Source organism: Phocoena sinus, chromosome 9 (genome assembly GCF_008692025.1).
Source record: "Phocoena sinus isolate mPhoSin1 chromosome 9, mPhoSin1.pri, whole genome shotgun sequence".
NCBI classification, from domain to species: domain Eukaryota; kingdom Metazoa; phylum Chordata; class Mammalia; order Artiodactyla; family Phocoenidae; genus Phocoena; species Phocoena sinus.
The window spans coordinates 45,883,167-45,953,647 of NC_045771.1; the positions used below are offsets into that span (position 1 = coordinate 45,883,167).

A 70,481-nucleotide genomic window follows, 5' to 3' on the forward strand; every position below is an offset into this window, starting at 1 on the left:
TCCACCCCCCAGTGCTGGTGGTTTTACAAATGGGGCAAGGGTTAACCCAGGAGGGCTCAAAGCAGTCGACAAACAGCATGGGGTCCCCCTTTCAGAGGTCTTCACCCCAGTAAACAGCTCACACCTGTGCAGTTTCCAAAGCCCTTCCATATGCAAGGGCATCTCACCTCAACCTTGCCCCTGACCTGTGGGCCAGACTGAAAATCACATCCACCCATTTCTCAGATCAGGAAGCAGAGGCCCAGAGAGGTTCTGTGCCTTGGAGCACAGAGCAGGTGGTCAAGTCAGGCTAGAACGCAGGTCTCCCCTCACCACACCGACTCCACTGTTCCTCCTGCAGTCTGGAGTCCTGACAACCTCCGTAACCAGAGCCCTTCTCCTGCGCAAGGCTGAATGTTTTCTGGTCGGAAGCTTTATTGGGTGTCTTGTTCTGGCTCACATGCAGGGGGGCACATATCGGCAGGCCATTTCCCCACTCAGGTTTGTAAAGCATTCTGGGTCCCCAGATGGTGCAGGCACTGTGCTAAAGCCCACCTGTCTGTGTTTTCTCATCAGCCCAATGGGGAGGTTAGACCTGCAGATCTCCGTTTCCTCCCAGCTCTAGTACTTTGTGAGTTTCCCCAAAGATACATGAAGGAGTCCAGGCCAAACAACAGATCAGTGGCAAAGCTGGAAGACGCCCAGGTCCCCTGCTCCCTGCTCAGGGCTCTTCCAGAGGCATCCATGGTCACTGGGCCCAAGTAGGAACTTATGAGGACAAAGCACTCCCTGCTTTCACTCTGAAGTGGCCTTGAGTGGATCAAGGGTACTCACGGAATTACAAAGAAGCCTCTTCTAGCTTTCCTTCCGGGAAGGGAGAGGGTCAGATGAAGGAGGTGGGTGACAATGGACTTGAGAGTACTTCAAGGCTTGGGCCCCAGCTCCAGTTCTCTGGCCCTATGCCCTAGAGAAGCTGGTTCAGGGAGGGGTGTGGGTTAGAGAAGGAATCACTGCAGGCCCCTGGATATGTCAAGGAGGGTCACGGAGCTGCCCACTGAGACAGAGAACATGGCCTGGCCTCAGGCATGCTGGGAAGTCATGAAGTCTGTCGTGCTGGGGACCGCCAGAGAGCCCCTGAACCCCGATTCCCACACTCTGACCCCTCACGGTTTCCCTGACAGGCTCAGCATCTTTGACTTGGAGTCCCATTTCCCTCAGGGCTAGAGTCTCTCTTGATACTGCTTGACAGGACAGTCATGACAGAGGATGAGAGATTTCTTCATCCCAAGAACACTCGGCCTCCCCTGGGTGAGTTCTGTCCCTTAGGATCGCACAGCACAAAAACAACCCCTTTCTAGAGACATGGAGTCAGAGAACTCTGCTCCTCTCCAGCCCAACCGTTCCCAAGGCCCTTCGGCCCCTCCTTACTCAGCTTGATTTCCTACCTGTTCCTGGTCCAGGTGAATACTGCAATCTTTGCCTGGAGCCCATTCCCAGGAGATGGCTGATGTCTAGACGAGAATCTCAGAGATACAGTGGGCTATAAAAGCTAGCTAGTCTTACTGCCCGTTTTACAGGTTTGAAAAAACAGGTCAGGGAGGGAAGGGTGGTACCCAGACCTTATACTGTTCCCCCACTGCCTGTGACCCTGAAGAACAGCTGCCTAACCTCCTGGAGCTTTCAAAATACATTGGGCGCATCTGCTCACAAGGCTGGCAATAATCTGTTCAGAGACAAAAAGCAACCAACAGGAACCTGGAACCTCTAAGAGGATGCAGGCCCACAGCTCAGGGGGCAGCACAGCATGGGGATTCAGGGTAGATTTTGCTTTTGCTATTTTGTGATGATGTATGCATAAGATCAAACCCTCTTCTTCCACAGTGAAGCAGACCTGCCGGTGGGGGCGAGGATGAAGAAACAGGGTCCAAACTCAGGGTACCGCTCCTAGGATCTGGGGGTAGCCATTGCCCACCCAGACGTGGCACCCTGCCCCAGCCGGGACACAGCTGGGTCGGCATATCATGCCCTGTCCCGCTGTCCCTGGCCTGAGCCTTTCCTCTCACTGTGGTGTCCAAATGGAAGAGACAGATGTCCCATTTCTAAGAAAGGGAGAATACACAGCATCCAACCTCCCTCCACTCATACACAAACACAGACGTTTCAGAACCGTAGATGATACACATAACAATGATGCATGCCCTTTTACCCGCCCTGGCTTTGAACTGGAGAATTACTGAAGCACAGAGCCTGGAGAAGCACTAGAAGTCGCCTCATGTCACGAATGGGGAAACTGAGGCCCAGAACAGGGAGCACTGTGTCCACTATCTCAGCAGTCTGAGCCCAGCTGAGGCAGATTGTGTGTCTCTGAATCCAAGCCTGTGAGTCCTTCCAAGCAACTCAGGTCTCCCAACAGGACCTCAAATGCAAGGACTTCAAATGCAAGCCACGCACCCCCTCAGGTAACACACGTGGCTCCCAGACAGAGGGAAGGAGATCATGAGGCAGGTAGGTGTAGAGTGGGAAGGCCACCACACACTCCATGGCCAGCCTGAGTCGCCGTGTGTGCCTAGAGCAGGGAAAGCAGGCCCTGTCCTCCTCTGGCTTAGCCAAGACCCATGGTCCACAGTGCTTCACTGGACATGGGGCTTATCTGTAAACCAAGCACTAGGTCCTTCTCCAGCCACTTCGAAGGCCTCTCCAGGAACACGTCCCTTCGTCCCCTGGGCCTCTTCCTCTTTATAAAACCAAGCAAAGCAACATTCCCCATCCTCCCAAACTCTCCAAGCGTTCCAGAACGTGCCCGTGAAACAAGCCCACAAACACACTTGGACAGAAACACCACAAGCTGACACAAATGAGGTGGGCCCCACACATGGGCCACTGCATTCTAGCACTTTACTCCACCTGTCCTGAACCTGGTTCTGCCCCAGTTTAAATTCTTAGGGTGTGGTCTGGTAACTTGTGGCTGGGCAGCCAGGACAGGAGTTTGGGTGCAGCCACTCCTCCCAAAAGCAGCCCCTGCTAACAAGCATGGCAGGTGTGGCTTCCCCTCCCAAACCCTAGGACACCCTGGCATCCGTGCTGACTCAATGTCTAAAGCGCACAGAAAGAAGTCTTTGCAGAGGTCTCCGATTTCATTGGCTGAGCCCAAGCCAGAGAAAGCTGGTGACTGGGGCTCCTCGTGGTCCGGGGCGGTGGGGGGGCGATGAAGGGGAGCCCTGGGCCCTGGGCACATGGAGGTGTAAGGTGCTTCACGATTCACTGATATCACAGAAAGGTGGCTGGTTCATCCCAGTCATGGCTTTGACTTCAAGGGGAACTGGGAAGGGGGGAGGGCTTAGGGGCTCTATATGGTGAGTGCAGTTGGGGAAGAGTTTCTCGGAGGCATCCATCTCTCAGTGTTCTGCAACCGATGCCTGGGGACAGGAGGGACAGAAGGGAAGCTACCAGATGAACCCCCGCCTACCTTGAGTCAGGGGTAAAATAATGGAGGTGGTGAAGGTCTTCTTCCATGGGTCCCTCCAAACTCTTTCCATCTCCATTCCAATCACATCCACTTTTCTGGCTCCTGGCAATTTTTCTTGGGCCAAATGAAAAGCACCAGAACTTTCTCTGGCCTTAGCCCCACATCCAAACTGAAGACTCTGACTGGAAGAGCCCTGGAGCTTTCCCACTGTCTGATACCCAGGAACTGGGCACCTGGATACCAAGATGTTGGGTGAGCATGGGTCTCGCCTGCACCGAAAAGCACTCCAAGCTGGACCTCTGGCAGCCTCAGGGACTGGGCCAGGCCTGAAAAGAGCCACGGGGTGGCGAGTAGACTCAAAGAGTCCATACCGAGAGTCAGACACTGCAGGGGGGCTGTCAGGCAGGGCCCACCCCGAATCCGCCAAAGCAAGGTCACCAGCCTCAGCTCACAAGGCCTCCCACACAGGGTCAGGCGATCACCGAGGCTGGTGGGGACGGGGTCGGGTGCAGCTGGGGACCTGCCTGAGGTGAGCAGGGACACAAGGTAGAGGGGATGGGATGGGACGACTTTCCCAAAATTAAGGAGTATTTACATGTCTGGGGTCAACGCCCAGGGGCCCACGGTGGGCGGGGCCAGCGCCAAAACGGGGAGGGGAAATACCCGTCTGCGCCCTGCATCCTTCTCCCACCTCGGGGAGCTGGGCTCCCAGCCCAGGGCCAGCCCGAAGGGAGAGAAGAGGCACAGCACGCGTGGGCCGACGCCCACCCACCCGAGCCCCAGCCGCTGTTCCGAGGAGAGGAGTGGGCAGGGTGGGCTCAGGTGGCCAGGTTGTCGGCTGGGAGGCCAGACATGCGGATCTGGGAGCTGCTTTTGCTCAGGATGGAGAGCTGGGTGCCCCCGTTCACCCCGCTGCTGGCCAGGGATGGGTGCCGGTGCTTGAAGTCCATGGTGAAGTAGCGGTTCACCTTCCAGCTCCGCCACTTCCGCTTGATCTCCGCCTGCACCTGCGGGGGTCAACTCGGGCGGTCACTTCTGGGCGGACACCCTCCCACACCTCACCTGCCCGCCTGCCGGCCCTGGGGCCCCTCCCAGGCGGGCACTCCCATTAACGGTGGCTACAGATGAGGATCGCCTGGAGAGCTTTAAAAACCCAGATGCCCAGACCATAACCAAATCTCTGGGGTGGGGCACCCATATGTTTTAAAGCTTCCCAGGGGATTCCAATACGCCGTTAGGGTTGAAGATCAGTAAATAAAGCACCCTTCTGGGCCAAGACCACCCCCCCCCCCGTGTTGCTGCTAGCATGGTGCGCGCAGGGCATGCCCAGTTTCAGCGTCCACATACCCACCCCCTTTGCCAGCACTTTTGTGCGGTGCAGGCACCCTCCACCTTCAGTTCCGGCTCCCACTTCCACCATCGGTCCTGACAAGCTACTTGTACTCCAACTTCTTGGGTCTCCCAGCCACTCCCTGCAGGGCCCTGTCTGCCTCTCCACATCTACCCTTATCTGACCCTTCTGTAGGTGGTCTGAGCTAATCTTCTTATTTCTCAGATGCAAGAAGAGGAGGAAGCCTGCCATGGTCACCCAGCCAAGGCCCAAGCACTTGGTGCAATGACTTCTGCCCGCTCTCCAAAGCCATCCACCCATTCAGCCCCCATCCCCATCTCAGCATCTCTGTTCTGCACTCTGCTCAAAAGCCTCACCCTAACAGGCCTGGAAATGGAGCATTACTAGAAGGTTCCAAGCCGCTCCCCAGGGTCCCTCAAGTCCCGCTCTTACAGGGGATGGGTTTGGGCAGGCAGGCCGGCCTGCTGGGGGAAGGGCTGAACTTTGGATAGCTCCCCACTCAGCACCCCTGCCCATCACCAGCCTCAGAAACTGTATGTACCATTTCCTGTGCCTTGTCCTTCCTCACTTTCGGTTCGCCCTGACTAAGGTGTGTCTTCTGGTGAGAGCCCTCCCAGGTGGGTCTGCACTCAACAGTTGGTGCCTTTATGGAGGGAGCTCGGCTCCGGAGGCTGGGCCTCAGCTGCACAGCAGGCAAAGCGGGAGAGAATCTGGCACAGGGTGGAGGCCGTCAGGAGACGCCAGCACGGCTGCCGGCCCCCTCCTGTAGGTCGGGAGGATCAGCCCTGTGCGCCCAGCAGGCCACAGCCCTGTCTGCTCCCCAGCAAGCTGTACCTCCACTGCTAAGAAGGCCAGGATCTTACCTCCCCGTTCAGAAAACAGTAGAGAACAGCCACCACAAAGCCCTAGGGAGAGAAGACAAACAAAACCTGAGAATGCCAGCAAGGAGCCCTCCACCGGGAGTGTGTGGGAGGCCGCAGGAGCAGCGAGTGACAGCAGGAAGCAGAAAACTAAGATGATCTGAATGCAGGCACCTGCCTGGGAATCCGCGGTAAGATGGGAAAAGTTCTGTTTCACCAGGATGGCCACATCCATGAAGCCAAGTGGCTGGCGGGGGCATTCCCTCCCACTGACAACCCTGGCTTTGGATCTCACATTCCCTTGGTCAAATCCTTCCCATTCCCAAGGGCCAGCTCTAACCCACGTTCTAGAGGAGGCCTTCCCTGCACGCCCCAGAGTGTCCTCTGGGCTCCCCAGCCAGCCCGCAGGCCCCCTGAGGGCAGCAGTCCTACAGGACAGAGCAGTCCTGTCTGTATCCACCACCACCTCCCCACTCCACCCTCCCGCGGCCAGACACCCTTGTACGCAGAACACACAGAACACCACAGAAGTGCCTGGGGCAGAGTAGGTGCTCGGCTCTTCTACACACATTCTTGACTTATATTCTGTGCATTTAGAATTCTTGTGCTGAGACAGGAAGCCCAGGCTCTGACCCCCAGGCTGGGGCTTACGTCAACAAACCTCCCAGCCTTCCCAGGCTAAGAACCCGAACAGGTAAAATGGCCTTGAATTAAAATGGGGCAAGGGAGAGAGTCCGGTCAGATACACAGAATAACTTTGAGACCATCGAGGTCAAATACTCCTCTAAACAGCTGGGCTAGGGAGAGGCGCTCTATCCTGGGGACTTTCAAGGGAGCCACCCACCGCCTTCACTGCCCCACTCACGCGCCCACCTGTTCATTTACTCACTACGCATCCTCGCACTGACTCACTCACCCCTTCACTCACTCATTTACAGCCCCGTTTACTGACTCCTTCATGCATGGACTTACTAGTCTCTGGCTCCCTCATCCCCTGGATCACTTATTTACGTATCTGTTTGTTCATCCCCGTTCACCTCATTCAGCTCCCTGTGACCAGATCCTGTGCTGGGTAAGCTCCAGCACTCACGGGGTGCATGTTCTACAGGCTGAAGTCAAAGAGGTCTCTTGAGGCCACTCTGCCCACCCCCAGGGCCGATGGTGAGGGGCGGGGAGCTGCCGCCTTTGATTGCCCAAGGGAGGCCTGGTTCAGGACACCCGGACGCGGCAGCAACAAGAAAATAACAGCTTGTCTTCTCATGGGAGCCTAGAGGGCGGACAGTAGAAAGGGCTCTCCCAGCTCCCTTCTAATCTAGTCCTATTATTCCAGAGGTGGAACCTAGAATAGGTTAAAGACGTAGAACCACCAACAAGGTAGAGGCCAGGGCCCTGGCTCCCCATGAGTTCTGCCCTCCACACACACCACACCTACCTGGAAGGAGCCCAGCCCCAGCTCAAACACAAGTCTCTCCCTCTTGCTGACGTCCTCTGGGGAGAAAGCAAAGACCGTGTAGTGGATTCCAAATAGTGGGATGAGCAGCAGGGTGGACCGGGCGAGCCGTCTGTGGGGAAAGAGCAAAACCTCTGCTCCGGGGGCTGCCAGGGCTTGGGGCCAGAGCCATGCAGGGCAGAGAAGCCCAGTCCCAGCCCCTACTCTCCCCCGGAGCTGGGGCCCCTATCCATGGGCTCCCTCAGGATTCTCTCCCGGTGCGTGGGGCCTGGGGGAGATGGCAGCCAACAGAGCCCAGGCTTCCAGAACTCCCTGGGAAGCGCTGGGGAGACAACCCCCTGTCTGCAGGGCACCCATCCCTCTAGGCCATGCCAGTATCCCGTACAACCACTAAACATGCACATGTGAGTATGTGACTTACACAGACCCTTTTTGGGAGGTGCGAAACCTTTGGGAAAAGTGAAGTCGGGGCAAAACCCTGGGATGGGATTTGGAAGGACAACACAAGGTGTCCTCAAGCAAAACAAGTATTCTCCTGCTCTGAAAAGCAGCTCCCTGTGCCTGGAAGGAGCAGCCCCTAGGGAACCACAGAGACAGTCGGCTTTCCTGAGTCTGGGGCTAGCCAGGCATGCTCGTGGAGAGTGATGGAGAGGCGCTGATGACAGGGAGGCGGGTGGGGAACATTGGGTAGACCACAGAAGGAGAGACATGGGAGGGGTCCCAGGAAGGGTTTACTGACTCCGAGCATAAACAATCACCGTCTGGCAGGAGGAACCTGCCACCTGGGAAACTGAGTTGGGGGAGCAAAGGCTGTCTGCTCAGGTGGGAGTAGAACGGGCAAGGGAGAAACGGCCCAAGGGACCTCAGTACTCTCTGAGGCCAGCTCTTCTGAGGTTCCTCTGACTGCAACTGGCTCCTGGGCCCAGTGGGGAGGGGCTCTTGTCTGAGAGGGTGGGGAACAGAAGCCACGGGAAAACATCAAGAGTAGGCATGGCGACGTGCTCTTTGTGGGTCCTGCTCCGGGGGGAGGGCGGCTCCCAGATGGTCTCCAAAAGGGGGGACCCCGTCTCTGCCCACCCTAGCAGACTGGCTCCCTTTGGATCTCCTGGAAGAGCCAGCCCCGCCTTACAGGTGCAGTCCGCCCCCTGGGCCCTCCTAGCAGAGCTCAGGCAGCGGGGAACGGGGGTGGCCGTTTGACTTGGGGCAGTCACACCGTGTGCCCCTCCCTCCCTCTTTCCCATCCCAGCCTTTCTGGGAGAGAATGTTCTACTGAATGTGGGGCCTCCGGATTTCAGGAGAAGAAGAATCCGTTGAGTCTGAGTGATGCCCTTGGCTTACCGAGAAGGAAAGGATGGGGAAGGGGAAGAAAGAAAAGCAGGGGAGGAGACACAGCGGAAGGGGAAGGAATAGCCTGGGGAGACCTTCAGGTGGACCAAGGCTCAGTACCGGAAGGAAACAGCCCCTCGAGTGCCCAGTGCCCACCAATCCTCCCCGTGCTCACTGACTGCCCATTCTACAGGACCTGGGGGTGCCTGGACCAGAGCGGGCGCCAACAGGATCTGACGGGCTCCCACTCAGAGCCCAGCTGAGTTTGGGACTGGTCTAGCCTCTCATCTGTCTGTCCTCTCTCGGATGTGGCTCTCTGAAGGCAGGCACGGGACCTCACTTAACTGTCATCTGCCCTGGCCAGCACACGCCATGTACAGGGCTCACACTCGGAAAGTGTGCGTCCATGAAGGGACGACCACACGGGCCCGGGATGAACACCTGGGAGCCCAGGTCCCGCTCGTGCTCATCTCTAGGCACCCAGAGGGCAGCGGGAAGTGCCGGCTGGAGGATGAAAGTCCAAAAAGAAGAGGACAGTGGCCTGGAGACGCAGGCGTGTGGACATCTGGCGGGGGCCTCTGTGACCCTGCCTAAAGGGGTTACTTTAAAAGAGCAGCTTAACTCAAGAAGCTGAGGAGGGAAGGCAGCCCTGGGATGTGCCGCGGTCCCTGCCTTCTTGCCTCCTCTCCCCAGAATGGATCTGTTTCCAGGGATCTGCCCCTGACGTTTGAAAAGTGCCCTGGAAACCGAAAGGCCAGACTTCTCCAGCTTCCGTGGTGGTGGTGGATGGGACGGGTTTGGTACGTGAGAAACACAACCTTTCAGGCCCTTCCCGGCCCCAGGCAGATGTGGCGAATGCAGCAGGGCGTCCCACAGTATAGTCCAAGGGCAACGCCTTCCCTCCCCTGTGGCCCCAGTGCAGCCCAGGAATAATCAGGGACTTCTGCCAGGGACCCAGGGCACCCCCGTGACTCCTTTTGGTAGATGGGACAGTGGAGGCAGGTGAGGAAGCCACTGGGTCTCAGAGTCCGAGGACCTCTGTCCTTCGGAGGCCTTGGGCTGGGAACATATGGTGTGAACCTTGGAACCCCGCGTTGAGAAGTCACAGACTCAACGCTACGATCTGGTTAACCCAGAGAGACCACGGCACAGGGCCTTAGCCTCCGTCTTCCTGCCCCAAGGAGGCATCACCGGGCAGAAGAGGCCTAAAGAGTACAAAGAAGAGCTCCAACGGTCAGAGCCCCCCGAATTCCAGTGGGCTCCCCCACTTAAAGGGATGTCCAAGTTGGAGCTGAGGCTCCAGCAAGAGATGCCCCAGGGACTAGTGCTTAGGACTCCCTGGGTTCAAATCCTCACCCTGCCAACCGTGTGGCCTCGAGCGAGTCATTTCACCTCTCTGCGCTTCAGTTTCCTCACCTGTAAAATGAGGATAATAAAAGTACCCACCTAATAGGCTTGTGTGGGGAGTCAGCCACTCAGCATGTTCGGTGGGAGTGAGGTGTGTGGGGTGAGGGCCCCGCCCCCTGCAGGAGGACAGCCTAAATGAACTCAAGCTCAAGGCCCTTAGAAATAATTTGGCAGTTACAAAGATTGAAACCCAGAGACGTGGGGATTTGCGGAAGACCACACGTCAGGACAGCAGCAGCGGCAGAGGCTTCAAAGCTGCTTCCTGCTCAGCATCGGCCGCGCCCCAGCTGCTCCACAGTGGCCACAGCCCCATGCCCGCAACCTCCCCTCCTGCCCCAGGCCACGAGGTTGCAGAGAACTCACAAGACACACAGATGTCAACATGCAACAGCTGGGAAAGGGCTTGGGGCTGGAGGCACAGGCTCGCTCCCTGCTCTCCTCCAGCCTGGGCGGACGCAAGCTCTGGGCGGTGGCAGCGGCAGCATGCGTCCCCCTCCCGTCCAGAACACCCAGCGGCAGCCACGCCACGCACACTTACAGAGTAATGGTGGACAGTTCTGACATCTTGCAAGGGTGCTGCTGAGCCCGCTGTGGCCTGCAGTAGCATTTCTGCACGCAGCTGCTGGGTGTGACAAGACGCGCATTACTTCAGCCGCGGGCACTGGGCAACGAGAAACTGAGGTGGGACTTAGGGCGACACGGCCCACAGGGCGGGCAGAGAGGCCCAGGGTGCAGAGAGAGACAGGGCCGGGGCGTCACGTGGAGGAGAAGGAGGAAGCCAAGGGCCGAGACGTGGTCAGCTCTGGACGCAGAAATACACACCTCTACATATATACGCGTGTGCACGGACGCACAGGTACACGCGAGCCCTCACACTGGGAAACCGACAGGTGGTGGGGTACGGGAGGGAGGGAACACGTGTGTTTGGAAGGTGGGGCCTGACTGGGGCTCACGCAGGGGACCAGGAACTGTCTCCAGAGTCAGCTCCAGGCACAGAGCATGGCCTTGACGGAGATCCCTCAGCAAGATGGGCAGCTGGAAACACGCCATGGACCTCACGCTGGCCCAGCCCTGGAATCAGGTCATTTCTGCACTTGCTTGTGAAAACCAGCTGGAGCTCCCACTGGTCGTCCCTCCACCCTCCCCTCCTGCACCTTCCTCTGACCGAGCCCCCGGGTACCTCAGTGTGGGCCTAAGGGGAGCAGAGGCAGGATGGATGGAGCAGACCCATGAAACACTACACATCCACCATGTAAGTTAAAATTAAGTGAAAAATCCACTTCTTGGGTTGCCTGAGCCACACTACAAGGGCTCGGCAGCCACAGGCAGCTAGCGGTTCCTGGGCTGGACAGCACAGGTCTGGGGCATTGCCAACACTGCCCAGAGTTCTACTGCACAGTGCTGGCTAGCCTTCTCGATAGAAGTTCAGAGGGCAGGGGCTGAAGGCTGAGAGAGCACCTTTCGGGCTCTGCCCCGCTGCCTGCGGAAACGAGTCACCTTAAGGAGACACCCACAGGTGGGCCCAGGATGCCCGTCCAGCTCCACCTGGCACTGGGCGAGACACAGAGCTCTGCCTCCTCAGAGAGGTCTCAGGCTCAATCTCCACCTGCTTGTGCTTGGGTCGGCACAACTCATTTGTCTCCATCTCTGACAAACATGGAAGAAATGGAGTAAGAGCTGTGCCATCTCGTCAGACTGCAGAAGAGGTGCCCATTTCACACCCCCTCCTCAGGCACCGTGTGGCGGAGCTCCTAGTAGCTGCTGGCGAACTGATCAACCTGAGGGGGTCGGATGCAAATAAGAACAGATACGCACAAAGAGGCCAGACCTCTGGCATTCATGGATTCATGATTTGCGATTCCCACTCTTTTAAGAGTAAGTCTGAAGGTCCTTGACATGTAGTGACACGTCATTTTGCTGAGGCGAACATGTGAATCACACACTTCAAAGATGGGGCAAGCCGAGGTCCACCCAGCATCCTTGCCTCAGTTATGTCTGTGGTTCTCTCATTTAATTAACAACATGTTTCAATTCACACCAGACTGTGAGATGGGCACTAGTGAACCATTATACAGATGACGGATGCTATGATGCTCTGCTACCCAGACCAGCAGGATCAGTACCACCTGAGAGCTTCTTAGAAATGCAGAATTTCAGTGGCTGGCTCAGACCTGCTGCATTTTAACAACATCCCTAGGTGCTCCACCTGCAAATCAAAATTCCAGGAACACTGTTGTGAGGAAGTCATGTATTTGAGAAGTTTTTCATGTGCCTCAATGAAATGTCAAAGGTCTGTTTTGTACACATACAAAGAGACAGATGGACACATACAAGTATGTTTTCCTCAATAATTAAAAGAGCTTAATTGGGTATTCAGGAATGGAAGCCATTCCAGTCTTCAAATTTATTCTCTACCTTGCCCAGATTGAAAGGTTGACTACTCTCTCCTACAGCCAGTGGCCTGACCCCTCAACCTTGGCCTGGAAATCACAGAAATCAGGGTCCAGGAGCCCAAGAGCCCAAACCTCAGATGTCACTTCCTGCACACCCAAACTCTAAAGCTTCAGTTGTTCTCCTCAGACACCCCCTTTCCCCAAACCTCCAATGACCGTTCAAAAGGATCCAGTGAAAAGAAACAAAAAGGAAAAGGGGTGGCAGAAAAGCGAGAGACAGGCATGAGAAAGAAAGACGTCAGAATCTCTGAAAAGTCACTTGTTAGTGAAAAACAGAAAAGAAATGCAATCAACAGGAAGAGATAAACCTAGGCTGGCTGATCAGCTCAGTTCTCACTTGGATCCAAGGGAGGACAAGAAACTCAGACAAGGGTAGCGGATGGAGGCTGCTTGGAGAACCCCACAGCAGGTGCACGGCTCACACCCACATCTGCAAGTCAGGGAGCCCTGGCTCCCAGGCCTGACTCTGCCAAGGTTTTGCTGTGTGTCTGCAGGAAGGTCAAAGCCACTTCCAGCCCATCTACAACCCAGGGATGCAATACATGGTTTCTTCTGACCCTGCTTTGGTCTCAAGCGAAACTCCATGAACGCTGCGGTGTCTTTCGCGTGCGAGGCTGCCTGGGCTGTGGCCCCTGGATGCTAGACAGAGACCCCTGCAGGGGAGCCCTTTGTGGGCAGCACCCCTGTCTATTTCACCCTGCTCCTAGTGGTCGGCATAGCACTGGACACTCGGCAGGCCCACAGAATGTTGTGACCTGAGCTAAACATTCTCCATAGGGTCCCTCCTGGTGCTAAGATGCTGTGTACCCCCAGAGCCCCGGCCCAGTCCCCAGGGAGGCACTCCCCACCACACTGGTACGCCAGGCAGCAGCCCAGTTCAGCAGATCTTGGAGTTTCCCTGCCCACCCTCCTTCTCCCCCGCAACTGAGGACCAGCCAGCCCTCAGTGCCCCTGGCCTGACCTGGGGGTCGGGGCACCTGAGCTCAAAGCTTCATTTGACCACTGACTTGCTGATTTTAGGTGTTGCCACTTTCCTTCTCTGGACTTCAGTTTCTCCACCTGCAAAATGGGGGCAAACATTCCCTACTGCCAATCTCTAACAGGAGCTGAGAGGATAGGGTGCTCCCAGACAAGGGAGAGAGTGCTTTGGAAGGAGAAGATAGAGCCCCATGTGAACTGAGAGCCTTAGGCTGTGGGCTGAGGGCTTCCCGGCTGCACTTCTGCCTAGACATGGAAGAGTCTGTCTTCAGAGGTGAACGTCATCCCTCCGACACTGGGTAGGTCACAGCCCTGCTGAGCTATATGCTATCGGGTTGGCCCAAAAGTTCGTTCGGGTAACATCTTACGGGAAAAACCTGAACAAACTTTTTGGCCAACCCAATACATCACGGTGTCTGTTCTCCTTCCTTTACCCCAAGGTGCCGCGGGGACCTGCTCTGTGGGATGCCTGAGGGAAATACAGATGGGGTTTCCCTCCCCGACCCCAGACCCAAGAGGCAGCTCCCAATGCCCATCTTGCAGCAGGGAGAGCACTGGGAATAAAGCCAGCTCACTGCAGGGCCAGGCCTGAGATGCTCTCAGCACAATCAGTGTCTGCCCTGAAACCTCACCCTCCTGTTTCTCAACCAGTTGGCTTCTCACAGAGGTAAACTCTGGTCCCCAAGACAAGGCAGGCTAACCTTACCCCAGAATGGGCCTGAGCCCAAACCATCTGCCCCAAACCAAGTCGAGCCTAAGCGCAGGCTTAGCCCCGACCCAGGCCCACACTCCATGCCTGGCCACTGCCCAAGTCCTGAGCCCAGCCACTCCTTCTACCAGCCAGTGAGAGAATGGAGGTGGCTCAGGGCCACTGTCCCCCTGCCGGAGCCTCAGGCCCCAACAGGTCCCTCTGCGGTTGGGTTGGGAGCGCCGTCTTGGTCTAGGGAGGAGGACAAACCCTTATCATCTGAGCAGCTGGAACCAACCTACAGGAAGGGGAGTGAATGCTGGTCTGAGGGCACAGGCAGGGGGTCCTCTCGGGCTTTCTTGGGGATGCCCAGGCTTAAATTTGTTCTGGAAACAGGAAAAACCCGGAAAGCTGTTGTGGGCAGATATGAAGGGATATCAGCCCAACACATAACTCTGTTGACCCAAGGGGACTCGGACGCAGCCCCGAAATCTCCCTCTCCTACCATGTCATGCCCCTTTTTTAATGCCCCCCATTGTCTACCCCCTTCCCCACTTGCAGCAGACACCTCCCAGCTCAAAGCACTCCAGGTGGGGCAGTTTTTTACAAGGCTGGAACCCACTAGGGCCTCTCCTTCCAGGAAGCCTTGTTTAACACTATCTTCTTGTCTGTAAAGTCTCTGAGGGTAGAAATGATGGTGCAGTCGAGTTTGAAGTCAAGGGTCTGCCTGCACTGTGGCTATGGCTTCACTCTTTCCTGCTGGATTCATCTAACTTCACTGATAACTAGTTCCCTTGGCTGTAAAATGGGGATTATAGTTAATCCAGATTTGCCATGTGGGCATTAAACGTGCATGTACTGAATGGCAAGTGTTTTTAAATGCTCTGCAGTTCTTCGCGGCATGGCCACTTTGAATGCCCCTCACTTTCACCAGTAGGGTCTCCTGGACCCTAGAAACACTCAAGCATGATGCTGCATTTAATGGGATCAAGCTGATGCCTTGTCCTGTGTCAGCCCTCCCACCTGGCTTGCAGACCACATCCACATGAGGTTTAATCTTTGGGGCTTGAGACGAGCACAAGTTTAGATTTCTCTCAAAAAAAAAATGTGCTGAGATTTGAGGGGGATTTTTTACATGATAAAAGTAAACCAGAGCTTCCCTGGTGGCGCAGTGGTTGACAGTCCGCCTGCCGATGCAGGGGACACAGGTTCGCGCCCCCGTCCAGGAAGATCCTACATACCGCGGAGCGGCTGGGCCCGTGAGCCATGGCCGCTGAGCCTGTGCGTCCGGAGCCTGTGCTCCGCAACGGGAGAGGCCACAACAGTGAGAGGCCCGCGTACCGCAAAAAAAAAAAAAAAAAAAAAAAAAGAGTAAACCAACTACAGCCATACCCCTGAGATATTGTGGGTTCGGTTCCAGACCACAGCAATAAAGCGAATACCGCAATAAAGCGAATATTGCAATAAAGCAACTCACATCAATTTTGTGATTTCCCAGTGCATATAAGGGTTATGTTTACACTGTCCTGTAGCCTGTTAAGTGTGCAACAGCAAAATGTCTTAAAAAAAAGTACACACCTTAATTTGAAAACACTTCATTGCTAAAAAATGCTAATCATCTGAGCCTTCAGTGGGCCATAGTAGTAACAAAGATCACTGATCACAGAGCACCACAACTATAATAATGAAGAGGTTTGACATATTGCGAGAATTACCAAAATGCGATGCAGAGACACGAAGTGAGCAAATGCTATTGGAAAAATGGGGCTGACAGACTTGTTCAACACAAGGTTGTCACAAACCTTTAGTTTGTAATAAAAGCAATAACTGCGAAGCACAGTAAAGTGAAGCGTGATAAAACGAGGCATGCCTGCAGCTGGTTCTTTAAACGTTTGTACTTAAATGTATAAACCCTGTGCTAATTACAGATGGTTCTTATCTATGCATTAGGAAGGCCTGACAAGACTCTACAGCTCCCAGTCTACAATTTACCTTGAAAACCCTGGCTCCACACGTCCCTCCCTCCAGACCCTGGGGTTCTTGCTGCCTGGGGAGGGATGTCCAAGCTGGTAAAGTATGTCCGGGGGTCAACAGAGGGTCCTTACTCAGGCTGCAGCTGAGCCACCATGTATGACCCTGCACAGGCAGAGTGAGGGGAAGCTAGGAGAGGCCCCAGAGGAGAGGTGCCAGGGACCTCAGAAAAAGAAACAGATCCTACCAGGAAGCAAGGTGGGGCAGGAGCTGGGGGAACCATGGTTGCTTAGAGCTCAAAGGAGAGACAAGGCCGACTTTGCTACCCACCAGCTTCAGAGGCCCGAGATGACTGCTAGCGTGGGAACCAAGCCACCCTCAAGCAGGATAAGCAGGCCAGACGTAAGGATGTTGTTTCTGACACTGGACCAGAAAAGGTGAGGGGAGCGGAGGGGCCCTGTTTTGTGGCTCCTGGAGAAGAAGGCAGGAATGATCTCGCCGGGGCAGCTACTTGCAGACAGCTGGCCCTACCAGCCCATCAGGGCAAGGCCTCCAAGAGTTTATGACTTATGTGGATGAAAAATTTTCAGCTACGTAACATACACATATAAGCAAAGGTTGGTGAACATTTGCCAAAACATGAAAAAATAAAGGGCAATAAATGGAGAGCCAAAAGAAGGAGGGGAGGGGCGGTCAATGTAACCATCCTACACGCGGGGAGAAGCAAGCCTGACGGAACCAGGCCCTAGGCTAATCCCTGCCGCCAGCAGAAGGGCTACTATCACAGGAGAGGTACCCAGGCTGAACAGAGACCAAGGGCGATCTCCACTGACCTGGGGAAGCCTCAAGGAGCCTGAGGGAAGGATCTGGCGCTGATCCCTGAGCAGTTCCTGCCTCTCCCTCTCTCCGGGAGAATGGCAGGGTGGAGGAGCCCTCTGCTCGAGTCTCTCTGCTGTCCCACTTGTCCACTGGGCAGCCCATCAAGGTTCTGAGCCCCAGGCTGCAGCCTCTGATGGAGGCCGGACCAGCCCCCTCTGGTGCCACGAGAGCACCTCAGCTCCTTCTAACCTGCTCTCTTCTTAAACTGAGGACGCAACACACACGGCTTCCACGCCAGAGACTGTCCTCAGATTCCCTGTGCCTATCTGGCCCCTCCAGCCAATCACAGGGCACCAACCTGCCTCCCCGGGGCCGGAAGTGCCTCCACAGCACACACACCCAGATGGTCATGTTCTTGACCACAAAGCAAGAAGGGCTGAGATGGAAGATGACTGAAGGAGAGGTGGGCAACTATATTTTAAAGGTACTTTAACCCAAAAGAATTCCTGCCAATGCCCATGCTAGGGTACCCCATCAGCGACACCCAGGCCTTCTCCTCCTGTGTCCTGTGTGCAGGGCCCATACACCTGTTGGACTTGACCATGGCATTCACCTAATGGTACTTACAAGTAGATGCTGGACTCGTTGCCTCCCATGTCTGGAGACTGAAGTTTCTGCACAAGGATGACAATGATGCCGATGAAGAGCACAAAGTTAACCTGGGAAGCAAAGAAAAACCAGATGAAAATGATTCTGAGCAAAGACTTTCCACACCCCGGCCTCTGCACTGTCTGTTATTCCCCCAACAGGGCCCTCCTCCCATCCAGTCAAGACCCCATCTAGGCTTATCATCTTAAGACGGCAGCATGAGAACACTCATTCACCCCCCAGCCTCCCTCCATATCACTGAAATGACAGGAGAGAGAGATGAAGAAGAATGCCATAAGAGGACCGAGAAATAGCAAAGATGATCATGAGTGAGCCAGAAAAGGGAGCAATTTCTGGAAAAGAAAGAGCAAACAGTGTCAGGGTGATGGAAAAACTACAGTGCCAAGGAGAGAAGAGGCTATCGCAGAGGTGAGAGCTGTCCTCTGGAGAAACGCCAAGTCCAGAGTCACTGAATACGGAAAACCAGAATGGACAACCATATAAGCCTTATTAATTAAAGGACTGCCTGGGGATAGCAATAATGTTTACCTTCAGACAAAAGCTCTCTAAACAAAGTGGGAAGCTGTGTGTACGGTGAGAAAGGAAGAGGGAGGGGAGCAAATGAAAAGAAACAAGGCGACTACACAGCAACACCTGGCTGTAGCAAAGCAGCGCTCAAGGAGGAAACGGAGAGCCTAACACTAACTTAATAAAAAATAATAAATATTGAAAATAGAATAATTAACCATTCAAATCAAAATCTAGGGAAGGAGTACCACAAATTTAAGTTATACAAGAAAGAAGTTAAAGATAAAAACTCATTAAAGAGGGTTTCCCTGGTGGCGCAGTGGTTGAGAGTCCGCCTGCCGATGCAGGGGACACGTGTTCGTGCCCCGGTCCGGGAGGATCCCACGTGCTGCGGAGCGTCTGGGCCCATGAGCCGTGGCCGCTGAGCCTGCACGTCCGGAGCTTGTGCTCCGCAACGGGAGAGGCCACAACAGGGAGAGGCCCGCATACCGCAAAAAAAAAAAAAAAAATCATTAAAGAAATACAAAAAAAAAAGTAGACTTGATCGATAAAAATAAAATTTTTTGGTTTTGCTCTGCTTGTTTTCACAGATCAAGTAGAATGGTAAAGCCTCCTCCAGAGGGCAGGGTTCTGTCAGTCCTGCTTTCTACTGAATGCTCAGTGTCTAATCAGTACCCGGGATTTAGCACAGTAAATACTGTTAACTGCACATGTTAGTCCAAAAGGAGGAAATGCAATTAAGCACATTTAGGGATGAGAAAGAGGACAACAGATGTACAGAATATTTTCAATCATCACAAGGAAAAAAAAATCAAACAAAATGGGAAAATATAAATTAATCAAATCAAGTCAACATGTAGAAAATCAGAATAGAGCAATGACCTCAGGAGAAATTTTAAAAGTACTCAAAGACTTATGCATTAAAAGGCACCAGCCCAGATAATTTTACTGGCCAGTTTCAAAATACCCTTAGGGAAGATGTAATTTACATACTACTTCATTATTTAAAAGCAAATAAAAAGAAAACCTCCCAAATTACCCATGAGGCTAACAAAACCCTAGTACAAAACCTAGACAAGGACAGAAAGTGTGTGCGCGCACACACACCCACGCACACGCCTAAAACCGGAGAACTTACAAAGAACGATGTAAAAACTATAAACAAAATATTAACAGATAGAATTTAGCAGTGCATTAAAAGAACAAACAAAAAAAACAAACAAACAAAGAACAAACAGATCACAGTCATAAAGGTTTTATGTCAGGAATGCAACAAAAATCTACTAATATTTGTTACATTAACAGATTAAAACAACGAACTACCTTTATACCACATAAGATTGGTGAATAGTTCAGTAATGGAAACATCAACAAAAACATAAGACATGAGCACTTTCGTACTCTGCCTGTGGAAGGCAATTTGATATCCATGAAAGTGTTAAATGTATACATCCTTTGTCCCAGAAATTCCACTCCTGGGATTTACTCTAAAGCATATTCACACATAACTCAAGAGTATGCACAAATATATCCACCACAACACTGTTCATCATGAAGATAAACTGGAATATTATAAATGTCCATCACTAAGGGAATGATCAATTAATGTCTCCAGAACACATCTGATAAAATTCAACACCTATTCCTGACTTTTAAAAAATAAACACTAAAACAAGAAAAGAAGAGAAACTTTGCTAATTCAGTGAAGGTAACTCCCCCAAACTATAGCAAACACCATCCTCAAAGAAACCAAGGAATAAACAGTATAAATATTGGAAATGAAAAGTAAAATGTATTTCCATTTATAGATCATGTAATTTTCCATGAGAACCAACTGAAAATGGATAAGAACCAATAAAAGAGCTTCAAAAGGTAACCAAGAAAAAAATACACAAAAACTAATAGCTTCCCTAAGTCCCAGCCCAAATACACCCACTAGAAAACATAACGAAAGAATGATTCCTAGACACAAGACGAGCACAAACGGAAAGACACCATAAAGGGAAACCTAACAAGACAACTAAAAAAAACTGTCAAAAATGACTCTATGAGAAAGACTGAATAAATGGAGAATCATGCCATATTCTTGGAAAGGAAGACTCAATATTTTAAGAAAACCACTTCTCCAAACTTGTTTATAAATTCAATGGAGTTCCTATAAAAATCTCAACCAGCCTTTTTTTTTTGCAACTTGACAAATTTGCAACTTGACAAATTTGAAAGTCCATCTGAAAAAGTAAATGTGTGAGAAAATTTGGAAGGGGAAAAAATAAGGAAGGGGATATGAGCACACCCAATATCAAAACATGCTGCCAGTTTACAGTAACTTGCCACAGGAAAAGCCAAGTCGATTAGTTACATGGAGTAGGAAGTCTGGAACTAAACACAAGTAGAGTACATTGAGTGTTTACGATAAAGTGGCATTTCTACGTAATGGAGAAAGAAGGACCTATTCAATAAAAAGAACTGAGAGGGTGGATGTCCACCCATTGGAAAAAAAATAAGGTTAGCTATCATTTCAGATCAGACAGAGAAATAAAATTTCAGATAGATTAAAGGCATATGTGTAATAACGCAATCTATAAAATTGTTATAAAACAATTAAAAATACTTTTATATCTTAAGGTTGGGAAAGACTTCCATAAACAAGAAATAAGGCTCAGTGCTTCCCTGGTGGCACAGTGGTTGGGAGTCCGCCTGCTGATGCAGGGGACACGGGCTAGTGCCCTGGTCCAGGAAGATCCCACATGCCGCGGAGCGGCTGGACCTGTGAGCCATGGCCGCTGAGCCTGCGTGTCTGGAGCCTGTGCTCCGCAACGGGAGAGGCCACAACAGTGAGAGGTCCGCGTGCCGCCAAAAAAAAAAAAAGAAAGAAATAAGGCTCAGAATTCATGATGAGAAAGCCTGACGGTCTGACTATATAAAATTATGCAATCTTGGAAGTATACTTAAAACATGTGTAACAGATGAAGCGTTACTATCTATCGAACAGTAAGAAAGATAACAACTGGACTAGAAAAATGAGCAAAGAATAGATAATAACCAGAATAAAAACAAATTGTCAATAAATATTTGAAAAAAAATGCTCTGTTGCACTAGCAATATGGAGAAATGCACATTAAAACAATAAGCTACCATTATCTCCCACAAGGCTGTGCAAAAATTTAAATGATTGAAATTACAAGTGCAGACAATGACATGGGAATACCCTTTGTGACCCAGCAATTCTACTCCGGGGATTAATTCTAAAGAAATATTCACACGTTTTCAAAACTATGCACAGAACTGTTCCTAGTAGCATCTTTCATAATGAGGGAAAATGGGATAAAGATAAATGTCCAACACTCGCGGAAGAGCTAAATAACTTGTGCGTCCTTTTTGCAGAATATAACACAGCCACGGGAGGTTGGTTTGTGTGGTGACCTCTTTATTTCTCCTCCTCCCCTGCCTTTCAGCCCAGGCCTCTGTTTCTTCCCTGCTTCTTGTCCCAAGGACACTCACCATTATGGAGCCAACCACAGGGGCTTTGATCACCCACCACAGAGCCGTGTTGTCATTCATATCCCAGCAGCTGCAAGACAGACAGAAAGAAGAGAGATGATGCTTGGGGGCATCATCTCTCCTGGCTGGCTGGAAGGGATGGAAGGGCATCACCATCTCCTTCCAGCCAGCCCCTCCTGCAGCTCTGAGGAGGGGCTGGCTGGAACGAGAGCTCTCGGGCAGGCTGCACACCCAAGCCCAGCCCTGGTTCAAGTGCCTTGGTCCTTCCCTCTGCTCCCCTGTCAAGGCAGGGACTGGAGCCCAGGAGTGAGGGCACCAGTGGGCTCCTGGGCAAGGGCCACGTTCCCCCTTCAGACCTAGGGCTCTGGGGGATGCGACCTCACCCTCGATATTCCTCCTCCCCTCCCTAAAAGGAGAACAGCCACTCAGAGTTGGGCCCAGAAGCAGAGCAGGACTCTGAAACCTTGCACATTCCCTCACTGAGTCCTGGCTGAGATGTGGCTGGGTGGGTCCACCCGCAGTGGGGTCAGGGTACAGTCACTGCCCAGGGCTGGTGGTACAGCCATGCCCGGCATTGGATGGTTTGCCTGAGACAGTTCATGGGATATCAGGACAGCCGCTGACAACCATCTGTAAGAGCCTCCTTGGGGCTCCGGCCCTGGCTCTCGGGCATGTACTCACCCTGTGTCATCGAAGTAGAGCCTCAGCACAGCCCACACGGACACACACACAGTTGGGGTCCCTGGAGAGCAAGAAAAGGAGCCCCGTGATAACTGGAAAACCAATAGGCCCAGTGTCCCCCTCAGACTTAGGGCTTCTGGGGGTCAATGAACCCCTCAGAGCTGGGGTCCCGACCCATGGGACATGTCTCCCTCTCAGACCTGGAGTCCTGGGGACCCTAACTGTCCCTCACACCCAAGCCTCCTGGGGGTCCATGTCTCTCCCAAACCCTGGGCTACTTCGCCTCTCAGGAGGACTCTTGAGCATATCCCCTCCATCAGACAGTGGGCTTCCTACGAGAAGAGCAAGAAAGCATCCAAGAACTGGGAGTGTGCCATCAGCTGCGAGGTAGGTCAGTGCCTCCCTCCTCTGACCTGACGCTCCCGGACGGCAGGACCAAGGACATCCCCGGCCATGAGGCCTGAACCTGTCTGGGAGACAGCCAGTGACCTACCCCAGCCAATGAGGATGTACCAGTAGAAGTATCTCCTCTCGGGGAAGAAGGTCTCCACCAGCAGGGTGAAGAGGTACAGGCCCTCAATGAACAGCCAGAAGTAGTTGGATACGACACAGTAGTGGAAGAAAACCATCACAGCCTTGCATTCCACCTGCAGGGAGAGCGAGGAGGGGGAGGGTGGCACGAGACCCCACCAAACCCTGAAAATCCAGCTCAGCAGGACCAGAGAGGATCCTGAGGGCCCTTCAGCTGAAAGCATGCTCGGGCTTAAACACCCCATGGGTCTGAAAGACTCAGTATTCCTGGATTCAGAGTTTAAAACTGCAGCATCCTATGAGTCTGAGTCGAAGCTGCCATGGAGGCAGACCTGCACAGGTCAGAAAACATGGAACCCCCTTTTCCCCCCAGGCTCATTCTCCCCGACTTTCCCATCCCATCCCCAGTCCCCACAGGAGAGGCGAATAAGGAGGACCCTGCAAGGAGCCTCCTTGGTAAAATAGAGGTTTCAGGCATCACATAGGTTAGGGGAACACCCCTGGCCCCCCGGAAATCTCATAGATCCCCCTCCAAGTGAGCCCTTTCAGGTCAAGGTCTTGTGCTCTGGGCTGTTCTTTCCATCCTGCCCCAACGAAGCCTATCTTTTCTGCTTATCTCCAAATGTATCAGAACTGGGGAGGTGGTCTGGAGGGAACCCCAGCCAACCAGCCCCTTGGCTCCATCTTGGGTTAAACGACCCGCGGCCAAGCCAGCCCTCTCTCCGAGCCTAGTCAAGCGGGACTTGACATTTCCACCCGACCCTCCTCAACTGCTCTGCCAAGGACACACAGAGGCCAAGGGACGGGAAGTGAAGTCCCGCTGGGGTCTCACTGGCTGCTAGTAACCGCATGGTCATTCCTGGGTTCCCGTGTTAACTGGGGTTGACGCCTTAACCTGCAGGAAAACACCTGGACGGCAGGGCGTCGCAGGGAGGGCCAGTCCTGGTAGGGCTCTGCGCACTCACAGTGGAGATGAAGCAGTGGTTGCCGTCCTGCTCAGCGTAGAGGATCCAGTCTTTGATGAAGACAGAGATGGCCCTCAGCATGAAAGACGCAAAGAGGTTCATGTGGATGAAGTTTCGGGTGCAGTGCAGCTTCCTACACCAGCGGCCAGGGAAGCAAAAGGCTTTGAAGTAAGGAACTCCACAGCCTTCCACCCTCCACCTCAGGGTCTGCTTTGGGCCGACTCCACGGCTTTGTCTCAAGGGGGTCCTCCACCTAGACCATCCCCTTCTTCCCACCTAGGCTCTAAACCCTTGCTCACTCCCAGGCCCCTGCCACCTGGCCCCACTACCCTGTGACCTACTCTCTCCTGTGGCCTCTCTTTATCTAGACCAGGAAGATAACGTGAGGAACGTAGGTCTCCTGCCCAGGGTCTTCCTTGCTGTGTGGCCCTGGACAAGTCAGTTGCCCTCTCTGGGATCAAGTTTCCCATCTCTTATCCTGGGCGTGGGGGAAATGCCTTCCAAGGGACTTCCAGAGCCGACATCCAGGGAAGGAGTGGGAGGTGGGAGGGATGGAGCAAGGGCTCTGAGCTGGGGTGGGCTGCACTCGCTCAAATGCTCCCCAGGGTCTCACCGGAAACGACACAGGATGACCATGGCAGTGGTGAGGGTGACAAGGGACGTGCTGTAGCCAACTGTGTACAGGGCCTTCACCGACAGGTAGTAATAATCCTGGAGCAGAGCACAGGACACGCAGGGCTTCACACGGGGCCTGCCCCCGGCCCCCGGCCCCCACGGAACTGCATCCGATCTCCCAGGCCAGGGCCTGCTGCCCAGCTCCTCCCTCCTCTCCGCTCTTGTTGATGGCCTCTCCTCCACACCCCACTCAGTTCTGACACCCCCCGACACCCCCAGCCCCCAGGCACCCCCCAGCCACCTCCTCCCTCTGCAGGGTCCGCAATGTGCAAAAGCTGAGCGCTGGCAGAGTGCAGGAGCACTGACCAGCCAGAAGGGGGCCGAGCCTCATCCTGGGGGAGGGGCCGGGAAGCCCCTGCTGGGCCCCATATTAACCCTTCAATGGCTGGGCCACAGAAAGTCTGTGTATCCTGAAAGAGTAGCTAGGGAGGTGGAGGACGCGGGCTGGGGGCCGGAGGAGCTCAAGCAGCAAACCAGTTGTTTCTCAGCCCAGAATGAGCGAATGAAAGTCCTGCCCGCTCATGAACGCTGCCTGGGGACCGGAGCTTCCGCACGTCCATCAGAAGTCCAGGCCTCTGGTAGACACACCCCTCCGCCCACCTCCTCAGCCTCATCCCTCCACGTCCAGGTGAGGAGCAGACACTCACCTGGTCCCCGGTCTCAGACTCGTACTCATCAAACCCACAAGCGTCGAAATAATGAGGGAACGGCTCCGACCATCCATCCTCTGTGCAGTTCCGGCTCACTACCCTCATGTCTGCAGCAGAACAAAAACTCAGCAAGCCACAGAAATGATTTAAAAGGGCTCCAAAATTCTTAATCGAAAATTACTTCTTAAGCGGGAATTCCTGGAAATCCACATGCCCATCTGAGAAGCGTGGTAGCTGAAGGTTCATGAGATCCTCCACTGTCCAAGGGAAAGTAGCAATTGCTTTTACCCTTATACAAAGGATGAGGAGGGTACGAGGACAAGGTGCAAGCTGATCTCTAAACAAGGGGTGAGGGGACTGAGCCAGAACGAATCCAGCCTCCTTCCGCCTAGGGAAAGGCCTGAGCCCCTGCCCTAGGCCCTGGGTCGGCACTTGCCAAACTTCGGCGAGCAGAAGAATGACCTGGGATCACAAATGCAGATTCCAGGCCCAAAGATTCTGGCCTAGGAGTCACCTCAGGTGGTGGTGCACCAGGAGTTCTCGTCATACCTGGAGCTCTAGGTGATGCCTTTACCGGGAGCTCTGGGCCTTCCAGCAGCTGCAAAACCCCATGTGAAGGGGACACGTGGCTTAATTAACAAGGACCAGACCTCCACTGACCCAGCATCAGATCTTATTAAGATACATATTTAGGTGTAGAAAAAAAGAGACTTTGCCTTTTCAGGTTTAGAGGTCTGTTTCCTGTCACTAATATACTTTAATTTTCTTTTGCTCAACTTTAAAGGCCATTTTGCAGGACACCAGAGTGGGCAGGAGTCATTTGCTGGCTGCAGAGTGGAGTCCAGTCCGGTTTTCACCCTGCCTGGGTGCCTTTTGGTCTTTAATGATTGCTCATTTCACCTTCCCCACTCCTGACTGTCTAAAGGTGAAGCACGGATGTCTGGGGGAGGGGGGAAGGCAGTAGCCATCCCCTGCCTCCAGCCCAGCCCCTGAGTGTGGCCCCAGGCTGACCCCCCTTCCCAGACTGGCTTCCTGGGAGTTTACCTGGTGTGTTAGGACACTTGGGGTTGCTCTTCCTTTCAGGATTCAGGGGCCAGAAAATCGTATACAAGAGACATCAGCATAAAAGAGGCTCCAACACCCATGTTGTTGGAAGAATCCCCCCTCTGTGGCCAAGGCCACCTCTGGGGCACTCAGGAAGGGGGCAAGGGCAGAGGCCAAGAAAGGGGACCCCTACCTCGTGTCCTGCTGCCTAAGTTGGAAGATCTAAGGCTAGTTCTTTTTTTTTTTTTTTTTGCGGTACACGGGCCTCTCACTGCTGTGGCCTCTCCTGCTGCGGAGCAGGCCCAGCGGCCATGGCTCACGGGCCCAGCCGCTCCGCGGCACCTGGGATGCCTCCCGGACCGGGGCACGAACCCGTGTCCCCTGCATCGGCAGGCGGACTCTCAACCACTGCACCACCAGGGAAGCCCAAGGCCAGTTCTTTTTAGCCAGGAGTCAGAAACGCACTTCCTGGGACTCTGGGAAGCAGCGAAGGGTGGGATCTCCTGCCATAAAGAGAGCTCTGCCCAGAGCGGGGAGACTGGTCTCCATCGCTGCTCAGATTCTGAGTCTTATGGCCCAGGACAAAAAGGACATCTGGCAGGTCCAGGGAGAGAAGGGCTCACTTCTGCCCCACAGTTGGATGCCAAATGGTTCCTTCTTCCAGCAAATCTGTTTCAGGCTGCTACTGGCAACCTCTTTCCAAGTCCCTCTGAACGTTTCTTTCAGAAAGTCTGCACGTCCTAGGGGACCACGGCCTTGGCCAAGCCCTTCCCTTCCCTGGGTCTCCTCTCTGCTTTGCCCACATCGGGGTGGTGGGAAGAGGAAAGGGAAGTCGCTTTGAAAAACATTTTTTAAAAAAAGTATCCTGGAGATACAAGCCATTTCCTTTCTTTTATTTTCCTTCTTCCTCTTTGTATAATACAGTGTGGGCTCAGAAAAGTATAAACCTTTTTGTTCAGAACTATTGTATGAATCTGCCACTCTACTGTTCTGACAGAAATCTCCGGAAGATGCAGTACTCTCCAGACTGTCACCACCCTGCAGTGGCAGCACCTACTTCACTAGGCTGTTCTGCCCCGGCAACTCTGTAGGAGCACAGAATCTTAGGGCAGGGGTTCTCAAAGTGGGTGCCCCCCCCAGACCAGCCCATCAGCATCACGTAGGAGACTGGCTAGAAATGCACCTTCTCAGGCCCCACCCAGGCCTGCTGAATCAGACTCTGGGAGTGAGGTCCAGGAATCTGCTTTAACAAGCCCATTAGGTGATTTTTAAAGTATGAGAACCACTGTTCTACATATGGGAGTTCAACGCTATCGGAGACCACTTAAGGAGCTCTTTACTGAGATCTGTGCTTCCCTGAAATTGTATGCACAGTGTTCTGTCTGAGCCCTTGCGTGCAAATTTCCATGGAGAAAATCCACAGCTTTATCAGAGAAGGAAAGCGAGCTGCCAAAGATCACACAGCCAGAGAGAGGCATAGACCGGCCTGGAAGGAGGGGTTCCCCAAGATCACGGGTTAGCAGATGCCCTCCCTCCAGCCAGCCCATGGTAAACCCCAGCTCATCCCTTACCTGAGAGATCCAAGGAGTTACTGTCAGCAAATCCAAACTCTCCTGCAAAACAGGCGTGAGCATGAGTCGGGACACCCGGCCATCAGCTTGCCTGGGCTATCCACTGCTTACTCTGCACCGTGGAAGGCCAAGGCTGCCCCTGGCCTGAAGGATCAGGGCTGGGGGGAGGTGGGATCTTGGCCAAGAGGCTGCATCACACATAGTAGCCACACACACCTGTCTGACACACTGCACCTTCCAATTCCATCTCATTTGCTTTGTATTTCTATGATGCTAATGGTGGCCCATGACTCAGTTCTCCACACTGGACCACAGGGAGTGGAAATGGGACATTGTCAGGAGGATGGGAGGGCCTCTGGAGTGGGAGAGGACTGGAAAAGGGTAACTGGGCCTTTCCTCTTTTTTTGTAGGTGCTTGTTGTTTATTTTATATAAAGTAGTGTGTATATGTTAATGCCAAACTCCTAATTTATCTCCGCCCCCACCTCCGCTAACCCCTTTGGTAACCGTAAGTTTGTTTTCTATATCTGTGAGTCTATTTCTGTTTTGTAAATAAGTTAATTAACTGGGTCTTTTCAAGAAAAGGGCAAAGAATAGCAATATGGGTCCTGGGCTTGCATTCTTTCTTTGGTGCTCAACCCTCAATCTCAGCCCACAAACCACTCCCATCAAAGGGAACCCAGAACTCCAAAGACTTCCTCCTCAGACATTTTTTCTCTTTCTCTCCTGACTCTTTATTCCCTCCTCCACCCGTTCTTTAGGCTGAATCTCCTGTTAGCAGTGAACCCCAATTTCCCCTCTACTTCTCAAAATTCTGTTTTCAAGGTTCAGCTGACATGCCACCTCCTCCAGGAAGCCTCCCCTGACATCAGCGTTATTCTGCCCGAACGCCACCTGGCTGGGTCTCTTCTACTCTGGAGCTTGCCATACATTCCAACTCCACATGTGGGCTCACTCACACAATCAGGCCTGTACGTGTACATATGCACGTGCCTATGCACACGGGTGGCCTTGTTTGCTAACCCCTCCACAGGGGAGTGGGTGTCAACTTCCCAAACAAGCTCATGAGCACCCTGAGACCAGGAGCTCCATCTTCCATCTTCCTGTGTCTCCCCCACCTCCAGATGGCCAAGGGGGGAGGGGGTGGGGGGGAGGCGGGATGAACCCAGCCCCTGATGAGCCTCTCATTCCACCCCCACCCACTCCCAGCAGTCAGAGCCAGGCTCCTGCCGGATGGACAGATGATCAGCAGTCTGTCCTCTCCAAGGTTCCTCTTACCGATGGCTTCCGTCTCCCAGACTGAAACAGAGAGAGACAGACAGACAGACAGAAAGACAGAGAGCGAGAACACAGAGGTGAGCGAGGGGTCTAAAGTCAGTTCTGCTCTCTCCGGGCCCTGCTGACGATTTCCTCCTCTTTCCCACTCCCAGACTCGGGAGAGAGGCTCTGCTGGGGGCGCCAGAGGCATGAGAACCACAGGCTGGGGCTGGACCAGACACTGGAGACTTTCTACGATTCCCTCGCGAACAGGACACAGTTAAAGAGAAAAATCAGAGGCATGTGTAAGGAGGAGAGCGATCAACGTTCCCATCTCTCCAATAGCCCGCAGAGCAACAATTATTACAACGAGCATGAGATTCAGCCCTGAGAACCAGGGAATAAAATGAAAAAACGCCACCTTCAGCTTTCTAAGTATTTAAGGCAAGTCTCACTAATCCAGCTCCGTGAATGGAGACACTAAAAAGGCCTGCCTTAGTGAACCATTAAGAAGCGGGGGTAAATAACACATTCATTGTGCGATTGCCAGACGGAGGCACAGAGTCTGAAGGAAAGTTGAGCTTAAGAAAATTTTATTTTACTGCTGATTCATTTTACCTTTTTTTGTGGTTGAAAAGAAGTAATCCTGCCATGGTACCTGACCCAGAGTAGCTGTTCCGCCAACTTTAAATAAACGGCCGAACGAAAGGAGTACGTGAGTGGACGAAGTGATTAAGCTGGTTTCTATAGGAATGAATTAGAAACTGGGCTGAATCAGCAGGCTGCCACCTCGCCTGACGTCCCACCATTCATACTGTGCCTCTTGCTTCAGCACTTCCCATCCTGCCCTGGGTCACACCCAGTCCCCCGCGCTGTCAGGATGGAAGAGTTCAACTGCCACTCTCCTGCTGGGCTGGCTGGAGATTCTGGAGGTGGGAGGTGTGGCTAACAGACCCTGCTCGGAGCAGAAGTTGGGGGGAGGAGAGGCAGGGGTGCGATGCAGCTAGACCCTGCCTCCTCTGGTCCTGGGCAGGGAGGCAGAGATGGGGCCCTGGCACCCCGATACAATGCCACTACCTCCCTCCGCCGCCTCTTGCAAAAAGAGAAGTCCAGGCACAGTCCAGGTTGCCGGACTTCCAGGTGTGAAAGACTTTGTCGCTGCCTCTCACACACACATTAGGGACAGCGGCAGGCAGGATTCTGTAGTGAGGTGGAGCTTGGAGACTCTCCGCTTCTGGAAGGACACTGGCTGAAGCCTTACGCAGGTGAAGGACGAAGCTGAGACCGAGGTCTCAAGGGGCCCGAGCATGGCCGCCCACACGTGTCTCAGACTCTCTAATCTCCTCTGGAGCCCCACCCTCCGTCCTCCTCAAACCAAGGCCCCAACCCAGGGCTCAGTGGTCCACGGGTGGTTCTCAGTACATCACCGGCCTGGAGCCCAGCCCCGCCATCTCTCCCCGCCCAGCCCAACTCAGCAGCCCTCAGCTTGCCACCCTGCTTCCGCGACAGCCCCAGGGTTGGGGTAGAGGGCCAGTCTGGCTCCAGGCCCTTCCCAGTGTCAGTGTGGACGCATCAGCCACCAACCTTCTTTAGGAGCCCACGAGGCCTCCACCAAAGACAGCAACAGGCCTGGAGAGACCACCAGACTCACACTCAAAGGAGAGACTCCCCAGAACCCCTTCCCCTCAGACCCCTCCCCATGGAGAGGCAGTCACCCAGGCCTCTCTGTGCGAGTGACAACGGTGATAACATCAGCTGACACCACTGACCATTAAGACATGTCCAGTCTCGCTAAGGGACTTCTTGCTAAGGAACTTGGAGTCCAAGTTCGAGAGCCCAGCCACGACGATGCACCTCCACGTGGACTTGCCACGTCTGAGGGGTGCTTCTGTGTCCCTGTGTGCCCGAGGGTCCGTGATTTCATCTCCCCACCAGCACATGAGCTCTGGAATGGGAAGTATCCGCCTGCAGGGCGCCCTATGTCCCTGGTGCTTGTCTCTCAGAAAAGCCTGAGGTCCGAACAAGGGGAGCAGGCTGGACCCAGAGTGGCCTGAAGAGGCCCTCGGGGGGGACCCACCTTGGTCTGGGTTGAAGATTCGGAAGAGCTCAGGGCAACTGACGAGGACCATCTCACCCACGTGGGCAGGCTTCCAACATGTGATGTTGTCCCACATCCCAGGGCAGCCTGTGAGGAAGGGAACCATGGTGAGAGGGCAGCGAGACGCCCACATACACACGCACACATCACACGCACACATCACCCTGCACGAGCTCTTCCACGTCCCCAGGCTCCACGTCGCGGTGGGGTCCCACTTCAGATCGACCTCCTCGGTGGGCCCTCCCTGCCCCTTGGGGGAGGGGCAGGAACCCTCTGGCCCGAGGATGGCGCTCCATGCCCTCTCCCCCGGGTCGCCCAGCGCCTTTCAGGGCAGGCCTGCAGCAGGAAGATGACACAGAGCTGGGACCTGAAGAGGAGCACAAATTGGCCCGATGGGGGTTGGGGAGGAGGGGAAAGGCCTGCAAAGCCAAGGCCCCGAAAGAGCCAGGAAGCAGGGAGCACCTGAGAGGTCACTGTGGTGGCGAGGCACGCCCGCATCAGGTGAGCACCGAGGGCTGGAGAAGAGCAGGGACAAACTGAGAGCTATTTAGGAATCGCCAAGACGCGTGACTCGCTGGACATGAGCTTGGGAGAAAGGAAGAAGAGGCTGAGCTTGACAACCAGGTTTTCAGATTTGGGGGGCTCAGTGGACCCTCCGACCCCTGTGCCTGCTCTCCTTCCAGCCCTTGCCAGCCTCTCTGTGGAGTCCTCTGTACTCCCATCACCACCACCTCACCTCCCCTTCATGCTTCACCCCTCGTCTGACTCCGCCCCTCCTCTCCATGGAGAGGCCTCTTGCCCTTACGGACCTCTCCGCGCTTATGGAGTGGGCTCCACCCTGCCCACCCCGACAGCATGCAGGGGCTCGTGTCTGCCCTCATGAGCTCACAGCCTCTCTGTTGGGGTCCATGACTGACTTTCAGGTCCTGTTTGGACCAGAAGGCGCCCAAAGCTTCCAGGTGCAGAAAACCCTATCTCTCAGAACTCAGACCTGGGTACTTTAGAATTCACACCCAATCACATTAGCCTATAGCAGCCTGCTCCCAGAATAACTGAGTTTGGGAGACAGAAGCATCATAGAAAGCTCTGAGGACAACAAACCAAGATGACGAGGATGCTGGGGCCACATGAAGGGAGATGGGTCCCAGGTCTGTTACTGATGATTTCTGTCCACCCATCACAGCAGGGCTCCAACCTGCACATGGCTGGTTATGACAACATATCCTTGAAAGAGACCTAATAGTACATCTTTGGCCGCCATGGCCCGTGTTGACCGTGGAACAGCCATGGAGTGTGGCCGTGTCTGGCCCGTGCCCTGGGAACCCCAGTCAACAGATGTTCCCTAAATGTGGAACAGTAGGCCCTGGCACGGCCTAATGTGTTCCCCTGAGTTCTGTGAGTCATTATAGCAAATTATGGAGGATGAAGAGGAGGCTATGGGAACTCTTTTTTTTTTTTTTTTTGCAGTACACGGGCCTCTCACTGTTGTGGCCTCTCCCATTGAGGAGCACGGGCTCCGGGTGCGCAGGCTCAGTGGCCACGGCTCACAGGCCCAGCCGCTCTGCGGCACGTGGGATCTTCCCGGACCAGGGCACGAACCTGTCTCCCCTGCATCGGCAGGCGGACTCTCAACCACTGCGCCACCAGGGAAGCCCAAGGGAACTCCTGATTTGTAGCCAAGACAGACTGAAGTGTGGGTAACCTGGGGCCCCACGACTTGCAATTGGCATCTGAAATGGGGGCTCAGTCTCCTGAAGCTGACCCTTAATCTGTTGGGTCTGTGCTAACTCCAGGTCGTTAGTGTCAGATTTGAATTAAATTGTAAGGACATCCAGTGGGTATCCGTAGAAAACCAGAGAACTGCTTGGTATGGAAAACCCACACATTCGGTGTCAGAAATGCTGTGAAACAGTTTTGCTTTATGGGACAATGTCCCCAACCCCATCGGGAGCTTTCAGCCATCCACACACCTCTCTGGCCTGCATCACTGGGGTCACAGGAGACGCAGGTCACCATCTCGGGGCTTTCCAGGATGCCCTGTGCGCATTTCTCCCGTAGGTGTCACCTCCTGGCCTGATCCACAGAGGAAGAGAGGTGGGGTCTGTCTCCTCTCCTGTCCTGGATGGGGTCTGCTCTGGCCTCAGGAGCCTTGGAGCTGAATCCTCCCAGGATCGTTTTCCAGGGAGATGAGGATGGGATTTGGGCTCCTGAGAGTGCCTTGGGTTTTTCTAACTAAGGACAGCAACTCATTTTCCTTCCACGCCCACAACACACATCCAGTTTCTCTTTCCCCATCTGTTCCAGACTCCAGTCCCAACAAAGCTTAGTTCTGTTGAGGCTAGAAGATTTCAAGATGCCATTTCTCCCCCACCCCCCTTCTCCTTTTACCTTTTCTGTGTCTTCTCTTTCCCCTTCCCTTCCCTCTTTTTCACTCATTTATTCAAGAAATATTAAGTGCCTATTACAAGTCAGACACCGGAGAGCAAAACTGGGGTGAATAAACCCCCCTGGTCTGTGCCCACACGGGGCTTATAGCCTGTGGTCATGGGAATGAGTTTGGATTTAATACCAAATGCTGAGAAGACCTTGGATGGTGTATTACTTTCCTGTTGCTGCTATAACAAAGCAAACTTGGTGGCTTAAAATGACACAATTTCTTATCTTACAGTTCTGGAGGTCAGAAGTCTCACTGGGCCAAAGTCAAGTTGTCAGCATTCCTTCTGGAGGCTCTAGAGGAGAATCTGTTTCCTTGTCTTTTCCAGATTCAGGAGGCCACCCACATCCCTTGACCTGCGGCTACTCTCTCCATCTTCCAAGCCAGTAGCATAGCATCCTCAAAGCTCTCTCCTCTGACCCTCCTGCTGCCTCCTGTCACTTAAAAGGCCGCTTGTGACTACACTGGATCCACCTGAATAATCCAGGCTACTTGCTCCATCTTAACTTAATTATACCTGCCAAGTCCCTTTTGTCATATAAGGCAACACATTCACAGGCTTTGGGGATTCAGACATGGGCATATTTTTTTTTTTTTTTTTTTTTTTTGCGGTACGTGGGCCTCTCACTGTTGTGGCCTCTCCCATTGCGGAGCACACGCTCTGGACACGTAGGCCCAGCAGCCATGGCTCACGGGCCCAGCCGCTCCGCGGCATGTGGGATCTTCCTGGACCGGGGCACGAACCCATGTCCCCTGCATCGGCAGGCAGACTCTCAACCACTGCGCCACCTGGGAAGCCCACGGACGTGGGCATCTTTGGTGGGGGCATTATTCTGCCTCCCACAGATGGGTCTGAAGACGCAGAGTCACATGATCTGATTCAGCTGTGTGGGAAGGTAATATATTTCAAGAGCAGGAAAGCAAACATGGAGACATGTCTGTCAGGATATGGCAGCAGTCCAGAGGAGGGTGGTGGGGCTCGCTTAGGAGCCATGGCAGCCAAGGTAGAAAGGAGCTCTGCGTAGGAGAGTCTGTAGGCAGGACTGACAGGACTTGGTGACACACTGGCTGGACCCAGCCGGTGAGCGTGCCAGGGAGCGTTGGTGCTCATCCATCTCACGTGACTGAGTGCTCACCCATGGGAAGAAGGGGGAAGTGATGAACAGGTCTCTAAAACATCCCTCACAGACTCCATACCCTTTCTCTCTCTCTCCCCTCTCTGCAGCATCCCTGGAGGCCGCATATCGAGGGGGGCAGTGTTGCAAGATGAAAGAAGCCTGGATCTCTGAAGGACCAGGCAGAGTCGAACTCCACCTCCCACCTCTGCTGACCACGCTGGCTGGTGACGTGTGCAAGCAGGAAATGTTATGGTGCTAAGTCTCTGAGATGTTAAGGTTCATTTGTTACCTCAGCATGGTCTAGGCTACCATGACTGATGCACTAAACGGGAGAGAGGGGCCAAGGATGGCACCTGGGTTTGAGTGTCCAGATGGCTGGCTAGCTGAGCCACTCGCCACAGTGGGGAGGGCTGGATGAGAAGCAAATGGTGGGGGGAATCGGCAAGCTGGAACTCAAGAGTATCATCTGGGGCATGTTTAGTTTGAGATGATGTGAAGAGTCAAGTGAAGCCAGATTTCAGATAGGCAGTTAGACAAATTTCTGGCGTTCAGCCGGGAAGTTGGAACTGGAGGAAGAGAACAGGAAGTGGTCGGCACAGGGATGCTCTGTAGGGCCGTGGACCCGGGTGATATGTCCAATGAGAGGGCGTAGATTTGAGAAGAAAAAAAGAGAAGAGACTAGGGCCTGGCCCCAAAAGAAGAGATGCCACCACTCAGAAGAGGCGCCGGAAAAGAAGACTCAGGAGGGGTGGCCAGAAATACAAGGAAAACCAGAAGACGTTGGTGACACAGCAGCAGGAAAGCCTGCTTCAAGGAGGAGGCGGTCAAGTGCATCAGACATGGCTGCGGGGTCAAGAAAGTTCCTGTCCTCTTCTTCCCTGTGCAGAGGAGATCAGAACCGGTCCTCTTCCCTGGGAGAACTCTCCACTCCGACACCCCAAGCCTTCCGATCTACCCGCCTTGGGCCCCAATTCTACACGAAGCCTGCCTGTGCCCTCCTGGCTCAGTCTGTCCCACCGAAAGCCTCTATGGGACTTGATGGGAGGAATTCAGGCACCGGGGGATTCCCGCTCTGGGGGAGAATGCCGGGCACACTCTCCGGGGCTGCTCCCACTAAGATGCTGACACACAAAGCAGGCAAGGAGAGGCGGTGCCTTGTGACAGCAGGAGGGGAAAAGACCACTTGGGCAGGTTGAATGGAGAGAGAACGCAAGAGCCATTAGCCCTGACTGGAACAAAATAAGGAGCTAATCTCGGGTTGTCATGGTGATGATTCTGTCCAGTTCCACACAGTGTTCAAAACTCGTGAGACCAGGGGCGCCAAGGGGACTCAAACAAAGGCGCAGTCCTCTCTTTGAGAAGCTGCCTGAGGATGCCTGCGTATCGTTAGAACAAGCCTCTCGTTTCGGCATGCGATTCACGGGTAAAAAACGATTCAATTTACTGAAATTTACTTTACAGCCAATGTTACTGATCCATAAAATGAAGAGCAGCTGTGAATTCCGTGCCGGGGGAGTGGAGGAAGGACTAAAGATGCAGCCCTCCCCTCTGGAAATCAGTGGTTCTCAAAGTGCAGACCCCAGAGCAGAGCGCCACTGGGAGCGTGCCAGAGATCCAGACACTCAGGCCCCGTCAAATCCACTGAGTCAGAAACTGGGGCTGGGCCCAGTAATCTGGATTTTAACAAGACTTCCAGGAGGTTCTGATACAGGCTTAAGTCTGAGAACTACGGACCAAAGAGAAACAGGTTTGGACAGAAACGGAACCCTTTGAGATCTGGGGAACGAGTTCCACAGAGGGCGGGTCCCTACAGGCCCTGCCCCCTCCCCACGCTGGGGGTCTGTTCGTTCTCAGAGCAGCTGGGAAGCACAGACAAGAAGCTGGTCTTGCCCGGAGGATGGGGAGCCTGGGCCCAGCCTTGCAGTGGTTCCCCCGCCCTCCTCCAGGCCTCTCTTCCGGTGAGGGGGTGGAGCTGGGGGCTAGGGTACACACTCTGCACCCTGGACAGGCCTCAGAGGCTGGGTCAGAATAGCAATGAGCAGGCTTTCCTGTCTCTCCTCCAAGCCACTTCCCTCCTGCCCCTGCCAAGGCCGCTTCAGGCCTCCCTCTTCCATCTTCTCCAGAGTATGGGGCGTGGGACCCCCAAGGAGGACCACATCTGACCAGCCCACTTAGACGCAGGGAAGGCCTCCAGACTGATGCAAGCCCGCAGTCCCACAAAGAGGATGTGCTGGCAGGACTCACCCTGGACAGGCAGGTTGGCCGGGCTGAGCCGAGAGAACAGAAGTGGCCAGCCCAGCAGGCAGTGCCTGTGCCCTGTGTGGGTCTGGGGACGCTCCAGAGAGGAGGCGCAGGTTCCCACGCACAGGAGTCCTTTCCGCTTCTCTCTAGGCACAAGGGCACCGCAGCACAGAGGGCCCTCCCTGGCTGGGACAGCAGACCTGGGTCCTGTCCCAGAGCTGGCTCTGGCCCTCGGTGTGACTTGGCCAGCGACGCCCAACTCTGGCCTCAGCCTCTCCGTGTGTCCCATGATACAGCTGGACTTGGTGCTGTCTCAAGGTCTGTTTAGCATTCAGGAGTTTGGAACGAGGGACAAAACCACTAAATATATCACCTCAACAATGGTCCCAATAAACATCTTTAAAACCCGCCAGGGACGCTGTGGACAAAACCACCCAGTCAGAAAGCTTGCTTTCACTCTCCGCTATCTTACCTATATTTTCTACCCCCTTCAGCTGACTGCTGAGCGCCGGTGCCCCTCCCTAGCATATCTCTGTCCCTCGGCTTCCATTCTGAAGGCCCCTATATGCAATACGGTCCCACATTCTCTTTGCGGTGAAGGTCCCAGGATCAGTGAGGGGTATGGGTTTGAGGGGATGCAGGTGTCATCCTGGGAACCCCTCACCATCCCCCCAACCACACGTACATGCCACAGACACACCTCCCCTCTAACAGATCAGTGTCTTCATTCCAATGCACTCACTTTATGGGATTTAAAAGATCATGGGGACACACACAAGTAATATATATATATATCTATCTACAAGCATTGCTGTGAATACACGCTCAGTCACTGGAACAAGCTGACAGATTTCCTTTTTCAAGTGTGTTTCCGGGACATCGGCTGACCCCTGGCCAGTGTTCTGTGCATGGTGTACGTGCTTGGGACAGAAAGGGCAGGGGAGGTGCAGAGAAGGGGTACAGCAGGAGGGCTGGCCTCTCTCATTTCACCCCAAGCACATCCATTCATACCATAATGCTGATTCTTGCTTATAGTCAGATTGGACTCTTGGCTCCCAGCCGGGTTTGCCTGGACGCTGGGAGCTGCTCTCTGGCCCAAGTTGACATAAGCACCCTGGTAGAGGCTATTCTCTGGCCAACCCAGTGGCTCTCAAATTTGGATACACTTTAGAATCATCGGGAGGCTTTTAACACGTACTCTCAACAAGCGCCCCGGTCCAAATGCCAATCACGCTGGTGTGGGGAGGGCCTGGCCGTCAGCATCTTTAAATTCTCCCAGAAGCTCGGCAGGCCCCACCCCTGGCTTTGCCCTCACTCCGCCCAAGCCGGACACCTAAGATCCCAGCTCGTCATGTGAGTTGAATGACTGCACGAGAGCGTGAGGGGATAAGTGAGCGAATGAATGAGCAGGTGGATGGGTCAGTGAAATTCTTCCACAGGCTTGGGGTCCTTTGACCAGGTTCAGGTTTGGGGGTGACCTGACTTACAGGGCCCCCGAGGCAGGGCTAGAAGAGGGAGGTCCAGGCGGGGTCCTGGGGAAAGCTGGAGGCATGGCAGCTCAGGGGAAGCCACCACTGCCGTCCCCTCCGATCTCCAACTCCAGTGGCGGCAGACGTGCAACACACAGATACCTGCTCCCGGGCCCTCAGCCACACGTCCCTCTAGCCCATCCCCACCGACTCCAATTCAGGGTTCCAGACCCAGGGGGGTCTCACTCCCTTCCCCACCCACCTCTTGCTGCTGTGGTTCCCTCAGCCCAGAACATCCATCCCTCAGCTCTCACCTGCCATCAAGTGCCTACTCCTCCCTAGGGCCTAACTCAGGGGTTCTTAGCCTAGTTTCTCATCAGAATCGCCTGGAGAGCCTCTAAAAATCACGGTGACTCCAGTGGAGTGAGGTGCTGGCCTAACTGGTTTGGATTGTGTCCTGGGTACATTTTCCTCAAAGCTCCCTGGTGACTCTGACGTACAGCCAGGTCTGAGGACCAAGGACCTGATGTAAAGGCCACCTTCTCCATGAATCCTTCCCCGCAGAGAATTCCCTTCATCGTCCTCTCCTGAGCATGCCTGGGGGTGGGAGCCCCTCCCGGCAGCACTGGTCTGCCCCTCCTGGGCTGGCATCCATCCTTCCATCTGCCTCACTCACGCTCACACCCCTGCCTGGATGAGCCTGAGGGGAAGGCGGCGGGGGGTGGGGGGTCTTGTCCTCTCCCTGCCCGGGGCTCCACAGGTGCACTTCACCTACATGCCTGCTGGCCCAGTTCCAGCCCCACATCCCACCTCGACCCATCCCTACGGAGCGCTTCCTACTCCTCGATCCCAAGTATACCTGAGACCTGCGAAGCAGGAACAATGGCCCCGGGTTGGGAGGGAGGGCACCTGGGTTCCAGGCCCACCTGAGCCTGACACTCCCCCTTCCCATGGTTCTAAAGAGTCACTGCCCTCCAGGCTCCACATTCCCATCCCCTGGACAAGATATTCTTTGAGTCTCCTGCAACCGTGCACCCATCTAGGCCCCCTGCCTCAGGTTCCCTGGCTGGTGAGGCCTCAAATCCACTTTTGGCCTCAGTGAGAGTTGAGCAACAGCTCACCTGGAGGGAAAGGCCAGCATGGCTGGGAGTGACTCCATGACCAGTTAATGCCTGCTGAGCTGACTGGCTAGGGAGCCCAGCCCAGCGGGACGATCACATTTAACTGGGCTGCAGGCTAATCACGCATTTAAACAGATGGTGCTCAGAAGAGCTCCCTGGAAATGGGGAGGATCGGGGGGAAAAGTGGATCCCTCTAGGGTGGGTGGAGAACCCCACTCTCCAGTGACTGAGGCATGAGAGAATCTGGCGAGTCCTCCAGTGATGCCCCCTACCCCCAAATCCCCAACGTCCCACACAGACCCTCTCCCTGGCCCTGCTGGAGTCAGGAAGCTGAGGGGGCCCTTGCTCTATGGGCCTCAGCGTCCCATCTGCACAGCAGGGGAGTTGGGAGGAAAGGGGTTACACAGGACCACTGGTTCTCAGCCGGGGCCATGCCACTCCCTTGGGACATCTAGAAAAGTGAGGCGTTTGGGACTGTCATTGAGATCAGGGGCGGTTAGGGGTATCTAATGGGACAGCTAAGGCCACTACATGTCCTGCGGTGCGTGGTACCATCCAGCACAAGGAAGCAGCATCCGGCCCCCCATGCTCGTAGCAGCCCCAGGAGAATGGCAGCACCAGACACGCACAGGACTGGAGCTCCTGCTGCCTTGTTCTCTCCCTTCTGATGGAGTGAGCCGAGGAGATGGGAATGACCCCACACCTCATGCTCTGGGGAGACCAGGTGCTCTCTAGCTCGGCCACCAGCAACAGCTGTGTCCCTTCCACCACCAGGCCCAGGCGGCCTGCTAACGAGCTCTCCGACAGCCACTGCTCAGCCCAGACACCAGCTCTATCCCAGCTCCCATGGGAGTGAAGGTGGCCACGTCCAGTCACCCGGAATAGCCCCTTCCAGAGGGAGGCATCCAGGGCAGGCCATCCCCAAGGAGGGCAACCCCAGTGTCACTGCCTAGAGCAGATCCAGGGCTCCATCACCCCAAGGGGCTTTCTGAAGGACCCAGGGACCTGTACCCTCCACTACTTTCTATAAGTTGGCCAGAGGCTGGGACATCACTTCTAAGGCTGGCCTGGATGTGCCAGGGATGGTGGCCCTCCCCGCCTCCCTCCTCACCTGGGGAGGAGTCATTCAAGCCCATCAGCTCGTTGGCCCTCTGGATCTTCTCCAGGCACATGGCTTGTCCCTTCTTGAAGATGCAGTCAGAGTGCATGGCGGTAGCCTGCAGGAGGCACAGGGGATACACGGTGAGAAGGAACAGGGAGGTTCACCGACAAGCCCTGCTACCTAAGCCTCCGGGGCAGTGGGAGAAGGGGAGCGACAGAAGCAGGAAGACGACAGTGACAGAGAGATTTCAGAGCCAGCGGGGACCCTGCCTCCACTTCGTCACAGACGCCATGAGGACTCTTCCCCTTCACCAACTCAGTGTGGGACCTGGGCAGATCCCACCCGCTTCCTGGGTCTCAGTTTCCATGTCTCATGATAACATTAGCAAGCACACACAGAGCACCGTACTAACTGAGTGCATTACTCTGTCATATGCACGCATATATATATCAAGAGTACCACAGAGCAGGCGCTATTTTTACCATTTCCCATTCTACAGATGTGAAACTTAAGCACAGAGACATTACGAAACTTGCTCAGGGTCACACAGTGTAGTAGACTGTACAGCCAGGATTCAAACCCATGCAGTCCAGCTCCAGAGACCACGAGGCTAGCAGTGCACTTTAGGGGAGCAAGCAGGAGGTGAGAAAGAGGAGGGGCTGAGAGAGCTCATCCTCTCTCTCCTCTGGGGGCCCGGGAGCTGCAGGTGAAGGACAGTGGTAGCATTCCGTGGGGCTCAGTAGCCACTCTCATCTACTCCTGCCCCATGTGACAAAGGAGGGAACTGAGGCACAGAGAAGTTTAGAAACTCCTGCCCAAGGTCACACGGCTGGTTAGTGGCAGATACTGGATTTAAGTGTAGGACCAAGTAACTTTAAGGCTCACGAATGCTATCACGACAGCTGTGTCCTAGTGTTGTCACTTCAACTCAAAACTCCAGGGCAGCGATGGTTCCATAAGGGGATGCTGGCGAGTGTGGAGGCAGGCACAAGGCATCCCAAGCTGCCGAGAGCAGCGCTCAGGGATCCAGTCTAGCTCAGACTGTTCACAGATGTGCACGGAAAGGGATGAGCTGGTCTGTGGTTCACACAGTAAGGCAGGGCAGAGGCAGGACTGGCATCCAGGGCTCTGAAGACAGCTGCATCCATGCTGGTCAGAATTCCCAGGTTGAGGGGCAGGGGCCAATGTCTGGGAACCCTGCACTCCATCCCTCTCACTCAGAGACATGAGCAGAGAGCAGCCTTCTGAGCTCTAACCTGCCAGAGACTAGTGAGCTGGGGACCAGGATCACAAGCGCCTTCTGCAGCCTTGACAAGGGCCCCTGTACACACCTGGGCAGGTTGTGTACTGTACAACTCTAAAGGCTGCCGCGTATGTTACTGCCGTAATAGATTTGTAAATTATGTAACAATTTCTGGTCAAATCGGTACAGGGTCTTGAGGAAGGGGCACCCTTTTTAGTTCACCCAAAAGTGCCAGATGGTCCAGGGGGGGACTGGCAGAGATACCAGCTGATAGCACACAAAAGACACAGGTTATCTGGGGTGGGAGCTCAGGTGAGCCTGGGGTTCTAGCTGGTCATGGAGGGGAGGGTCCTGGGCCCTTACCATAGGCAGCAGAAGGAGGGCAGCCAGGGAGGCCTGTATGACACTGGCCATGATGCTTCTCAGCCCAGAAGGAGGCTCAGGCCAGTGTTGTCCGCCTCTCACTCACAGCAGCTGCTGTTCAGCCCCAGGTATCTACAGGCTAGAAAGAAAGGAAAGGTATGAATCCTGCGGGTCCAGCGGCATAAGAGGGGCGGCGACAGCCCCCCACCCCTACCTGCAGCAAAGCCTCCAAGGGTAACCCCCCTCCATGCCTTCGTGCTGTTCTTTATTCTTCTATCCCACAAGCATCTGCCGAGTGCCTACTCACTACCAGGCACTGGTGATACAGCAGGGAACACGCTGGCTCGGGCGCCTACAAGAATGGTCTGAATGGCTTTCTCCTCTGCAGCAGGTGACCGTGTCCCCAAATCTCCCTCCGCAGGAAGAGAGTTTTAGCTGGCACATGCGTGCCCACCTGGAGAGGACATTTCCAGGTGCCTCTTGCTCTCAGGTGCGGGCATATGATGAATTTCCCACCTATGGAAGGTGGGTGACAGTGACACGTGCCACCTATGTGCCACCTGTCCCTAAGGCAACACGTGCTCACCCCTGCTGCTCTTTCCCCCTCCCCGATGCCAGACCCAGGCTGGACAGAGCCGCCAGGACAACACCAAGAGGCGGGGAGCGACACACCGAGAGGAGCCGGGATGACTGAGTGCACCCGCGGCGCTGAGCCACCCAGCCAGCCTGACGGCCTACCTAGCTACAGGCTGCTACGTGCCCTCCTCTCTAACTCACTCACTCATACAGGGCCGCTTTGTTCCAGCAGCCAAGCCCGGTCCCCAACAAACATAGCCTCCTTTCACCCTGCCTCAGCCCACTTGGCCTCCAGGATAAAGCCTTTACCAATGCAACAGACAAAAAGAGTGACTACTGAGAAGGATGTGCCTGGACCTCAAGGACCTTCCCCCCAGAGCTCCTGTGGCTCTGAGGCCCAAGTCGCTGCTAAGGACCAGAAAGAGCATGGGCAGTCGAGTGAGGAGCCTGAGGGAGCCCCAGCACACGCCCAGAGGAAGAGTCCGGTCGGCTTCTAAAACTGATCATTAATACATATTCCCTGCAAGCCAGCAATTCTGCATCTGGGTGTCTATCCTAGAGAGAGATTTGTGCTTATACAGAAAGAAGCGTATGCAAGGATATTCACTGCAACATCATTTAAAATAGCATCAACAGCAAAACATACGGCAGCCAACCATCCTTCAAGCAGGCACTGTTAACAGGCCCCTGCATAGCCATACAATGAAATACTATACAATCATTAAAATTTTTTGTTACCATTATTATTAAAAAGATTGAGTAGGCCCATGTCAGGGCCACCACTAACCCACAGGTGGCTGGTTTAAGAGGCCCATGGGGGCTGCTTCCCAACCACGAGTCCTTACACACCCCCCATCAATGGGCAGAGCAGCCAGTACCCTGGGGCCCTTTGTGCCCCCAGTGGCTGCCTCCCAGGCCTCCCTCCCTCTCTCCTTGCCTCAACAAGCTCCCCTTGGCCTCTCCAAGCTCAATCTGGTGACAAACGAGCACCCGAAAAGGAGAAAGAAAACCAGCCGCAGGAAGGTTCAAGGAAAAGGGGGTCCGTTTTATCTACCCACTGTTCTGCCTTTTTGGCGCCCACTTGGAAATACTGAGGGAGGCTTTGGTATCCCCAAGAGATGCTCTGAGAAGCCCAGGGTAGCCTTGGGGATGCTGGCCCAGCCTCTCCCCCAGGGGTCAGGAAGGACTGGGCAGGCTGGGGAAGCACTGGCCTCAGCACCCCTGGGCACCCCAAGCACAGGCTTCAGCCTCTGTACCCACTCCCAGGACCTTCCATACACCTGGTGGCCCCAGGCTGCCTCTGGCATGATGTGACACCAGTGGTCCGCATAGGGGTCGGTCATCTCCACTATCCCTGGGGAGGCCAAGGCCCTGTCTGCAGGGAGCTGGTGTTCCCTACCAACCCGGCTGGAAGAGAGGAAGGCCGGGCCCACAGCTTCTCAGCAGATGATAAAGACTGAGGGCCTAGAGGAGCTACTAAGGCAGAAGGCCTCCGAGACCTGGATTGACTCTCCTGCACATAGGACAATGTCAAGCCAAGGCCTGCTGGGGTCTGAAGTCAAGGAGGCTTCCACCCAGGACAATCCTGGGTACCCCCAGCACCTCCCTCGACACAGCCTGTGGCCTGGGCCTGGGTTCTGGCCTCAGCACTTGGCCACAGTCAAGACCTTTGCTTCTGCGGGTCTCAGCCTTCTTAGCCAAGAGGAAGGTGACTCACCACCTCAGCTCCCTCCTTGGCCTGCCTCACAGCCAGCCGGGCCCAGACAAAGCCAGAGGAGGGAAATGGGTGCATGGCCTGTGTCTCTAAATGGACACACGGTGCTCCTTCCTGGAGGCCGTCGCCCTGGTACTCCCAGCAGTGTGCCACCAGAAACACATCTCTTGGGAGAGACCTCTGCCCTGGGACATAAAGCAAGCTTCCTGGAGGAAGAGGCCTGGGAAGAGGGAAGAGTGCTCAGAGCCCCCTGAGATGGCAACAGCACTACCCCCTTCCTTCAGGACTGGGTCCCCACAAATGGAGACTCACGGTCTCCTCCCCCGAGCCCTGACCCGGGACACAAGATGAGCTCTGACCTCTTAACACAGTCCTCAACATGGGCTGCTCAGCACAACCACTGAGGAGTGTTTAAAAATACCCCTGCCCATGGGGCTTCCCCGGTGGCACGGTGGTTGAGAGTCCGCCTGCCGATGCAGGGGACACGGGTTCGTGCCCCGGTCCGGGAAGATACCACGTGCTGCGGAGCGGCTGGGCCCGTGAGCCATGGCCGCTGAGCCTGCGCGTCCGGAGCCTGTGCTCTGCAACGGGAGAGGCCACAACAGTGAGAGGCCCGTGTAAAGCAAAAAAAAAAAAAAAAAATACCCCTGCCCAACTAAGTCAGAATGCCTGGGTATCAGTGTTGTTTAAGTTCTTCAAGTGATTCTCATGTATAGATAGGATTATAAAGACTCCATTTTAACCTTAACTTATTAGAACCAAGAGCTTGGCCAGCTGGGGATGCTCTGGAGCGCAAGTGGGTGGCAGCGGGCAAGCAGAGAAGGAGTTTGTGTTTTGAGGACTGGTGGTCTCTCCCTCTTTCTCTCTCTCTCTCTGACACACACACACACACACACACACACACACACACACACACACACACACAGAAACAGGTTTACAAAGAAGAGCGTAAAGACACGTCAACTCCACAGAGAGAGACATTTATCCCCAGGGCACGCACCTGAAGGCATCAATACAAACACCCATGTGTGGAATACACAAAGGTGGAGATTCCTTCAGGGACTGAGAGACAGCTCCACACGCCTTCACAGAAATGCAGATGCCTAACACAGCGATTTAGATCTTCACATGTGTTTATCAGATTATTGATGCATATATCATACACACACTCATTCTGCAAAGGCATTCAGATACTCAGCGGCAGTTAGACGTATTTGGATTCAGATGTGGCTGCAGGTACACACACATATGAGCCTGCGCGGGGACACACACACACACACACACACACACACACACACACACACACACACACACGATGCCCGGACTTGCGGGCTGCTTATCCCTGCAGTGGATTAAAAACAAGCTGAAGCAATCAGAGGCTCCCGCCTAACCATCCCCCCACTCCCTGCTTTGTCACCAGGCTGCTCAGACAACGCGGTGAACCAGGAGAGCGGTGTGCCCCCAGCCCAGTGCCGCAGGGTGGAGGGGCTGGGGTACTCTCAACACGAGGCCTCCTCTGGCACTAGACCCGGGTTCCTGACTCCCACTTTTGCCCCCTCTTGTTCACCTTCCCCAACTACAGTCCACGCTCTGCCCAACAGGACACAGACACTCACTAGCCAAGCGATGGAAAGAGGGAAGCTGGGAGCTCCCAGGCCTTGACCTTCCCACTCCCGACCTCAGTTGGAAACCTCAGAGGCGACCTCCTGCAGCCTCTCCAGGATGGTGACCTCAGCCCCCACCTCTTCTCCCCTGACCCCCGCCCCGAGGCCACTGGGCACAGCCCCTGCGGGACAATGCTCAGAGTTTACGGTCTGAGGCCACCTGTCCCAAACCTCATACTCCTCTGGACCACATGCCTGGCTCCTCTGTCCCAGGAAAGCACTTTGAGATGTGTCCCCTGGGTCAGCCATTCCCAGCCCTGTCCCCTGCACCCTGTTCCAGCTACCTCTCTCCTCCGGACTCCCCCAAGCTGCCAGTGACCCTCCTAAGGGCCAGGCCTGGCCACTGCAGCCTGGGGTTGGACCCTCCCCTCCCTGAGGATGGATGCTGGGCTCTTTCAGCCCAGCCACGCATGTGGCTCTGGATGACCTGGTCACTGATACTCCCAGGTGCTCTCTCTTGGGTCCAGGCTCTGCTGGGATAAACTGGCTTTTGCAACTAATCTGAGGACAATTAAACTACCTCCTGGCATTTAGTGTGGTGGACTCATGAACCATTTTGCTAGGGTTTTAAGCTTAAAGACCTCAGGGAAGCCACTTAACTTTTCTGTGGCTCAATTCAATTATATGTGAAAATGGAATAACAGTAATACCTACTTCATAGATGTTACTGGGAGGCATCAACCAATTGATATAAGTAAACTATGGAGAGCGGAGTATAGCCTGGCTCCCAATAAGGGCTATACATGTGTTAACTATTATTATTATCTTACCACTTTGTGTTCAGGGTTTTTCACCTTCCTGCTGCCACCTCCACCACCATAAGCCCTCTGTCATATTCAAAATAGGAACATCAGGCCTGCTGCACTTTTATTTGCTAATGGCTAACATTTATTAACCACTCGGTACATGCCAGGCACTCTTCCAAACAATCAGTATGCATTAACTCATTTCACCTGCCCCAAACCCATGCAGTCGTTCCTAGCATTATCCTCATTCTATAGCTGAGGAGACGGAGGCACAGAAAGGCTAAGCAACTTCCCCAAGGACACACAGCAAGCATGTGGTAGATCTGGGAAGTGAACCGAAGCAGCTTGGCTCCAAAGCTTGTGCACTCCATCCCTATGCTCCTGCCACTCTCTGTTATTGGTAAAAAGAAGACCAGCTCAGAGTCCATTGGTACCCTAGTAGTACCCTCTCACATCCCTAGAGACTGTGGCCAGGCCCTCTGCTACCCTCTGCCCACACTTCTATATCTGAAGCACCCTCCTTAAGAAGAGTGAATTACAGACACAGCATTTCAGACCTGAAATGGACTTTAAAGGTCACCTCCCCTACAGTACGGACTTTCCTGTGGGGAAACTGAGGCCAGAGGTGGGGGAGACACTTCCCAAGATCACACAGGAGAGAGTCCTGTAGCCCTGCCTGGCAAGAACGCACGTGCCCCCCTTACAGACTTGGGAGGGCCTGCCCTCCTCAGGCCCCAGAAGCCCAACGACTGGCCTGGGGCGGGAACAGAAAGAGCAGCTGTTTTCCTCCGGCGAGCCACTGCGCCAGGCACGCAGGAAGACGGTGTCATCAGTCAGCACACCGGAGCCAGCGGTGACTCACCGGGCTCTGACTTTCCGCGGGCAGTGGGAGGGGACTCGGAGACCCTGCAGCCACCCCCCACACTGCCCCACAGCCTGCAGGACCCTTTCTGCAGTCCCCCAGCTGAGAGTGGTCCAGCTCCTGGGCTGGGGTGCTCACCCCTCTCCAGCAGCCAGTCCAGGGCCCTCGGGGAAGCTCTGATGTCTCTCCACCGCACCCTTCCAGGCCAGCCGTGAGCAGCACAGGCTCCTTTGCCTCCTGGGAGCCCCCCACAGTGGGAGGGCAGCATCTCACTCCTCCTCTCCATGGGGCCACACAGCCCTGGGTCCCTCTTCTGCCCTCATGGAGCTGAGGCATCTCCTACTAGACTCCTCTGGCCGCTCAGCATCCCTGTCCATCGTGGGGCAGTGCCAAGCCTGGGCACCACACCAAAGATGACCCAGGGAAGGTGGATCATTCACCTCCCTTGCTCTACACGTGCTCCCTTTATTAACGAAACCTGAGCAGCACTCACCTCCCACTTCCTCCTAGTACAGAGGACCAGAGAGGGAAGCCTGAAAGATGAAGCACTGCCTCTCCAACTCACCCCTCAAAGGGAGAGAACTTAACTTCTTTCTGGGAGACAAGAACCTCTTTCCTCCCCAATAAGGTCAGAGCTGATAAAGGTCAGCGTCCAATGCCGGAGTGAGGGGTGTTCTGGCAATCAAGGGATTAATCATTAACGCTGACGCTCCTCTTTGATGTTCCAACGTTCCCCTTTCAAAGCCTGGTCCCCGGAGTCCTGGGCACAGCAGGTGACAGAAGCCAGGTCCCTGGAAGGCCCACGATGATTCCACCCAGGCCCTGCATTTTACACAAAGGGAACCTGGGCTCAGGGTAGGGAAAGGCTGGGCACACATGCACACGGGTAGTAATATCCCATTTCACAGGTGAGGGTTTGAGGCCCGAAGAGACCCAGAGCCTTTCCCAAGGTCACCTTGCAAAGCTCTTCCACACTGGCTAGTTCAGGCACATCTCCTGTCCCGGAGGGGTCCTGGGAGTCCTCTGCCTGGGACAGCCCCCCAGGGCCTGAAAGAGGATGAGGGGAGAAGAATGGGAAGGAGGAAACAGAAGATACCAGAAAGGGGAAAGGAGGGATGGGAAGTGATGGAAGGCAGTGGGAGGTGTGTGGGGAGAGGGCGGGAGGGAGGGCACAGGAAGCAGGCTCTGGTTTGTGGATAGTTTGCTTAGCACCTCCCAGGCGGGGGGTGAGGCTGGGGCAGGTGGGATGGCGAGCACTGCCACCTGCGCTGACCCCTGCTAGCCAGCAGTCCCTCCAGAGTAGCTGTGAGTCCCTGGAAGGGCGGGCCAGCTCTGACTGGCAGGTGCTATGGCACCTGGCACAGGCAGAACATGCGGTGGGGACCCTCAAACCCTGAGGAGTGCCAGGTGGATGAGTTTAGGAAGGTGAATGCGGGGTGTCGAGGGACCCAGCAAGATACCAGGAGTTGCGGGTGGACGAGAGGGTGGAAGGCTGGTGCTAGTCTGCGGATGCCAGGGACACTGCAGCCTAGCTCCACGGGAGAGGGCTGGAGGCACTGAAGAGTGTTACAGGGCAGTGAAGTGCTAAGCTGCCCGTTTAGGGAGTATTCCTCAGAAGGCTGGTGAGCTGAGCGGAAGGAGCAAAGCGCAGGCAGAAAACCTATCCTGGATTCAGGGTAGAGGTGATGGGGGCCTGGGCAGGGAAGGGCAGCTGGAATGGAAAGTGGGGGACAGAATCCAGAGGCTTGGGCAAGTGGGAAAAGAAAGTCTCCCTGGCCCACCCCTCTGGGGAAATGGCAGGAAAGAAATGTCAGAAGGGGACAGACAGGAGGGATAGGAAGAAACCAAAGGCAGGACCCGATTCACCGCACGACCTTAAATCAGAAACTGGCACATCGGAAGTGCCCGCAAAGGAACTGTCTGTTTATTTCTTGTGTCTCAGCCACCCTTCTCTGATGCCCATTTTTCACGGGGGAAAGGTGACAGCTAAGGCAATGCCTGGAGCTGGGATGAGAATGTCCAGATATTCCACAAGGCCAATCTAACCTCCTGCCACCACCTCCAGGAAGCCCACCCCGGCTGCACCCACCTCCACTGGCCTCACCCTCCTCTGAGAACTACCAGCCCTAGATGAGGAGCCCCTTACTCCTGCCTCGACTGTCTCAGGCCTCATCCTTCTCTTTGTGAGTTTGAAGCCTGTCTGGGAACAAGGGGCATGTCCAGGTTTCCCTGAGGTTTTCCTTCTGGTGGAGATGGGCATGCCCTGGCCAAAGAGGGTGAATGGGAATGGGGGCTCAGGACCTGTTTGGTGAGCTCAGCGACACGAAGTCCTTTCATTTTCAGGCATGGATGTTGTCTCCGGGTGTCCTTGGTACAGGAGATTTATCACATGAACGCAGCAGAGGCCTGTCTAAGGTAGGATGCTGAGGCCAGGCATTACATAGACAGGCACCCTGAGCTCCAGGCAGGGTGAAGGGAAGCACCCAAGGGCCCCCCTAGGGCGGCTTGGGCCCCCAGGACTAAGCCCCTCCCTTCTTCCACCTCTTAAACCACTTCTCTTTGCTAACCTACAGCCCAGGGGTTCACAAACCCTTCCAGCAGGTCAGATCCGGCCTGTCACCTATTTTTGTACAGCCAGTGAGCCAAAAATGTTTTTTAATCTTCAAATGGTCAGGAAAAAATTAAAAGGCTCATACTTCATGACACAGGAAAATTGTACGAAATTCAAATTTGTGTCCGTAAATAAAGATGATCAGAACATAGCCCTGCTCATTTGCATTAAGTATCATCTATGGCTGCTTTTACATTATGACAGCAGGATGGAGCAGTTGCAACCTAGTGTATGGCCAGCAAAGCCTAAAATATTTACTATCTGGCCCTTTACAGCAAAAGCCTACCCACCCTCGTTCCACCCTCACGCAACAACACACACACGCTTTCTCCACTCAGTGCAACGTGCATCTGGACGCTCATTAAGAAAGAATTTGTGATCTTCATTGGGCAGACGTCTGAGTCCCCAGGTGTGTCGAGATCTGTGTGAGAGGGTGTGTCCCCTTGTCCGTATGTATGTCGTGCTCTGCTGTTGTATGTTTGCCCCAGTTCTCTGGCAGGTGTCATGGGAAACCTTTATGCCGCCCCAGCAGTGTGTCACTCCCTCTCTGTGTGTCACTGTGGAGGTGGCTGTCACCATGTGCCTCTAACGGCATCCAGGGCTCAGTACAAACACGCCACAGCTGAGGAGTTTGCAGCCTGAATGTTGCCAGGCAGCGGGACCACTAGGCCCAGACCAGTCAGACCCTGGACTTGTAGATTCCTCCATTCAGAGGTGGCTGAGGCCGTCCCACTTGTCTGGGGCATGGGACCTCTGCTCACATACCTCCCCAGACAGGAAACCCACGGTCACCCCAAGTGTCGGCTCCACACTGGGTAGCTCTCGGGGAAGCAAGGCCTTCCTGGCACTGAGCTGAGCTCGTGCTTGGCACACCTTGGTTCTGCCCTCTGGCAGACAGCACAAGGTGTCCTCTGCTTAACAGTGCCAGCCCTGGGTCAATGAAATCTTCACCCCTAAGAGGCCAGAGACCTGGGACACTGAACCTGAGGCCACATCCCCAGGAAGAAAGCCACCTTGTGGCCTTAGCTCTTGTCTTTCCTAGGCTCTTAGGTATAGATACTGATCTCTAAACACCCATTTTGTTTTGTTTATTCAACACAAATTGAGGAAGTGTCCCAAAGTAGGAGCAGGGCAAAGAGGGGTGGCCGCACAAAAAAGGATGTATTCCAAAGTGTTTCTCCAATCAACGCCCTGCCAGCCTTAACCTTACACAAAACAGGACCTTAATGAAACTTTTAGCCTGATTAGTTCTTAGAATGTAGGAAAGAGTCCTTCAAGAGGCTTCCCAGAGATAAACCCTCTCACTGCACATAGGGGCAAACAGAATCATACGGTCTTGTGCCAGACACAGAATCATGGATGAACTACCCACCACAGGGGAGGGAAGGCACCGGGTTCGCCTCCCTGGTCACCCCACACACACTTGTTGATGAATTGTTTGGAAGATCTGGACAGGGCCTGCCCCAGTGTGTTGTATCTCTAATTCATATACTCAAATTTTGACTGGTGTCCAGACTGGCACCTCTACTTGCCCTCCCCAAAGTCAGTGGAGAAGAGGGGCCCCAGATTCATCTGGGGACTGGGGGTTCTGCCAACCCGACCTGCACCCAGCACCAACTCAGACTGGCCCCCTGAGAAAATCTGAGCGTTGCTGCCCCCCAACCAAGGCCCATACATAGTTTTGTATCCCCTTCGGAAGCCCACAGCCGCTCAAAGCCTCCAGCCTGACCTTCACAATGTTTGTCTGCCTCTGCCCAAGAGGGTCCCAAGGCAGGTTGCCCTCCACGGACTGTGTAGCCCCCGCCCATCCCCCAGCCGCCCCCAATGCAGTGCTGCTCACTAGAAGAGCCAAATGCTGTATATTTTCTTTTGGTGTGTGTGGGAAGGCGGGGGGAGCGGATAAGGGAGACATGTACCTGCACTAAGAGCATAGAAATCATCTGGAGAATTTAGCAGGGGTCCTCCATCCTTCCCCCAGCAGCTTTCAAAGGGGGGCTGAGCACGGGCCAGGGGTGAGCTTCCACTCCCAGCTCCACGTGAAATACAATCAGCTCCTGGCTGCGCTCTCCCCTGAGCGTCTAGCTCCATCCATTGGCACCCTGGCCCCTTCGGACCACCCGCCACCCAACCTGCAAAGGTCCTGCCTGCCCAGGATGTGGGCCCCAGCCTCCCGCAGCTGCAGCACGAGCCTGTGCCTTTAAGGCAGTGGGCAGGGGTCTCATCTCAGGCGAGCCCACTTCAGCCAGGGGAGGCCACCGCGTTTCTCCCGCAGGCCCCCGTGGGGCGTTTCCTCGCGGGATCGCAGAAGCCCAGGCATCCGGACCCCCGCCTCTCTGCGCCGCGGGAAACCGAGAGACGACGCTCTTCTGAACAATCCCGAAGGTGTCACTACAGGGGGACATTCTCCGCCGGCCCATACTCCACTCCGTACACAGCACGCCGCTTGCCCACCCCTCAAATCCCGTGAGGACTGCGGTACCCAGCCCCCTGGGGACCCTCCAGCTTCGCCTAGCCGCGTCCGTCTGCCCTGGGAGTAGAGAGACAGGTCTCTGTGGGTCCCTCCGGCCGCAGTGCCTTCCCTGCCCCTGGTCCTCCCTTCTGGCACGGAGAGGGGCGCGAGGTAGCTAGCCCACCCCACGCCCTGCGAGCTGCAAGGATCGGTCGCCCCCGACCATGATCCCAGATATTGGGAGGGCGGGGGAGGGGGGCGAGAGGGAGGGTATCAGACAGTCGCGCAGGATGGGTGCAGCGGCGGGAGACGGCTTCATTTAGGTTTCGGGAGGTTGGCCCCGCTCTGGCCCTGGCCCGCTCTCCGTCGGTGAAGGACGCTGCTTGCGGAGACAGCCGAGCTGGAGGAGGGGCTCCGCGGTCCCCAAGGGGCGAAGGTTCTGGAGTCGGGGGAGGGCGGACAGGGCTTAGAGGGGCAGGGGCGGCGGGGCGGCCCTTACCTGCTCACAGCGGGGCCTCGCCGCGGGGCCGCGGGCTGCGGGTCGGCCCGGGGCAGACTCCGCGCCCCGAGCCGCCCGAGGACGGGGAGCGTGTGCGCTCAGCAGCGCGCGCCGAGCCCGGGTCTCCGCGTCCGTGTGTCCGCCGGCTGCCGGTATCCGTGGGTCCCTGCGCGGCGGAGTGAGCTTGTGCGCACGCGGGGACCGCGCTCGCCTGGAGCCGCCGCTGCCGCCGTCAGTAGCCGCCTGGGGCCCGAGCGCGGCGGCCCCCGCCTGCCCTCGCCTGCCCTGCGCCGCGCGCCAGCCCAGCTGGGTCTGGGCTGCGGAGAGGCGCCGCCCCCACCGCGAAGCCAGGCCGGGGGCAGGAGGGAGGCGAGCGACCACCGCCTTCCCCCAGCGCACTTCGCAGGCTGGGGGTGGGGTACAGGCCAATGGGCGCCCGGGGGAGGGGTTAGGCCGGGGATGGGGTGGAGCGGGACCCCGCCCGCCGCACATGGGAGCAAGAGCTTCGGCTGGGAGACCTGGGGGCGAGGATGCGGAGGCAACAATTCCCCTCTGTAGTTCGGCTTCCGGGGCTCAGCGTCGGGCCTTCCCCGGGGCTCACCGCCCTCCTTTCGACCCTCCCGAGATACCCAGAGCGAGAAACCCTCTGCCTTCTCCCTGCCACGTCCTCCTGATTTCCTGTCTGAGCCAGCTCCTCCTCCTCCAGGAAGCCTTCCTTACAGGGCAAGTCCCAGACTCCCCTTGGGATTTTCTTTGCCCACGCAGCCCTGGCCTGGGAAAGTCAGCTAGCTCCGGCATTCCTGCCTGGATGTCTTCAAATGTGATCCCCTAGAAAACGCCTCTATGGCCAGAAAAGGGAGGTGGGGGCCTTACCGGGGCGGCCTACAGCAACTTAAGATGCCAGTGCTCTGGAGTCAGACTGCCTGGCTTCAGTCCCTGCTGTGCCAGGGCTAGCTCTGTGAGCTGGGGCAGGGGACCGGGCATCTCTGAACCTCAACTTCTTCCCTGTACGTGGGAATCATAGTACCTACCCCCCCACCTCTTAACAACATCATTAAAGAAGAATGGTACACACATCCCAAAGTAGGTTTTCACGGATTTTATTTCCTCACTAATGAATTAATTACTATGGCTACTGTTATTGTAGTACCACTCAGCCTCCTCCTAGCACAGATGGATAAGTTGAGGCTTAATGCGGGGAACTAAACAGGTCAAGACAATGTAGCCAGTCGGTGGTGGAGCCAAAGCCCGACAGAGAACAGTTACCCACTCCCACCAGCCAGCTCATTGCTCCCACCTGCCCCTGCTCACGGTTTCTGGTCACTACCCCAGGCGTCAGCATCCCAAGTCTCCCTCCATAGCCCCATCCACAGTTCTGCAACCAGGCTCTGTCTTTCCTCATTCAAGTCATCGTTCAGCCTCTCTGTGGGCCCGAGTTTTGGGTGTGGCCACCTTGTTGAGGAAGCTTCAAGGATGGAGGAGGGAAGAGAAAGAGACTTAAGCCTTTCCTTGGGAATTCTAGTCCAACTGGGGAGGAGAGGACTGGAGCGTGAAGCAGGACTCCATAACGAAAACTTGAAGGAAGTATCTGGAAAGATGCGAGGAGTTCCCTGGGTCCGCTCAGTGAGTTGATGATTTTTCTTTACTGTGCAATGAACCCTGCCTGCCTCTGTATACCACACTGTTGGTCTTCACGGATCACATTTCTTTCAGTCCAGAAAAGCTTCCTGGAGGAGGAGAATGTTAATTCTTCTCTGTCTCAGTATAGGGTGAGACCCCTCTGGAAAGAAGAGGGCCTGGTGCCTTGCTAGAGTCAGACAGGCAAGATGGACAGGACTTCCCTCTGGACCTGGGTACACCCCTTTCTAGATTGTTGCCATTACCCCTGGGAGCCTCCTTTCATCTGTCTCCAGCCCGGGTACCTGAAGATCAAATGAGATGCTGTGTGTCAAAGTGCTCTGTAAACGGTGAAACATCGTGAGGGGGAAGGAGGGGCTGCGGCAATCTCTGAGTCAGGAGGGGAGCATGGAGCATGGGACGCTGGAGACATGAAGTGTGAGGAAGGGTGGAAACCAGAGTCACCTGCAGCAGGCCAGCCGTCCCTGGGAATGTCAGTGGTCGGGCCGCCAGATGAGGACCCTTGGCTCTGAGTCAGCCTTCATTTCCGGGTTTATTCCCTTTTCCATACTCCAGGTCCCTCTCTGGGCTCTGGATCCCCTGCCCTCTGTTCTGTGTCCTGGATGTATGTCTTGGTGTGGGCAGTGAGCAGGTTGGGCACCGCTTGCTCTCTGCCTGGGCAGCCAGTGGACAGGAATGAACCCGCGGTCCTCTCCTCACACCCCTTCCCTTCACCTGTTCTCCCTTTGCTGCAAGGCCCCTAGCCAGAGGGTAGGCTCCTAGCTGATCATAGCTAGGGGTCAGTCAGGGCTCCAGGTCCCACTGTGCAGTCCATTCCCTGCATGGGGCAGGTAGGGGTGGAAATCCAGCTCCTGCTCTGCCCACTTCCCACCAAGCCAGGCATGCAGAGTCCACCAAAAGGGGTGCTTTTTCTAGCTGGTCCTGGACAGGGCACCTCTCTAATTTTCTCCAAGGTGCTACAGTCCTTGTAGATGGCTTCTAATCCCAGCCGTACCTAGTAGCATCAGCCTGGATGAGGCACAGAAATGAACATCATCAGAGCTGGGATCCAGGAAGGCTGGCTAGTCCCCTCCTCTATGCATGAAGTGCCCAAGCCCGAAGGGGCCACAGGACTAGCCCAAGGACACACTTTTCAGACTGGGGACTAAAGCTTGTGTCCACATGCCCAATTTAGTGTAGTTCTACCTAGTGGGCTACCCCTGTCATGCTGAAGCAGGCTGGGCTTTCATGCCCCAGACCGTTCTCTGCCCATCCAGGCATATGGCTTTGGTCTCTCCAAACAATCTTGGTTCTCCCTGAGCTATGCCAGGTCTGGTCCCCCAAACCGGGCCTCCCCAAGGACAGGACCACAGTTTCCTTCTTCTTCCAAGATAGCCAGCCCCTCCTCACCCTGCCTGCCTGGCTTGAGGGAGACGGGGGGCCGAGGGACCACCCCTGGGAATGGTCTCCTTCCAGAGGACCCCTTGAGTTGCCTTCTTGCCCCTAGGGTGGGAGGCTGGGGCATCTCCTCAACAGTTTTTCCCTACCCGGAGGTGCTCACTGCCTCAGCTCGCTTCCACAAGCCAGCCAGCCAAGCAGGCAGCCGCCGAAAAAGATAGATTTTAATTCAGTTTTCTGAGATGTGGCTGAGGGAGATGGATGCCAGGCTGCCCTACCCAACATTCATCTCTCCTGAGCAGCGCTTCCCTCCACGACTCCTGGCCCCCACCCCTCTCCAGCCACACCAGCCCAGCTGCGCAGGCAGGGAGAACAGCACATTCGAGGACACCAAGGGGTTTTTATCGTGAATAGCTGACATTTGCTGAATGTTCACCTTGCCTTGAGCCAGTGCTTCTCAACCCTCCTGTGCTACAGAATCCCTGGGGAGCTTTCAAAATGTACCCATGGGGGCTTCCCTGGTGGCGCAGTGGTTAAGAATATGCCTGCCAATTCAGGAGACACGGGCTTGAGCCCTGGTCCGGGAAGATCCCACGTGCCACAGAGCAACTAAGCCCGTGCGCCCTAGAGCCCGTTCTCTGCAACGAGAAGCCACCGCAGTGAGAAGCCTGCACACCATAGCGAAGAGTAGCCCCCACTCACCGCAACTAGAGAAAGCCAGCACGCAGCAATGAAGACCCAACACAGCCAAATATAAATAAATAAATAAATAAATTTATTTTAAAAATACCCATGCCTGGGCCTCACCACCAAGATCAGTAGACAGTTGGTCTGTGGTGAGGCCGGGCCAAAAGTATTTTTTTAAAAGCTCCCCGGTGGATTGTAGTGTGTAGCCAAGGCTCAGAACCACTGCCGTAGGCGCTCTGCTAAACGCTTTACCTGTGCACGTCCCAAGCGGCCATGCTCATATGTCCAGAAGCCACGAGAGGCGTACGGAGGTGCTGTCCCTCAGAGCCCTTGGTAACCGTAAACATCCTCTTCTACTTCCTCTGGGAGCTGTACACACGTTTTTGTTTTCTCTGTGCTCCAGGACATGAAAAGGATGTGAAATTGCTGCGCTATGGGCATTTGCCCATTTAATTCATATTTGGGGAATGTCCAGGGCATTCATTGAATAGCAGTCTATGGAGTATGGGTTTCTTTCTCTGGAGGAGCAAAATGCTGACCCTGGGTCGCTTCTCCCCCAGGCTAGTGGGAGCCAGAGTTCTAGATTGTGCAGCTCTGGGGAAAGTTTGATTCTGAAGGCCCTCTGGTCACCTCCTGCATCTGTGCTGGAGTCAGACAGCCAGGCAGGCTCTGAGAAGGCCCAGGTGCATCAGGGAGTGCCCGCTGGAAGGCCCGGAAACACAACAGGGTGAGCAGCAGGGAGGCTTTGGAAGGCTCAGCCCCATGAAGGGGCGTAGGCTAGGCCCATTGCCTCATAAAGGTCCCCTCTCACGCAGATACGCAGGCTGCAGGGACATTCCAGGTAGCAGCGCCTGGGCTCCCCTGGGCGAGCACCATTCCCGAAGTAGGCCCCCTGCCCTCTCCCCCAGGAGGCAGCACCCTCATCAGATAAACCAATACCCTCCAGAGCCTTTTCAGCCACCCCAAGGACCCTTGGAATTTTCTAAGAAACCAAGGCAATGAACATCAGCCTATTTAGATCCGTGGTTTTCAAACTGTATTCCAGAAACTCTACAATACTTGAAGGTACCTCACCAGAAACCTGGAGTAAAGAAGGAAGGGAGACCTGTCTTCCTGTCTTCAGAGCTTCCTGGGACCTCCACAGAGCTGAGGAGTCCCAAGTCCTCTGTGTTCCGCCCCCCACAGGGCACGGCAGTAGATACGGATGAGCAAGGGAAGGATTGTCAGAGCAGGGGGAAAGGACCAGGGAGACAGGGATCTGGAATCCTAAATTCTAAGTGCAGACTTGACTCGCTAAGCACCCCGCTTCACAGATGAAGCAAATGAGACTCAGGGAACAGGAGTGGTTGGCTCAAAGTTATAAGGCTAACTAGTAGCAGAGATGGGGCTGCATACCAGGTCTTTGAGAACTCAAGTCCTGAGTTCTCTCCCCTGAACCATAACTCTTAAAAGGGAAGATACACTTCCCGGGAGCTGGAACGTGCGGGTGTAATGGGAGTAGGTACCAAAAGAGGTAAAAGTGAGAGATACATATGAAGAGCCAAACGCCCTGTCTTCTTCCCCCATGTACATAAATCCTCAAATGCAGCCTCTGGCCCGGGGAAGCATACACCCAAATACACATACTGCTACACACGACGATACTCTGCACACACGCACGTGTGCATTTCCATCCGTTACGTACGCCCAAATGTACATTCACATAGGGTCCAAGCGTGTTCACGCACATACACAAGGGCACCTTCCAGAGATCTGCGGCGTGAAAGTGCATCGTCTCTACCAAGAGAGGTGTTCTCTCTCTTACAGAATTGAACCAGGCAGTGGGCCACTCTGCAGCGGCAGAGCTTCATCGCTGTCAGGCAGTTCTCCTCAGAGAGAGACATTTCCCATCCACCTTCCATAGTCCCCTCTCCAGGGGACTCAGCTGTTTACCCATGGGAGCTGAATACCCTGCAGGGAACTCTGGTTGAAGGAGAATGTGCTACTTCCATTCCATTTCCAATTCTCCTCTATCCACAGGGCTTTCTTTTCTTCCCCCACCTCCACCCTCTCCAACATCCTCAGCACACTCTGGAGTTGGTGGGTAGAATTCTGCTGCTGCAGGAAGGTCCCCCTCCTGGGCATCCTACAAACGGGCCACACTGTGTATGTCCGAGAGCCGTATTGCTCACGCCTTGCCCTCTGATTGCCAGGTGCTTGCTCACTGCCTTCAGCCTGGCTCCAACTCCTGTTGGGGTGGACACCCACACCCCCTCTGCCTGCGCTCCCCTCCCCACTTGCTGGTCCCACAGTCAAGGCCAGGTCCCACTTGCTCTTGTTACAGTTTCCTCAGAGCCTGACTTGGCTGCCTTGAAAATAACAGTGCGCCCGGCCCAGCACAAGTCCTTGCGTTTACAAAGGACCTCGGCAAGCAAGCACGGAGGTGCGGAAATTACAGCTAATTCACGTGGGAGGAGGCGGCAAGCGTGAGGCATGGATACAGCTGTTCCCAGAAAAGCAGCTCGGGATAATCGGGGGCCTGTGACAGGCTGAGCCCTGACTCAGTGTCGTGCAAATGATGCTGATAATTATATTCAAAGTAGGGCAAATAGAACACTCTTTGACGACCAACTTTGGGAGCAGCTTGGCAGCTGATGAAACAGTCCTTTGCCATGGCTGATGGGAGCATATTGTCTGCGAGGAATTCACCGGGGCACTGAGGCTCTCGGCCCTGAGCGGGGACCGGGAAGACAGTTGGAGCCAGCAGGTGGCACTGACCCAAGGCCTTGCATGCACTCAGGGGCAGGGTTTGTAGATCAGGCTTCTATTGCTGGGTGACAAGTTCCCACAAACTTAGCAGTTTAAAACAACGCGCACTATTTACAATAGCCCGGAGATGGAAACAACCTAAGTGTCCATCATCGGATGGATGGATAAAGAAGATGTGGCACATATATACAATGGAATATTACTCAGCCACAAAAAGAAACGAAATTGAGTTATTTGTAGTGAGGTGGATGGACCTAGAGTCTGTCATACAGAGTGAAGTAAGTCAGAAAGAGAAAGACAAATACCGTATGCTAACACATATATATGGAATTTAAGGGAAAAAAATGTCATGAAGAACCTAGGGGTAAGACAGGAATAAAGACACAGACCTACTAGAGAATGGACTTGAGGATATAGGGAGGGGGGAAGGGTAAGCTGTGACAAAGTGAGAGAGTAGCATGGACATATATACGCTACCAAATGTAAAATAGATAGCTAGTGGGAAGCAGCCGCATAGCACAGGGAGATCAGCTCGGTGCTTTGTGACCACCTAGAGGGGTGGGATAGGGAGGGTGGGAGGGAGGGAGACGCAAGAGGGAAGACATATGGGAACATATGTATATGTATAACTGATTCACTTTGTTATAAAGCAGAAACTAACACACCATTTGTAAAGCAATTATACTCCAATAAAGATGTAAAAAAAAAAAAAACCAACACACACTGATTATATCACGGTTTCCCTAGGGCAGGAGTGCAGGGGGGGAACCCCTGCTCAGGGTGTCACAAGACTGCAATCAAAGTATCATTCAGGCCTGGGGTGTCATCTGAGGCTTGGGGTCTTTTTCCAAGGTTGTTGACAGAGTCTGTTCCTCATGGTTTTCGGGCTGAGGCCCTCAGCTTCTAGGGCCCCATCTGGCCCTCTCTACCACATGGCAATTTGCTTCTTTAAGGCCAACAGGAGAGAGACTGATGCCTCTGTCTTTGAGTTCTAGACCCTCTCTTAAAGGGCTCATCTGATTATCTCAAGCCCTCTCAGGATAATCTCCCTTCTGACAAATTTAAAGTCAATGCATTTAGGGACTTTAACAACCTCTGCAAAATCCCTTTCCCCTTTGCCACATAACTAGCCTAACCAGGAAAGTAAAATCCCATTATATTTCTAGGTCCTGTCCACATCCAAGAGGAGGAACTTGTGTGGGCTTGTACCCCAGGAGACCTTACAATCCTGTCTACCGTAGTCCGTATCACCTGGAGACCTGGGATGGGGTGGGAACAACCTATTGACTGAAAGCTCTCTGAGGTCAGAGCCTGTGTCAGTCTCGTTCCATCCAAGTGCTTGGTATGAAGTCAGTCCTCAGAAAATATTTTTTGATTGAATAAGTGAGTCACCACCTCCTACCTCCATTGTACAAGTGGGGAAGCCAAGGCTAGAGGAAGGAAAGTACTTTTTCAAGTCACCCAAGGCAACAGATGACAGAGTTGGAACAACAATAAGCACCACCATTTATTGAGCACTTACTGTTTACCAGACACCATGTTTGGTTATTTTACCAGCTCCTCAAATTGCCATAAAGCTGTGTGATTAGGGATGATGAATACCCCAGGTTTACACGTGAAGAGACCAAGTCTCAGGGAGGTGAAGTGACTCGTCCAAAGATGCTGCTGGCACGATCGCAAAGCCAGGACTCAAGCTCATTCAGCCCGATCCCAGTGTCCCCAGTGCTCCCTTTCCCATGCTGAGTTGCCTGTGTATGCAGGCGGGACAGACTGAGACCAACATCAGGCCAGGTGTGTGGGAATACTTGGGGATGCTTGGCCACCATCGCCTGTACCTCTGCCCACCGCTCCGCCTTCCTTCCCGGGAGGATTAAGTCATCACTCTGTTTCACACTGGGCCACCCAGGGCCTGACAAGGCGGGGAGGTGTTTCTAATTACTCATAATTAGCAGGCTGACTAGTCCTGTCACATGGGATTTTCTATTTTAGCTCTCTCCTTTGCGTTCTGGGGACACTTCTTTGGAAAGGAGCGGACCCGTCTGCATGACCAGGGAGGAGAGGATGCAGGGGAATCTGACTGGGATGGACAATCAGGTCGTTTACGACCACAGAGGCAAGCATCTTTCTGAGCTTAACCCTCCCACCAGATCCCCATGGGAGCCTTTTTCCAGCCCCGGAGCACAGAACCCATGTGTCCTCCATAGTGGAAATGGAACCTGGCTTACTCCCCAGGGGAGTGTCCTTCCCCAGAGATGCACATGCATTGCCACCTTGCCTTCTGTAAGGCTCTGGTCAAATGTCACTGCCATCGCTGTGTGATAGCGTCCTCACTCGATCACTGTGCCTACCCTCACTCTGCATGATAACACACTGGTTAAGCGTGTGATTTTGGAGTCAGACTGCTGAGTTCCAATCCTGGCTCTGCCACTTGGACAAATAATTAACCTTCTGTGCCTCAGTTTCCTCATCTATAAAGTGGGACTAAACAGTAGCATCTACTTATTAACATTATTATAAACGTAAGTAGTTAATATATTTAAAGCATTAGACTTCCCTGGCAGTCCAGTGGCTAAGACTCCGTGCTTCCACTGCAGGGGGCCTGGGTTTGATCCCTGGTCGGGGAACTAAGATCCCACATGCCTCATGATGCAGCCCAAACTAAATAAATAAATAAAGCATTAGAACAGTGTCTAGCACAGAATAAATACAATAAAGTGTTAATAATTCCTTTGTTCCCTCTTTTTCTTTGTAGCACTTATCACTATCTGATATCTGACATGTTGCATATTATTTGCCTATTTGTTTAATATTAGTCTCCCCTAAGAGAATGGAAGCTGCTTGAGGGCAGGGTCTTTCTTTGCTCATTGCTCTATTTCCGGCACCTAAAGGGGTTGGACAATGTTTGTTGAATAAGTGAGTGAATCCCACCTTCCCTCTTCCCAGGCAGAGGTTTCATTTCTCTCTGTGCTCTTCAGAAGTTCTCATTTAATGAGAATAAAAACGCAACTTCCATGCCCTCATCATCTTCCAACCTCTGTCACCCTGATTCATGACCACAGTCTCCATTTCTGGAACCACAAGACCCCTTTGTCCCACAGTAACCAAATTCTAGCCTACGATTCTAGCCCATAAAATCCTGGAACTCTAGAATTCATGAATTCCTAGAATGGACGCCAGGCCTTGAAGAATTCCAGAATGGAACTCTGGAATCTCAGAAAGTAAGCTGAGAATTGCTGTTAGGACCCAGGAGTCTTGGAGAGGAGGCCCAGAATTTCAGAAGAGACTCTCAGAACCGGGTCACTGGGAGAATCTGGTGAGACCTGCTGGCTCCGCAGTGTTGGCTTCTTTGCAGAGATAAAAACAAAAGTAGGGCTTCCCTGGTGGCGCGGTGGTTGAGAGTCCGCCTGCCGATGCAGGGGACGCAGGTTCGTGCCCCGGTCTGGGAGAATCCCACATGCCGCAGAGCGGCTGGGCCCGTGAGTTATGGCCGCTGAGCCTGCGCGTCCGGAACCTGTGCTCCACAACGGGAGAGGCCACAACGGTGAGAGGCCCGCGTACCGCAAAAAAAAAAAAAAAAAAAAAAACACAAGTGATGTTGGTGCTCAGAGCTGAGGGGCAGGGGGAGAGGCCAGGATGGCAATGGGAAAGGGCTCCCCTGTGAGGGTCGCTAGGCGCTGGCCCTGGCCACAGACGATGAGGCTGGCTGGGTAGGTAGAGCCAATCTCCTAACCAGGAGCAGAGAGAGAAAGGGAGGGAGGGGCTTGCGGTTACAGGCAAAGGGTGGGCATGGCTGGCCCTAATCCCATTACAGCTGGCCGTCCAGCCGCCAGGCCTGGCTCTGCCCTCCCCTCCAGAGGCAGGCTTAAGCCGCGCAGCGCTTGGGTTTCAGAAGGTGCTCCATCTTGTTCTGAAGTCCGTACCCTAGAGCAGGAGTGTGGTTGGGTCTTGAGCCCCAGGAGACTCAGGGCTAAAAGGAGGATGTGGTGAGGGGTCAGAGGATGGAGGAATCCCTCAAGAAAATGAACTCACCCAGAGTAAAATGGTGGTACTTGGTGAGAATTCTGAACATAAGACAAAGGTTCAACTAATGGACACCTGACACTACTTCTACCCTGAAAATTGACTCAATCCCAGTCAGCCCTTTGACCTGGGCTGGACACTGAACCCTGAACTTGTCTCAAATTAGGTCCCAATTCCAGTCTCAGAGTACGCCCCTGTCCCAGCTACAAACTAACCTCTAGACTGAGCCCCGGTCCCAGCTACAGATTCTTCCGGACAGTGCCTCATGAGCCCACAGATCTCTGAAAATAGGATTCACCTCAAAGAATCCAAAGACCAGTAGGATTCCTTAAAATGGTAGAATAGTCCCACACCTCTGAGGCCTGCTGGCTTCTAGAAGCAGCTACAAAGACCCAGGTTGAATCCCTCTCAAAGCCCAGAGCAAGCGGACTCTCCCCTCCCTGCTGTGGGAAGGTCTTCTGTTCAGATGTGGCCCTGCACCATCCTGAGCTCTTTCCAACATGAGAAAGAGAACCTGGAAGGAGGTCAGTGGACCAGGGGTTAACCTGACTCAGAGTCAAGACGCTGTTGGAGATAGAGATACAGACTGGAGTGAGAGAGTCGGGCGAGTGACCGTGGAGGTGGCCCTGGTGATATCTGAGGTGGAGATGGCCACGGGGATGCTTGCCTCGGTGATCTTGGCAAATGGAGTTGGTGACATAGATGAATATTTGTAAGCCCGGCGATAGCCACATACCCGATGCGGGTATCCCAACTTTTCTGCTCTTCCCTCAACTGCACTCCTTTCTGCCCTTCTGCCACCCACCGTCTTGGCCTCGACTTGGCTGGTTTTAGTGTCTTGGAATAAGTCACTGTTTTTCTTTAATGAGCCTAGAGCTTTTGGAGGAGGAGCTCTGTAACAATACAAATAACAAATAAATTGGAGTCTTTGTGTGTTCCCTGTTTCTCCTTTTTTTTTTTTTTTTTTTTTTTTGTGGTATGCGGGCCTCTCACTGCTGTGGCCTCTCCCGTTGCGGAGCACAGGCTCCACACGCGCAGGCTCAGCGGCCATGGCTCACGGGCCCAGCCGCTCCGCGGCATGTGGGACCTTCCCAGACCGGGGCACGAACCCGTGTCCCCTGCATCGGCAGGCGGACTCTCAACCACTGCGCCACCAGGGAAGCCCCCTGTTTCTCCTTTTAGCATCTCCAAGGTGGAGGGACGGCTGTCTTCTTCCCATCAATATGGTGCCCAGCAGAACTGGAGGCTTCCCCGCGCTAAGGCACTTAAAAATGTCTGACACACGCACTGCTCACTCCCAGGAAGGTAAGGTGGTCCTGTCTGGAAAGGATGGATGGACCCACTGACCTCTCAGAGCTGTGATCACCTGGATGAAGAAGAAACCATCACCCATATCCCAGGGGCTGTGCCAGCTGCACCACTAAGGGGCAGCTTGTCCAGCCTCACTTGGCTCAGATGCCCACAGGAAGTGAGGTCACAAGGAGAGGCCCTCTATCCTCTGGGCGATCTTCCTGTTCAGTGCTGCACAAAAATCTCTCCACTGGGATGCATTTTCTTTTGGAGGGAAGTGGAAATATACAGTGCAGGGAGCTCTCGTGTGATGGGGAGAGAACCTGCATTCTAACCTGGGTCACAATGCTACTTCTAACCCGTACTGGTGCCACATAACCCCACACTGTGAGCACTCGGGTTAGGATACTTCTTCTTTATTGCCAGGCTGTCCATTGCTACTCAGACCATTAAGCATTAGTCCAGTTCTAAATGCTAGTGGCATTGCCTCGTCATTGTGACATTAAAAACACTCCTGTGCATTCCCACCACTGCCCTCTCCCTACCCCCTTGAGAAACTATTCAGAGAGATTGTCTATGAAGGACTTGCCAGAGCAAGAGCCTCAAACCTGCTTAGCCAACATCTTCCCACCACTTCCAGGCTATAAGAGAGGGGGTAAGGAAGAGATGCTCAAATTACTGAGGATGCATTTTTTGGGGGTTCCCAAGGGAAGGCAGGTAGAAAAGGGTACTTCCCTCACCTCAACCCACTGAAAGGAGCTTGGAAAGCCTCACCTGGAGAGGTTGGCAGTTTTTGCTGAAATTGGGTGACGCGGAGACTGACAGCTCACAACCCAGAGACATGTCCCAGCACAAGCTGCAGGAAGAACTATAGCAAGAGATTGGATTTATCTGTGGAGGTTGCAGAGCCAGGCAAGGGCTTAAATCAAGGGATGCTAAACAGAATCATTTGGGCAACTGGACAGAGGGTGTACAGGAGGCACTGAGTAGGTAGTTAGAAACCTACCTCAGCAGTCCTGAGGACAGATGATGAAGGGCTGAACTGAACTAAGGCAGTGGCCGCAGAAGGAAAAGGGAGGGGCTGGATCTGAGGGAAAAAATAAGATAAATGAATGGTAACTATTTTTGAAAACTCCAAGAGGCAGAACCCATTAAGAGGATCTTTTGTTATTGTTATTATTGAGTGTTTTAAAACGTAAAACTCTCTGGAGAGGGAATATATATTCCCGAGTGCCATTATCAGTCATTAACACTTCAGCATGAATTAGCTGATTCATCCATGGAGCCACTGAAACTTAGCAGACGCAGATTTTAAACAACCGGGTGGGGAAAGGCAAGAGGAAAATGAAAGACCTAAGTGGGAAAAAATCTGGACACTTGGAGAAGGTAATGCAGGAGGAATTGATATGAAGTGACTTCAGACAGACTGCTTTGGACAGGGAGTCTGGAGAACAAAGTTTAAGTTTCTGTCCTATCCACAACCTACCAGCCCCAGGATCCTAGCAAGTCACTTAACCTCTCAGAGTCATATGTGACTCATGGATGATACTTAACAGGGTTAAGTTCTATAAAGGAACTTTTTAAACTACCAAGCTCTGTGAAAGGGTATTATTCCACCAGTGTGATGAAAGTTAACCCTGGCAATGGTCACCCATCACCTTTCACTGAAATGCAGCCAGCCCATCAGTGGCCTGTCTTCTTAAAACTAGTTTTGTCTCTTCCGAGGAAAACTGGATTAGTCCTAACGGGTACAAGAGGAAAAGGGCTAGAGAAAGGCAGAGGGAATTAGCGCAGCTAGGAAATGTTATATTCACCAGATCGTTTCCCCCAACTATCTAATGGTAGTGATAATAGCTAGCCTCACTATTACAAAATAATCCCACACCTCTAAGCATTTTTAAGCAAAGGGGCTATCGTTTTCTTCTTTTTGCCACCAAGTAGCTGTGATCTTGTTTTGACGTTTTTGTTGCCTTGGTTTCCCCAGCTGTAAAATGTGAAGAATAATGACACACAGGGCTGCTGAAAGGATTAAATGTGTGTCGATATATAGTGCCTCAGTGGTGTGTGGTATGAGTACGCTATAAACAGTAGCTACACTACTCTGCTACTGCCACCACCATCATGATTGATCCCCGGGGCTCTGGCATTCAGAAGACGACACGTACGTGTTTGCTGAACTAGGCTGCTCGTGGGTGTGGAGCGGGGCGTTGCGGTGGGCGGGGGGGAGAAGTGTGTCCCGTCACACAGGTGAGGGAGTGCTCGCTGTGCTTGCTACTCAGAACCTCAGCTTCCCTGACAACCAAAGGGCTCAAACGGTCCCTTCCAAAAAGAGAACTCGGTAAAGAAAATTGCAGTAGAGAGTTTTTCTGGTACTTCCTTCCCAATTCCTCTCCTCTGAAGTTGGACACAAGACCAGGACCCCTATCTTTAGCCCCCAGATGGCTGCCTTTCTGGCCGCCTTGACCCACGATAACCTTGAGCCAGGTGGAGAATCCAATGTCAGTTGATTCAAGCAGGACGTCTCCCTGGAAGTCCAGGGTCACTAACCAAGAGCTTAGTCGACATCCCTGGCCCAGCATTTCCAACATTGAACACAGGATCCTGCCCCAACCTACGCCCGCCTCCTAGGGCCCCGTCTGCACACATGGCACCACATTCATCTCCATGGTAAGTCAGAGACCTGGCAGTCATTCTTCACACTTTCCCACGCCTCACGGTTCACCCGGGCAACCAGCATTTCGTGAGGGCCTGCTATGGGCCAGGAACCATGCCAGGCATGGGGGCTGCAACAGTCTCTGCCCTCCTGGAGCTTAGTCAGATGGTGTGCACAGAAGTTAAGCAATGATCACACAAACAACATAATCCAACCCGTGATATTGAAATAAAAGAAAGGGTACCATAAGTCTACATAACAAGGGGCCTGACCTTATCCACTAGGTCAGAGAGGCTTTCCAGAGAAAGAGTCCACTTACCTTAGATCTGAGGGACAAGATCTGATGGGACTGGGAGTGGGGAGATGTGGGGAGTCGGGTGGGGAGAGGATACTGCAGCAGAGACAGCAACAAGAGCAAAGACCATGAATGGAGACATGGAACCACCTGCACTCAACCCACTGGACTCAGATCAGTGTGGCTGGAAGACAGACAGCAAGGGAGAGAGGCTTGATTTGAGGCCAGAGGACCAGGTCGTATCATGAGGGGCTTTATCCTGAGACAGCGGGAAGCTGCTGAACAGGTGATCAGGTCTCACTTGCATTTAAACCAAATCACTCAGGATGCAAAGGAAAAACCAGGTTGGAGGATGTGGGGAGACCAACGGGGAGGCTATTGCAGTAGGTGAGGTAGGAGATTATGGTTTGGGCTAAGGGAATGGTGGAAGAGGAAGTGGAAGAACCGGAGACCATCTGAGGAGATGAAATGCATAGGACTATGTTTCCCAGTTTTCCCTGCAGCCAGGTATGAGCCTGTGTCTAAGTCCAGGTCAATGTGATGTTCACTCAGTGTGATGTGAGCAGAAGTGATGTGAATGACATCCAATTTGTGCCCTAAAGGAAGGGCCATGACCTCCCCTTCCTCCTTGCCCCTTCCCACTGGTTGGAACGAGGGCGTGACGGTGGGAACTAGAGAAACCGTCTTGGACAAAGAGAAGAAAGCTGCTTATGAAGGAGAGCAAAGACACGCGATTGAGAGGGAGCCTGGGCCCCCCGTGATTATGGAGTGGCCACACCAGCCCTGCATTTCCTACCCACACTTTTATGTAAAAAAGAGGTAAGCGGGCTTCCCTGGTGGCACAGTGGTTGGGGGTCCGCCTGCCGATGCAGGGGACACGGGTTCGTGCCCCAGTCCGGGAAGATCCCACGTGCCGCGGAGCGGCTTGGCCTGTGAGCCATGGCCGCTGAGCCTGTGCGTCCGGAGCCTGTGCTCTGCAACGGGAGAGGCCACAACAGTGAGAGGCCCGCGTACCGCAAAAAAAATAAAAAACTAAAAATGAAATAATCCCTACTCATCCGTACCAAAATGGTAAGGTTTTTTGGTAAACATCAAAGTGGTCAGTAATAAAACTATAAGGATTTATGAAACACCTTGTATCTCTCTACCTCTGCTGTTCTCTGGGTCAGGTGGAAGACGGAGCGAGGAGGGAGGCAGAGAGAGGAAGGAGACCTCTGCCCCTGGGGCGCTTACGGAAGAATGAGCCTGACCTCAGTGAAAGCCTAGAAGGGGAAAAGCCTGTATCATTTGGGTCAGAAGGAACCCACAGCTCAGGAGGGCAGAGGTCAGCACAGGGAGTCCACCAGAAGGATGCCCCAGCCCCAGCATTTCCTTGAAACCAAACATTCTCTTCCCTCAACTGGGTCCCCACGGCGCATGGCCCATGTCTGTTCTGGGATGTCGGTGGAAAGTGGCAGGGGTCACCAGACCCGCTTGAACGTCAGCGCTGCCACCCTCTGCTTATGTGACACCAGGCAAGTAGTAAAGCACTTATCCCTTCTGAGCCTGTTTCTTCATCTACAAACTGCCTCGCATAAAGCCTAGACCGTAGCAGTAGCCAATAATAAATGTTAGCTATGTTTGCTGTTGACAGGATTATACCAACTTTGGGGGGCTCTAAGCTAATCAGGAAAAGGCCTGACCCAGAGTACATGTTCCGTTCATGTTGGTTCCCTTTTTTCCTTGAAGTTTAATCAAATAACCCTTCAGTGTGGTACAAGTGTAATGTTGGAGGACTGTCAGTTCTCTGTAACCATGAGGTTTCTGGCAACGTTACTGGCTGGCAGGGAGAGGACTTGGTGAACCAGTACCTGAAATGACCGTCTACAAGGTGAGAAGTCAGTTACTCCACCTGGGGTGTCAGGAGCAGATGTGAAAGGTCAGACACGCAGCCGGGATGAATTGACTGACGCAAGGGATGGTGCACAGGGAATCCGTGGGTGGTGGAAGAGCCCCAGGCGAGAGTCAGTGGGAATGGGGCTAGGGAGGCGGCAAAGGAAGGGCAACTAGAATATGTTCCTTGAATGAGTGGGTAGATGAATGATGGGATCCTGGAGCCCATGTGTCTGGCTGGGACTAGAAGACCTGACAGACTTGGATACGTGATGCTGAACCCCTACACTGATGCTAACAAGTTATCCAGCCACCACCTTTGACTGTTCCCGCACCCCTGGCGCCGGGCTGGCCTATTCTTCCCTGTAGGAGTTGCTCTCCCAGTGCCTGGACTGGGCCACCCCCCGCAGAGCCCTGAGTTGGGAGGTTTCCCCAGGGCCAGCTGCAACCTCAGCCCACAGTCCCCACACTCAAGCCTGTGGCAGGGCCCGAGCACCTCGTAGGAGTGCTCTGGGCTTCCGGCTCCAAACTCTGCTCTTCTTGCCCTCTCCAGTCATTCCTCCTCTGCCTAGCTCCCCCAGATGATAAGTTAGGGTCCCAAGTGCAGGCCAGGTCTCCTTGTACTCTGCCACCTCCCTGCAGGGCGTTCCCCCCCATCCATCGCCCAGCCCCTGGCCTGCCTTCTCCGTGGCCCAGTCTCCTCTGTGTGTGGAGCCCAGCCACAGTGAAGTGCTCTGGCAGAATCTTGGGGTTCTCAGTGAAGATACCTGATACACGCCTGAGCCCAGGGTCC

The 70,481-nt window shown here is 54.1% G+C and overlaps 1 protein-coding gene across 2 annotated transcripts; it reads right to left on the reverse strand.

The window, feature by feature from the left end:
- Window positions 1–4,227: 4,227 nt before the first annotated feature.
- Window positions 4,228–53,235, reverse strand: ADCYAP1R1 (ADCYAP receptor type I). 2 transcript variants are annotated; one of them, XM_032644002.1, is made up of 17 exons: window positions 53,109–53,235; window positions 41,988–42,126; window positions 40,391–40,496; window positions 30,876–30,983; window positions 28,820–28,840; window positions 27,543–27,584; window positions 24,925–25,034; window positions 24,216–24,313; window positions 23,603–23,735; window positions 22,600–22,753; window positions 22,107–22,167; window positions 21,426–21,495; window positions 17,376–17,467; window positions 10,378–10,461; window positions 7,089–7,218; window positions 5,660–5,701; window positions 4,228–4,452 (listed from the first exon to the last, which is right to left on the reverse strand). In XM_032644002.1, the coding sequence occupies exons 2-17, from the start codon at window positions 42,036–42,038 to the stop codon at window positions 4,264–4,266; spliced, it is 1,491 nt and encodes a 496-aa protein (XP_032499893.1). In that variant the 5' UTR covers window positions 42,039–42,126; window positions 53,109–53,235; the 3' UTR covers window positions 4,228–4,263. The 2 variants fall into 2 exon arrangements, with proteins under 2 accessions (XP_032499893.1, XP_032499894.1); XM_032644003.1 differs by lacking the exon at window positions 10,378–10,461.
- Between the last annotated feature and the right edge of the window lie 17,246 nt (window positions 53,236–70,481).

What these genes read in the sequence shown, in the direction of transcription:
- ADCYAP1R1 (XM_032644002.1), bottom strand. Translation starts at nt 42,038, where the DNA reads ATGGCCAGTGTCATACAGGCCTCCCTGGCTGCCCTCCTTCTGCTGCCT. An exon ending in GAACTGTCCACCATTACTCT is followed by an intron (nt 7,219 to 10,377) that starts GTAAGTGTGCGT and finishes CTTTCCCCACAG; the next exon opens with ACGGCTCGCCCGGTCCACCC. An exon ending in ACTGTTTTCTGAACGGGGAG is followed by an intron (nt 4,453 to 5,659) that starts GTAAGATCCTGG and finishes TGACCCCCGCAG; the next exon opens with GTGCAGGCGGAGATCAAGCG.